The sequence below is a fragment of the Pelodiscus sinensis genome, chromosome 6 (assembly GCF_049634645.1).
Source record: "Pelodiscus sinensis isolate JC-2024 chromosome 6, ASM4963464v1, whole genome shotgun sequence".
Classification (NCBI taxonomy): domain Eukaryota; kingdom Metazoa; phylum Chordata; order Testudines; family Trionychidae; genus Pelodiscus; species Pelodiscus sinensis.
Window position 1 is genome coordinate 128,547,002 of NC_134716.1, and position 68,896 is coordinate 128,615,897.

The window sequence follows — 68,896 nt, forward strand, 5'->3', positions numbered from 1 at the left end:
TTCTGCGCCGCTCAGCCAGGCTGCCACGTGGGAGCAAGCGGCACGAGCGGCCGTTTGGGGTCCGTGCTCCCCATGTAGCACGCGGGTGTAGCACTCCCCATGTAGCATGAGGAGTAACGGTAGTTCGGAATAGGAAGCCTAGTCCAAACTACCGAGTCCGTGCTGCGTGTAGCCGCGCGGCATGGAGTCCGCACTAGTGGACATTTAAAAATGGCGGCGCCCGGCTTTATGCAAATGAAGCCCGGGAAATTCAAATCCCAGGCTTCATTTGCAACTCCGGTTGCCTACATTAACCACCCTAGTTCGAACTAGAGTGGTAGTGTAGACAGACCCTAACAGAGTTTAAGGAGAAGCTAGATAATTTCATGGAGGTTAGGTCCAGAAAAGGCTATTAGCCAGGGGATAAAATGGTGTCCTTGGCCTCTGTTTGTCAGAGGCTGGAGAAGGATGGCAGGAGACAAATCACTTGATCATTGTCTTCGGTCCACCCTCTCTGGGGCACCTGGTGCTGGCCACTGTGGGCAGACAGGATACTGGGCTAGATGGACCTTTGGTCTGACCCCGTACGGCCGTTCTTATGTTCTTAAAACAGACAGATCAAAGTAAGACAATGTAGCACTTTAAAGACTAACAAGATGGTTTATTAGATGATGAGCTTTCGTGGGCCAGACCCACTTCCTCAGATCAAATAGTGGAAGAAAATAGTCACAACCATATATACCAAAGGATACAATTAAAAAAAATGAACACATATGAAAAGGACAAATCACATTACAGAACAGGAGGGGGATGCAGGGGGGGGGAGGAAGGAAGGTAAGTGTCTGTGAATTGATGATATTCGAGGTAGGGAGAGTGGGACGTCTGTGAGCTAATGGTATTAGAGGTGATAATTGGGGAAGCTATCTTGGTAATGAGTAAGATAGCTTGAGTGTTTGTTCATTCCTTCTCTGAGAGTGTCGAATTTTAACATGAATGACAGTTCAGAGGATTCCCTTTCAAGTGCAGATGTAAAAGGTCTTTGTAGCAGAATGCAGGTGATTAAGTCATTGAGAGAGTGTCCTTTCTGGTTAAAATGGCAAGAAACTGTTTTTTCTTTGTGATCTTGTCTGATATCTGTTTTGTGGGCATTAATCCTTTAACATCCCACTCTCCCCACCTCTAATATCATCAATTCACAGACACTTACCTTCCTTCCTTCCCCCTCCCCCCCGCATCCCCTTCCTGTTCTGAAATGTGATTTGTCCTTTTCATGTGTGTTCATTTTTCTTAAATTGTATCCTTTGGTATATATGGTTGTGACTATTTTCTTCCACTATTTGATCTGAGGAAGTGGGTCTGGCCCACGAAAGCTCATCACCTAATAAACCATCTTGTTAGTCTTTAAAGTGCTACATTGTCCTGCATTTTGCTTCAGCTACCCCAGACTAACACGGCTGCATTTCTATCACTAGATCAAAGTAAGTTACTAAGTTAAAATAAAACACGCCAGCTAATTCTAATGCATTAAGGGAATGTCTACACTAGTCCCCTAGTTCGAACTAGACATACCCTAAGAAACTTGTCACATGCAAACTCTTACCCTACGGCCTCAGCGCGATTTACAGCCTCTGATGTAACAGGTGGCCTGGGGGCACAGCCGAGAGGCTCAACTCAGGATGAACTGCTTATAACGAGGGCTACCGACAGCCCCAGCCTGGGGTCCTCTGGAAGGCACCAGAGCAGCCCCAAAGCCGCTTGTTGCCGAGACGGACCAATCTGCGGGTTGATTAGTCTCTGGAGCCCGTCCTCTGCAGGGTGGGTCGTGCGTCCTTCCTGCCCAAGCCAACGCAAAGCTGCCTCGGAAGGGATGGGCTGGAATGAAGACAAAGGGAGGAGTCCCTAGGGCCCTTTGGCCCCGTGGCCCATGCAGAGGGAAACCCACTGTTCTCCTGAGCGAAGGTCCCTCCCGGAAAAGGAGTTGGTCCCATGGGCAAGTCCCCTGTCCAGGCAGGACTCCGCCCTTTTCAGGCAAGCGGCCCCGGGGCCCTGCTTGACTGAATTCCTCGGGTGTTTATAGGCTGTGGGGGCAGCCAGGGTCGTATGTTGACTGCCCCGCCGGGGTGAGCCGAACCCCAGGAAACACCCCCATCCAGCAAGGAGCTCCCTTCGGCGGCTGCCCCTTGCAATCTGCCCTTTTGCCATGTCTGGGTCATTGCCCAGGCTGGGACCCGACTGAGTTTTCACCTGATCCACACCCACTCGCAGGCCATACCCTGGACAGCCCCACAGCCCTGTCTGGCCTGGGGGGGGGGGGGAGCCGGGAGCCTTGTGCTGGCCCTGGGCCATGGGTTTAAGAGGCAAGGGGAGGCAAAGCCTTCCCTGGGTTTTAGTGCTCAGTTACTTCCCTTGTCACATCCCTAGGGCGGTTCCCAAGGGTTCCCACCGCAGGCTGGTGCAGCTTGCAGACTGGTGACTCTTCCCCCACCCCCAAGGGCACCTTAACTTCCAAGTGAAAAGCCCGTCAATTGCTAGGCCCATTAGCATAACACTGAACCCGTGAAAGAGCCATTAAGTGGTAATGAAGCCATTTAACAGGCACCTGCCTACCCTGAATTTACTGACGAAACCAGCTGTGCATTATTCCATCGTCTGCAGGACCGTCCTTTAAAACGGGCTTTAAATATTTCATTGCTCGGCTGCTGAATCACAGCTCTCAAAATCCCCGCATGGATATTTAGAGGCAGGAGGCGAGTGTTCGGCTTTAGCCTGCAATGCTCGGGCAGAGGTTTTTAAATACATCCTTCAAAGGAGCAGCCTGGCTTAAAACGCACATTCTAGTGGTAATGACGACAGTACAAACACTTGCTTCCAAAGTCTTCCTGGCCTTTCTATCATCCCTGCTCTCCTTTCATCTTCTTTGGAGAGCCCCTTGGCTATGTCTAGACTGCAAGCCTCTTTCGAAAGAGAGCGTCTAGACTGCACGGAGAAATTTCGAAAAAGCGGCTTGCTTTTTCGAAAGAAAGCATCCAGTGAGTCTGGATGCTCTCTTTCGAAGAAGCCCTATTTACATTGAAGAACGCCTTCTTTCGAAAGAGGAACTTTCGAAAGAAGGCGTTCTTCCTCGTAAATTGAGGTTTACCGCCATCGAAAGAAAAGCCGCGTTCTTTCGAATTAATTTCGAAAGAACGCGGCTTGAGTCTGGACGCAGGGGAAGTTTTTTCGGGAAAAGGCTACTTTTCCCGAAAAAAACCCTGAGTCTGGACACAGCCCTAAAGGGCCAAGCTTCCTTTTCTTCCAGATAGCCAGATACACGCGTTCCCCTTTTACTTCTCACTATCGGATGAACTAGTTTTAAGAGAACCCTCCACCAAAACCAGCTGATCAGGTATAAAATCCTTTGCGATGCCTAACATCTTTGGAAACATAGCTTAAGATAAACATACAGTGACATTTCACAAGCATGTCTTGTTATGGAAATCACTCACAATAAACGATTGTTCCCTTTTTCTAAAAGCACTGAACGTTGCTATGAACACACTAACCTGTTCTGACGGATTAAAATACTGTCTGGCAGTGTCTACACTGGCAAGTTATTCCAGAAAATCAGCCGCTTTTCCGGAAAAACTTGCCAGCTGTCTACACTGGCCACTTGAATTTCCGGAAAAGCACTGACGATCTAATGTAAAATCATCAGTGCTTTTCCGGAAAAACTATGCTGCTCCCGTTCGGGCAAAAGTTTTTTTCCGGAAAACTGTTCCGGAAAAGGGCCAGTGTAGACAGTGTTTTCTGCAAAAAAGCCCCGATCGTGAAAATGACGATCGGGGCTTTTTTGCAGAAAAGCGCGTCTAGATTGGCCACGGACGCTTTTCCGGAAAAAGTGCTTTTGTGGAAAAGCATCCTGCCAATCTAGACGCTCTTTTCCAAAAATGCTTTTAACGGAAAACTTTTCCGTTGAAAGCATTTCTGGAAAATCATGCCAGTGTAGACGTAGCCTCTTTGTTTCAGTGTGTTGCAGTATGGTCTAATTTGGAATGGTGATTTTATGAAGGCTTGAAATATAAAATCAGTTGAGAAATACCGATGAAGAAAACATAGAACAGAGAAGGGCTGCATCATGTACTCCATGCTATTCAGGGTGGTATGCGGCAGGACAACTGACTTGCCCTTGCTACAAAGCATAAGCAAAAAGACTCTGACAAACTGCAGGGCATATCAAAACACCCGTGACGGACGTTTTCTATTCTCAAATTTAATGCTTAATTAAGTACCTTCTGCCTGTCCAGGCGCACAGTCTGGAGTGGGTGGCACAGAGAGAAGAGGGAGACAGTGGGGAAGGGGGAAGGAAGTGGGGAGGGGCGGAGCAAGGGGGAAATATGGGCGGGGCCACAGGCTGGGGCGCTCGCCTCCCCAAGTTTCACCCACGCCTGCGTCCAGGGCTGGTGAGGGAACGACGCGTAGCACTGCCGGCAGTGAGGCGAGAGCGTGAGTACCCACCGCAGGGCAGCTGGCAGGACGCTGGGCTCAACCCCACAAGGGCTGGGAGTCCTGCCCTGAGATTTCACAGCCAGCCCCTCAGGTGCCGTCCCAGCCTGGCCACCGAGCCACAGATGGTCCCCTGGGCTGCCCACGCTGTGTCACCACCCTGTGGGCCCGCCCTAGCCACGCATAGTCCCTACACCCAGTATCCCAGCACCCGCCAGGCTGCTGCCAGCCCCACCGTACCAGTCACTTCCCCCCGCCAGCTGCACCTTCGGTCCCACCGCAAAACCCACACTTGTGGCCAGTCCCACAGCACCCTCCGCACAGGGCAAGGTCATAGCGAGAGGGATGGGAGCTACTCATGAAGGCAAAGCAGGTAACACAGGCGCTCGTGGGAGATACAAAGGCAATGGAAGTTTCTATAACAAGCTAGCTCTACGGCCCAATTGTAGCAAAATGTCTATTTTAGTTAGTATTGGTTATAAGACTAGAAGTTTGATGTATCATTTCATGTCTAATGACTTGCTGGTAAGTTCTGTAGCTTCTATTTCTCTGTCTCTCATGATTAGATAACGAGCTTCAGGGGGTAGACGAGTTAGTCTGTTAGGCTGTGTCTAGACTACATGCCTCTGTCGGCAGAGGCATGTAGATTAGACAGATCAGCAAAGGCAAATGAAGCGGCGATTTAAATGATCGCGGCTTCATTTACATTTACATGGCTGCCGCGCTGAGCCGACAAACAGCTGATCAGCTGTTTGTCGGCTCGCCGCTAGTCTGGACGTTCCCCCTGTCGACATCAAAGCCCTTTGTCGGCAGCCCTGGTAAACCTCATCCCACGAGGAATAACGGGGCTGCTGACAAAGGGCTTTGATGTCGACAGGGGGAACGTCCAGACTAGCGGCGAGCCGACAAACAGCTGAACAGCTGTTTGTCGGCTCAGCGCGGCAGCCATGTAAATGTAAATGAAGCCGCGATCATTTAAATCGCCGCTTCATTTGCCTTTGCTGAACAAACAAATCTACATGCCTCTGCCGACAGAGGCATGTAGTGTAGACGTACCCTTACAGAAAAAAACAACCAATGGTCTGGTAGCTCTTTATTGTCGAACAAGACATGTCGATGGGATCATGAGTGTTTGTGGGCACAGCCACTTCTTCAGATGACCCGAGTTTTGAGTTTAGGATGTTCAGACCCAAAATAAATAAGGGAGAAGGGAGAGGGGGGAAGGAAAAAAAAGGAGGACGGGAAACAAGGAGCAGAGGGTATGAAAAATGCTTATAGATTGCCAGTTCTGCCTACTTGTTTTTCCCTTTGATATCTTCATACTCTCAGCTTCTTGTTTCCCACCCCCCTCCTTTTTTTCCTTCCCCCCTCTCCGTTCTCCCCTATTTATTTTGGGTCTGCACATCCTAAACTCAAACCTCGGCTCATCTGAAGAAGTGGGCTGTGCCCACAAAATCTCATGATCCCATCGACATGTTTTGTTAGTCTATAAAGAGCATTGGTTGATGATTAGATAATGTTTAAGGCCTTGCTCCCTGTTGGCATTACAAATTAAGTGGTACCCCTTGTCTGCCTCACAAACGAAGTGGGGGCTTTTTAGTAATTATTGATCTAGTCTGAAAGTGCACCATTGTGCGGTGTGAGAGGAGGGGGTGTGAGCGTGAGAGCCACCACAGATGCCCAGGTGGTCAAGAAGAAGGGGAAACTTTGAAGATAACAAGGATAACATTGTGTCTTGAGGCTGAATTGAATTAGCAGCATTGAGGAACCCTGGAGACAGGCAGAGACCCCACCAAGAGTGAGAGAGAAGGACGGGAATCCTGGCAGTCCCCATCAAGGGTAACTCTTGGCGAACACAGATTAACACCTCCTAAGGGCGGATGACGGCAGCACGACACTGCAATATCCATAGATCCCAATGGGAACTGACATGGATAAGAAGGGAAGCTCTGGCAGTAGGACTCTGGGTTCAGTTCTGCAAGCCTCAGAGGAACCCCGACCCCTCAGACAGCCTTCCCTGGCCAGTAAGACTGACTTGAGCCAACATGGACTGGTAACTATGCACTATCTGCAGGACCTCTGTGTGGGTATGCTCTCTGCTTTTCTACTGTATTCTCAATAAACATAGGGTACGTCTACACTAGCCCTCTAGATCGATCTAGGGAGGCTAATGAGGGCGACCGGAACTGCAAATCAAGCCCGGGATTTAAATATCCCGTACTTGATTTGCATGTTCCCGGCAGGTCCCCATTTTAGAAATTGACTAGCCCGAAGTAACTGCCCGTGTCTACACGTGGCAGTGAAACGGGATTCCGATTTAAAGCCCTGACTCAAATTAGCTGGTATTCCTCCTGCAATGAGCTAGCTTCAGGCTAGTCAATTTCTAAAATGGCGACCAGCCGGGAACATGCAAATCTAGTGCGGGATATTTAAATCCCGGGCTTGATTTGCAATTCCGGTTGCCCTCATTAGCCTCCCTATATCGATCACCCAGTAGGGGCGGGTTAGATCTCAGGAGCTCCCGGAGCTCAGAGGTAGCAGGCCCCATGGCACCTGCACCTCCCTTCCCCGGGCCCTGGAGCATGGGGGGCTGTGCCTCCTGCCCCCGTGGCCTGGAGGCATGTGCAGGCGTCTCCAGAGAGCGATGAGGGCAGCGTGGCAAAAAGCCACCAGGCGCTGCCTGGGCCCAGCCAGTCCAGGCCCTTTGAATGATGCAGGCGACTGCTCCCATTCTCCCACCCTTTAGCATCTGCAGGGCCCCGGGACAGGTTCCCGGCCACAACCGCTGCTCCCGGCTGCCTGTTCCCTTGCCCCAGTTGCAGCCTGCACGGTTCGGAGCAGGGCCACTGCAGGGAGCAGCCCCGGCTGCCACCCGCAACCCAGCTGGTGGGTGGGCATGGAGGCCAGGCTTGCAGAGAGCTCCATCCTCCGCCAAGGGACTGCCCTTCGCCTTGTGGTCTGCTCCCTACCCCCAGCTCCCCCCTGTTGTGTTTAAAGAACTGCCCGGGATCTTTTCCAGGGGGATACGGCAAAATGCCACATTTACTGGCAATCCATATAGCAACTGCTACTTTATCATCTGCATGTGACATATCCCACACACACACACACACACACACACACACACACTCACACACACGCGCGCACACACACACACACTCACACACACACTAGTTGCTCCCCTGAACTGCACTGGCCAGGTGAGTTAGGTGGTGGGGGGGTGGGGGTGGAGCCAGGCTTCTGCGGATCCTGATCGGTGCTCCCATGTTGACCAGACGAAACCGGGGACCCCTGCAAGAGATGGATAGTAGCTCCCCTCTCCTGCAGATCTACACCAGTTAGTCATGCCATGCATATGCAAAATCTGTGTCACCATATGCATGTGCAGTTAGTCATCTGGGGCGCCTTCTTCTGGGGGGGTCTCAACGCTGCCACATTCATCTCCAGAGGGGGCTTCCAAAAGCAGGTGCTTGCTGCTGACCCCCAAGGCCGGGGCTATGTCTGCTCTTTCTATAAGCCAGCTTGCCAGGTCCTACGGTCCTTGGATCCAGCCTCCATCCCCTCACTGCTCCGGGGTGCTTGTCTTCCGCCTTCCCCATTCACAGCTCATTCCTTCCATGGGGCAATCCGGTGAGTAAAAGGGGAGCGACCTACCCTGGTACAAAGACATCCTCTTCCCTTCATTATTCTTAGGGGCTGTTCTACCAAGACTTACAAAGCTTCCCTGCTCTATATGAGAGGGACGTTTCTACAGAAAAGGACTCACCACGGAGCTGTATGAGAATGCAGGTTATCTAGGGAAGACTCAATACGAGGTTCTATGCCGATGACGCAGAGCCTATGAAAACCATCACTGTAGCGTTGCATGGCCCTGGGCACCGGGACCCCTTCCCCAGGCTGCAGGGGGCATCGCTGAGGTGCGGGCTCCCTTGAGACCTCAGCCCTCTGGGGCAGGCACAGAGCCCGTGTTAGCTCCCTCAATATTGTGCTGAATAGTGCGTGGCCCGCACCAGGCTGGGCACAAGCAGGGGCAAAGGGGGCAGGATGGGCCCCTTGGAAAGCAGCTGGCCTCACACGCCCCCATATGCACATGCTCACACTCACAGGCACGTGTGTGCACACGCACACACATTAATGCATGCACGCCAGAATTGCATCCACACGCACAGTGTACACACATGCATGGTGTACACACTCACACAATGCACACACGCGCGCATGCACAACATACGTGCACACACGGCATACACACATGCATTCGCACAGTGCACACACACACACACACATGGCATACACGAAAGATGTACCCAGATGTGTGGTGTACGCACTCACCCAGTGCGCGCACACACACACACACACACACACAGCATGGCATACACATGCACAGCATACACTGATGCATGGAGCACAAACCCACACAGTGCTCGCACAGTGGACATCCAAACACACAGCATGGCTTACACATACAACGTACACAGACGTACAGTGGACATACTCGCATACTGCCCACACACCCATGCACATCATACACACAAGACACGCACACACACAAACACATGGTGTGCATGCTCACACAGGGCATACACACACATGCACGCATGGCGTACACACACACACACACACACACAGAGCGGGAACTAGTGCCACTGGAGCATACTGGCAGCTGAGTCCCCAGCCAAGCTCAGCCTGGCAGCACCCCAGGCTCTCCCCTCCCCCATGGGGCTGCCATTGTGGGTGAGCTGGGCAGAGGCTCGTCACCAAGCAGGTGGGCTGGGCCCTTCTCAGCTGGAGCGGGGCCATGTGCCCGCCGGGGCATCTGAGCCTGGGCAAGGGACAGCCCTGCGCCCTGGGACTGGCTGGGCCCCACTGACTGTGTGTGAAAAGTCGTGGAGATCGGGAGAAATCCCGGATGACTGGAAAAAGGCAAATGTAGTGCCCATCTTCAGAAAAGGGAAGAAGGACGATCCAGGGAACTACAGGCCGGTCAGTCTTACCTTGGTTCCTGGAAAAATCATGGAAGGGATCCTTAAGGAATCCATACTGAGGCACTTGGATGAGAGGAAAGTGATCAGGAATAGTCAGCATGGATTCACAAAGGGCAAGTCGTGCCTGACCAATCTGATTAGCTTCTATGCTGAGGTAACTGGCTCTGTGGACATGGGGAAGTCAGTGGATGTGATATACCTTGACTTTAGCCAGGCTTTTGATACAGTCTCCCACAATATTCTTTCCAGCAAGTTAAGGGAATGTGGATTGGATAAATGGACGGTAAGATGGATAGAAAGCTGGCTAGAAGGCCGGGCCCAGCGGGTAGTGATCAATGGTTCGATGTCAGGATGGCGGTCGGTTTCTAGCGGAGTGCCCCAAGGTTCGGTTCTAGGACCGGTTTTGTTCAATATCTTTATTAATGACCTGGATGAGGGGATGGATTGCACCCTCAGCAAGTTTGCGGATGACACTAAGCTGGGGGGAGAGGTAGATACACTTAAGGGCAGAGATAGGGTCCAGAGTGACTTAGACAAATTGGAGGATTGGGCCACAAGAAATCTGATGAGGTTCAACAAGGACAAGTGTAGAGTCCTGCCCTTGGGACGGAAGAATCCCAAGTATAGTTACAGGCTGGGGACCAACCGGTTAAGTAGCAGTTCTGCAGAAAAGGACCTGGGGGTTACAGTGGATGAGAAGCTGGAGATGAGTCGACAGGGGCCCTTGTAGCCGAGAAGGCGAATGGCATATTAGGTTGCATTAAGAGGAGCATTGCCAGCAGATCCAGAGATGTCATTATTCCCCTTTATTCGGCTCTGGTGAGGCCACATCTGGAGTATTGTGTCCAGTTCTGGGCCCCCCACTACAAAAAGGATGTGGATGCATTGCAGAGGGTCCAGCGGAGGGCAACCAAAATGATTAGGGGGCTGGAGCATATGACCTATGAGTAGAGGCTGAGGGACTTGGGTCTGTTTAGTCTGCAGAAGCGAAGAGTGAGGGGGGATTTGAGAGCAGCCTTCAACTTCCTGAAGGGAGGTTCCAAAGAGGATGGAGAGAGGCTGTTCTCAGTGGGGGCAGGTGGCAGAACAAGGAGCAATGGGCTCAAGTTGTGGTGGGAGAGGTCCAGGTTGGATATTAGGAAAAACTATTTCCCTAGGCGGGTGGGGAAGCGCTGGGCTGGGTTCCCTAGGGAAGTAGTGGAGTCTCCATCCCTAGAGGTGTTTAAGTCTCGGCTTGACAAAGCCCTGGCCGGGTTGATTGAGTTGGGATTGCTCCTGCCTAGAGCAGGGGGCTGGACTTGACCTTCTGAGGTCTCTCCCAGTTCTATGATTCTATGATTGGGGCTTCCGCCTGGCTGCCAAGCCGGGGAGCCAGGCCCAATGGCGGGGGAGTCGCTAGAGACCGGCTCCACCCCTGGGGCCGCCCTGGTGACCAGCCCCCGGGGCAGGCTGGGGCGCTGGGACCCGCCAGGAAAACTCATGATCCCATGGCCATGCTCCCCTAGTCTGTAAAGTGCCACCAGACCTGGGCTGTTCCTCTCTGTAACTGGCTACCCCTGAAGCTCCTGTCGGATTGCAGGGGCAGAGCCGGGCTGGGGGCAGGAGACTCTGAGCCCCTGCCCCAGGAAGGCTCAGCCCCTACTGCCCACCCTGGTGGCCTTTAAAGCGCTCCTCGCCTGCTGTGCGACGTAAGGGGCATCCAGGGGTGCGAGGGCGGGGGGCTGCCCTCGGCACCAGGGCTGCGCTCCGGGACGCGGGGAGCGCCGGCCGGGCTGCCGGTTCCTGCAGCCCCCTTGGCTGTCACGGGGAGCCGCCGGCGAGGCGAGGCGGGGCAGGGCTGCGTTGGTATCTCCCAGCCCACGTCAGAATGGTTAAGCACCAGCTGCCTCCCCCGGCGAGGCGCGGAGCCGAGCGCAGCCCAGGCAGCGGCTGGGACCGGGCCAGCGAGCCCGGCGGCATCTGGCGAGCCCGGCTCGCTCCCCGCGTGCGCGCGCGCTGGCCTCCGCCACCGGCTGCCCGCGTCCTCCTCCTGCCGCAGCCGCCCGCAGCCTCGGCTCCCCGGCCCGGCCGCAGCAGCGCCCCTCCGAGCGCCTGGCCCCGGCCGCCCTCGGGCGCAGCGAGGGAGCCCTGCCCGGCGCGCAGGGCGGGCGCAGCGGGCGCGATGGGCAGGGCGCGAGCGGATCCTTAGGGCAGCGCCCCGCTCCGGTAAGTGGCGCGCAGGGACCCCCGGAGCCCGCCCGGCCCCGAGCGCTCTCGAGCCGGCCCGGGGCCGGGCTTCGGACCCGTCGAGGCGGTGAGGGGCTGGGACGCCGGGGCCAGGCGGGTGGCGCGCTGGGCGCAGGGGGCTCGCCGGGGCGGGGGCCGCGTTTGCTGCAGGGGGGGCTCGGTCCGTGGCTGCCCCGCGGGAGATGGAGACGCGCGACAGAGCAGCCTCGTCGCCTCTCGGAGCCGGGGGCCGCCCCGAGCCCCCTCCGGGAAAGCCCCAGGTCAGGCCCCGCCGCCCCTTCCCCTGGGGCTGCTGGGGACGGGCCGGGGGCAGCGTCCCTGGCTCCGTCCCTGTGCCCGCGGAGGCGGCCGCCTGGGTCCCAGCGCAGAGCCTAGGCCCCCAGCAGCCCCTGCCAGCGGGGAGACCGGCCTAGCCCCGGCTGCCTCCGCACCCGCCTTCGCTCAGCCGCTCCGGCCTGCCCGCGCCCAGCTAAGGGGGCAGCAGCTTGGCACAGCTGCGCTCATGGGACAGGCCCGGCTGCTGGACCCCCCCCCCCCCCACACACACACACTGCGCACCCGGCCAGGCCCCCCCCCACACACACACTGCGCACCCAGCCCGGGACCCCCCCACACACACACACACTGCGCACCCGGCCCGAGACCCCCCCCCCACACACACACACTGCGCACCCGGCCCGGGACCCCCCCACACACACACACACTGCGCACCCAGCCCGAGACCCCCCCCCCACACACACACTGCGCACCCGGCCCAGGACCCCCCCCCACACACACACTGCGCACCCGGCCCGAGACCCCCCCACACACACACACACTGCGCACCCGGCCCGGGACCCCCACACACACACACACACTGCGCACCCGGCCCGAGACCCCCCCCCACACACACACACTGCGCACCCAGCCCGGGACCCCCCCACACACACACACACTGCGCACCCGGCCCAGGACCCCCCCACACACACACACTGCGCACCCGGCCCGAGACCCCCCCCCACACACACACACTGCGCACCCGGCCCGAGACCCCCCCACACACACACACACTGCGCACCCGGCCCGGGACCCCCCCCCCCCACACACACACTGCGCACCCGGCCCGGGGACCCCCCCCACACACACACACTGCGCACCCGGCCCGGGACCCCCCCCACACACACACACTACGCACCCGGCCCGGGACCCCCCCCCACACACACACACTGTGCACCTGGCCCGGGACCCCCCCACACACACACACTGCGCACCCGGCCCGGGACCCCCCCCCACACACACTGCTCACCCGGCCCAGGACCCCCCCACACACACACACTGCGCACCCGGCCCGGGACCCCCCCCCCCCCACACACACACTGCGCACCCGGCCCGGGATCCCCCCCCACACACACACACTGTGCACCTGGCCCGGGACCCCCCCCACACACACACACTGCGCACCCGGCCCGGGACCCCCCCCCACACACACACTGCGCACCCGGCCCGGGACCCCCCCCACACACACACACTGCGCACCCGGCCCGGGACCCCCCCCACACACACACACACTGCGCACCCGGCCCGGGACCCCCCCCACACACACACACACTGCGCACCCGGCCCGGGACCCCCCCCCCCCCACACACACACACTGCGCACCCGGCCCGGGACCCCCCCCCACACACACACACACTGCGCACCCAGCCCGAGACCCCCCCCACACACACACACACTGCGCACCCGGCCCAGGACCCCCCCCACACACACACACTGCGCACCCGGCCCGGGACCCCCCCCCCCCACACACACTGCGCACCCGGCCCGGGACCCCCCCCCCCCACACACACACACTGCACACCCGGCCCGGGACCCCCCCACACACACACACACTGCGCACCCGGCCCGGGACCCCCCCCCCCACACACACTGCGCACCCGGCCCGGGACCCCCCCCCCACACACAGACACACTGCGCACCCGGCCCGGGACCCCCCCACACACACACACACTGCGCACCCGGCCCGGACCCTGAGAACAGAGCCGGGGGCCCCTCCCCAATAAAGTGGGAGCAGGGCAGGTAAGGAGCCCCCCTTTGGCTGCCCAGCCTCCTACCCCCCTCACTCGGCAGGCCCATGGCCCATGCTGCCCACCCGCTGGTCTCCAGGGGACTGGCCCCCCGGCCCTGGGGAATCCCCTTGAATCCAGCTGGGGGACAATGGGCCCTAGGACCCTGTACCCTCCCCAGCTCCTGCTGCACCCCTGGGCCCTGCACACAGACCGGGCCATCAGGCCTCCCTGGGCCCCACAAAGAGCCCATCCCCCGTCGCAAGGGGGCCCGGTCCCAGGCTTGCTCCTGCCCCACAGGAGAGCGTGACAAGGTCCCTCCTGCCTTGGCTGTGCCCAGCCATGGGCTCCCCAGCCGCTGCCCTCCAGGGCCCCGGTCCGGAGCCACCCCTGGAGTTCTCCCCGCCCAGAGCCTGCCTGTCTGCCTGTGAGTGTCTGCCCTCGGGCTGCCTCAGCCGCTCCAGGAGCCGGGCTCAGCCCTTCCCTGGCCCTGCCCACAGGGGCTGGAATCCAGCGAGTGCAGCGTGAGGCGAATTGCTCCCTTCCATCCCCGGGGCCCTGCTCCCGGTCCCCGTTTCCCCAGCCGCCCTCCCTTTGCCCCCGGTGATCCCCTGGGCCGCCCTCGCCCAGCCCTTCCTGACGGCAGCCTCTTGGCCACACGCCAGCGCCGGGCAGCAGCAAGGCAGAGGGGGCAGCGCCCGGCGGTGGGGAGTGGCAGAGCCGGCAGAGGGGCCTCACGCCAGTGTCTGCCAGAGCCACCGCAGAGCTCCGCCAGCCAGGCACGCTGCCCCGCTCGGCACTGCCGGCTTCCCTCCCTCCCAGGGCCTTTCCCGGGGCCGGGCAGGCCGGACAAGAACAGCTCCTCCCGCCCAGCGAAGGGGCCCAGGGCCCAGCAAAGCAGCAGGACAGTCTGGCGGGCAGAACCACCTGGGCACTGCAGGAGAGAGGGCAGGCACCCGGGTGGCAGGGGGGGGGGGGGCCTGGCTCCACATGGGCCCCTCGGTGCCACAGTTCTCCAAACAACGCCACACACAGTTCTCCTTCACTCAGCCGGTACAGCCAGAGACAGCCCTACCGTAGCAACCCCGCCCGGCCTCACAGCCCTGCCGTAGCAACCCCGCCCGGCCTCACAGCCCTACCGTAGCAACCCTGCCCGGCCTCACAGCCCTACCGTAGCAACCCTGCCCGGCCTCACAGCCCTGCCGTAGCAACCCCGCCCGGCCTCACAGCCCTGCCGTAGCAACCCCGCCCGGCCTCACAGCCCTGCCGTAGCAACCCCGCCCAGCCTCACAGCCCTGCCGTAGCAACCCCGCCCGGCCTCACAGCCCTGCCGTAGCAACCCCGCCCGGCCTCACAGCCCTGCCGTAGCAACCCCGCCCGGCCTCACAGCCCTGCCGTAGCAACCCCGCCCGGCCTCACAGCCCTGCCGTAGCAACCCCGCCCGGCCTCACAGCCCTGCCGTAGCAACCCCGCCCGGCCTCACAGCCCTGCCGTAGCAACCCCGCCCGGCCTCACAGCCCTGCCGTAGCAACCCCGCCCGGCCTCACAGCCCTGCCGTAGCAACCCCGCCCGGCCTCACAGCCCTGCGGTAGCAACCCCGCCCAGCCTCACAGCCCTGCCGTAGCAACCCCGCCCGGCCTCACAGCCCTGCCGTAGCAACCCCGCCCGGCCTCACAGCCCTACCGTAGCAACCCCGCCCGGCCTCACAGCCCTACCGTAGCAACCCCGCCCAGCCTCACAGCCCTGCCGTAGCAACCCCGCCCAGCCTCACAGCCCTGCCGTAGCAACCCCGCCCGGCCTCACAGCCCTGCCGTAGCAACCCCGCCCAGCCTCACAGCCCTGCCGTAGCAACCCCGCCCGGCCTCACAGCCCTGCCGTAGCAACCCCGCCCGGCCTCACAGCCCTGCGGTAGCAACCCCGCCCAGCCTCACAGCCCTGCCGTAGCAACCCCGCCCGGCCTCACAGCCCTGCCGTAGCAACCCCGCCCGGCCTCACAGCCCTACCGTAGCAACCCCGCCCGGCCTCACAGCCCTGCCGTAGCAACCCCGCCCGGCCTCACAGCCCTGCCGTAGCAACCCCGCCCGGCCTCACAGCCCTACCGTAGCAACCCCGCCCGGCCTCACAGCCCTGCCGTAGCAACCCCGCCCGGCCTCACAGCCCTGCCGTAGCAACCCCGCCCGGCCTCACAGCCCTGCCGTAGCAACCCTGCCCGGCCTCACAGCCCTGCCGTAGCAACCCCGCCCGGCCTCACAGCCCTGCCGTAGCAACCCCGCCCGGCCTCACAGCCCTGCCGTAGCAACCCCGCCCGGCCTCACAGCCCTGCCGTAGCAACCCCGCCCGGCCTCACAGCCCTGCCGTAGCAACCCCGCCCGGCCTCACAGCCCTGCCGTAGCAACCCCGCCCGGCCTCACAGCCCTGCCGTAGCAACCCCGCCCGGCCTCACAGCCCTGCCGTAGCAACCCCGCCCGGCCTCACAGCCCTGCCGTAGCAACCCCGCCCGGCCTCACAGCCCTGCCGTAGCAACCCCGCCCGGCCTCACAGCCCTGCCGTAGCAACCCCGCCCTGCCTCACAGCACTACCGTAGCAACCCCGCCCGGCCTCACAGCCCTGCCGTAGCAACCCCGCCCGGCCTCACAGCCCTGCCGTAGCAACCCCGCCCGGCCTCACAGCCCTACCGTAGCAACCCCGCCCAGCCTCACAACCCTGCTGTCCTGCCGCAGCAACCCCGCCCAGACTCACAGCCCTGCCGTAGCAACCCCGCCCAGCCTCACAGCCCTACCGCAGCAACCCCGCCCAGCCTCACAGCCCTGCCGCAGCAACCCCGCCCGGCCTCACAGCCCTGCCGCAGCAACCCCGCCCGGCCTCACAGCCCTGCCGCAGCAACCCCGCCCGGCCTCACAGCCCTGCCGCAGCAACCCCGCCCAGCCTCACAGCCCTACCGCAGCAACCCCGCCCAGCCTCACAGCCCTGCCGTAGCAACCCCGCCCAGCCTCACAGCCCTGCCGTAGCAACCCCGCCCAGCCTCACAGCCCTGCCGTAGCAACCCCGCCCGGCCTCACAGCCCTGCCGTAGCAACCCCACCCGGCCTCACAGCCCTACCGTAGCAACCCCGCCCAGCCTCACAGCCCTGCCGTAGCAACCCCGCCCGGCCTCACAGCCCTGCCGTAGCAACCCCGCCCGGCCTCACAGCCCTGCCGTAGCAACCCCGCCCGGCCTCACAGCCCTGCCGTAGCAACCCCGCCCGGCCTCACAGCCCTGCCGTAGCAACCCCGCCCGGCCTCACAGCCCTGCCGTAGCAACCCCGCCCGGCCTCACAGCCCTGCCGTAGCAACCCCGCCCTGCCTCACAGCACTACCGTAGCAACCCCGCCCTGCCTCACAGCACTACCGTAGCAACCCCGCCCGGCCTCACAGCCCTGCGGTAGCAACCCCGCCCGGCCTCACAGCCCTGCGGTAGCAACCCCGCCCAGCCTCACAGCCCTGCCGTAGCAACCCCGCCCGGCCTCACAGCCCTGCGGTAGCAACCCCGCCCGGCCTCACAGCCCTGCGGTAGCAACCCCGCCCAGCCTCACAGCCCTGCGGTAGCAACCCCGCCCAGCCTCACAGCCCTACCGTAGCAACCCTGCCCAGCCTCACAACCCTACTGTCCTGCCGCAGCAACCCCGCCCAGCCTCACAGCCCTGCCGTAGCAACCCCGCCCAGCCTCACAGCCCTACCGTAGCAACCCTGCCCAGCCTCACAACCCTACTGTCCTGCCGCAGCAACCCCGCCCAGCCTCACAGCCCTGCCGCAGCAACCCCGCCCGGCCTCACAGCCCTGCCGCAGCAACCCCGCCCGGCCTCACAGCCCTGCCGCAGCAACCCCGCCCAGCCTCACAACCCTGCCGCAGCAACCCTGCCCGGCCTCACAGCCCTGCCGCAGCAACCCCGCCCGGCCTCACAGCCCTGCCGCAGCAACCCCGCCCGGCCTCACAGCCCTGCCGTAGCAACCCCGCCCGGCCTCACAGCCCTGCCGTAGCAACCCCGCCCGGCCTCACAGCCCTGCCGTAGCAACCCCGCCCGGCCTCACAGCCCTGCCGTAGCAACCCCGCCCTGCCTCACAGCACTACCGTAGCAACCCCGCCCGGCCTCACAGCCCTGCCGTAGCAACCCCGCCCGGCCTCACAGCCCTGCCGTAGCAACCCCGCCCGGCCTCACAGCCCTGCGGTAGCAACCCCGCCCAGCCTCACAGCCCTACCGTAGCAACCCCGCCCAGCCTCACAACCCTGCTGTCCTGCCGCAGCAACCCCGCCCAGACTCACAGCCCTGCCGTAGCAACCCCGCCCAGCCTCACAGCCCTACCGCAGCAACCCCGCCCAGCCTCACAGCCCTGCCGCAGCAACCCCGCCCGGCCTCACAGCCCTGCCGCAGCAACCCCGTCCGGCCTCACAGCCCTGCCGCAGCAACCCCGCCCAGCCTCACAGCCCTACCGCAGCAACCCCGCCCAGCCTCACAGCCCTGCCGTAGCAACCCCGCCCAGCCTCACAGCCCTGCCGTAGCAACCCCGCCCAGCCTCACAGCCCTGCCGTAGCAACCCCGCTCAGCCTCACAGCCCTGCCGTAGCAACCCCGCCCGGCCTCACAGCCCTGCCGTAGCAACCCCGCCCGGCCTCACAGCCCTACCGTAGCAACCCGCCCGGCCTCACAGCCCTGCCGTAGCAACCCCGCCCGGCCTCACAGCCCTGCCGTAGCAACCCCGCCCGGCCTCACAGCCCTGCCGTAGCAACCCCGCCCGGCCTCACAGCCCTGCCGTAGCAACCCCGCCCGGCCTCACAGCCCTGCCGTAGCAACCCCGCCCGGCCTCACAGCCCTGCCGTAGCAACCCCGCCCGGCCTCACAGCCCTGCCGTAGCAACCCCGCCCTGCCTCACAGCACTACCGTAGCAACCCCGCCCTGCCTCACAGCACTACCGTAGCAACCCCGCCCGGCCTCACAGCCCTGCCGTAGCAACCCCGCCCGGCCTCACAGCCCTGCGGTAGCAACCCCGCCCGGCCTCACAGCCCTGCCGTAGCAACCCCGCCCGGCCTCACAGCCCTGCGGTAGCAACCCCGCCCGGCCTCACAGCCCTGCGGTAGCAACCCCGCCCGGCCTCACAGCCCTGCCGTAGCAACCCCGCCCGGCCTCACAGCCCTGCGGTAGCAACCCCGCCCGGCCTCACAGCCCTGCCGTAGCAACCCCGCCCAGCCTCACAGCCCTGCGGTAGCAACCCCGCCCAGCCTCACAGCCCTACCGTAGCAACCCTGCCCAGCCTCACAACCCTACTGTCCTGCCGCAGCAACCCCGCCCAGCCTCACAGCCCTGCCGTAGCAACCCCGCCCAGCCTCACAGCCCTACCGTAGCAACCCTGCCCAGCCTCACAACCCTACTGTCCTGCCGCAGCAACCCCGCCCAGCCTCACAGCCCTGCCGCAGCAACCCCGCCCGGCCTCACAGCCCTGCCGCAGCAACCCCGCCCGGCCTCACAGCCCTGCCGTAGCAACCCCGCCCGGCCTCACAGCCCTGCCGTAGCAACCCCGCCCGGCCTCACAGCCCTGCCGTAGCAACCCCGCCCGGCCTCACAGCCCTGCCGTAGCAACCCCGCCCGGCCTCACAGCCCTGCCGTAGCAACCCCGCCCGGCCTCACAGCCCTGCCGTAGCAACCCCGCCCTGCCTCACAGCACTACCGTAGCAACCCCGCCCGGCCTCACAGCCCTGCCGTAGCAACCCCGCCCGGCCTCACAGCCCTGCCGTAGCAACCCCGCCCGGCCTCACAGCCCTGCGGTAGCAACCCCGCCCAGCCTCACAGCCCTACCGTAGCAACCCCGCCCAGCCTCACAACCCTGCTGTCCTGCCGCAGCAACCCCGCCCAGACTCACAGCCCTGCCGTAGCAACCCCGCCCAGCCTCACAGCCCTACCGCAGCAACCCCGCCCAGCCTCACAGTCCTGCCGCAGCAACCCCGCCCGGCCTCACAGCCCTGCCGCAGCAACCCCGCCCGGCCTCACAGCCCTGCCGCAGCAACCCCGCCCGGCCTCACAGCCCTGCCGCAGCAACCCCGCCCGGCCTCACAGCCCTGCCGCAGCAACCCCGCCCGGCCTCACAGCCCTGCCGTAGCAACCCCGCTCAGCCTCACAGCCCTGCCGTAGCAACCCCGCCCGGCCTCACAGCCCTGCCGTAGCAACCCCGCCCGGCCTCACAGCCCTACCGTAGCAACCCCGCCCGGCCTCACAGCCCTGCCGTAGCAACCCCGCCCGGCCTCACAGCCCTGCCGTAGCAACCCCGCCCGGCCTCACAGCCCTGCCGTAGCAACCCCGCCCGGCCTCACAGCCCTGCCGTAGCAACCCCGCCCGGCCTCACAGCCCTGCCGTAGCAACCCCGCCCGACCTCACAGCCCTGCCGTAGCAACCCCGCCCGGCCTCACAGCCCTGCCGTAGCAACCCCGCCCGGCCTCACAGCCCTGCCGTAGCAACCCCGCCCGGCCTCACAGCCCTGCCGTAGCAACCCCGCCCGGCCTCACAGCCCTGCCGTAGCAACCCCGCCCTGCCTCACAGCACTACCGTAGCAACCCCGCCCTGCCTCACAGCACTACCGTAGCAACCCCGCCCGGCCTCACAGCCCTGCCGTAGCAACCCCGCCCGGCCTCACAGCCCTGCGGTAGCAACCCCGCCCAGCCTCACAGCCCTGCCGTAGCAACCCCGCCCAGCCTCACAGCCCTACCGTAGCAACCCTGCCCAGCCTCACAACCCTACTGTCCTGCCGCAGCAACCCCGCCCAGCCTCACAGCCCTGCCGCAGCAACCCCGCCCGGCCTCACAGCCCTGCCGCAGCAACCCCGCCCGGCCTCACAGCCCTGCGGTAGCAACCCCGCCCAGCCTCACAGCCCTACCGTAGCAACCCTGCCCAGCCTCACAACCCTACTGTCCTGCCGCAGCAACCCCGCCCAGCCTCACAGCCCTGCCGCAGCAACCCCGCCCGGCCTCACAGCCCTGCCGCAGCAACCCCGCCCGGCCTCACAGCCCTGCCGCAGCAACCCCGCCCAGCCTCACAGCCCTACCGCAGCAACCCCGCCCAGCCTCACAGCCCTGCCGTAGCAACCCCGCCCAGCCTCACAGCCCTGCCGTAGCAACCCCGCCCAGCCTCACAGCCCTGCCGTAGCAACCCCGCTCAGCCTCACAGCCCTGCCGTAGCAACCCCGCTCAGCCTCACGGCCCTGCCGTAGCAACCCCGCTCAGCCTCACGGCCCTGCCGTAGCAACCCTGCCGTAGGAAGCCCCCCCATCCTCACAGCCCTGTCATAGCCATTCTGCCCATCCTTACAGCGTAGCAACCCCGCCCATGCTCACAGTCCTACCATAGCAATCCCGCCTATTCTCACAGCCCTACCGTAGCAACCCTGCCCATCCTCACAGCCGTACCTTAGCAACCCCGCCCATCCTCACAGCCCTGCTATAGCAACCCCGCCCTTCCTCACAGCCCTGCGGTAGCAACCCCACCCAGCCTCACAGCCATTCTGTAGCAACCCCGCCCATCCTCACAGCCCTACTGTAGCAACCCTGCCCAGCCTCACAGTCGTACTATAGGAACCCCGCCCAGCCTCACAACCCTATCTTAACAACTGTGTCCATCCTCAGCCCTACTGTAGAAATCTCACCCATGCTCACAACCTTATTATAGCAACTGTGCCCATCCTCACAGCCCTACCTTAGCAACCCCGCCCTGCCTCACAGTCTTACCATAGCAACCCTGTCCATCCTCACAGCCGTACCATAGCAACCTCATAGTTTTATAGGAGTGAAAAAGACCTCATAAGGTCATCGAATTCAGCCCTCTGCCCGAAGCAGGACCAATCTCAACTAAATCAGCCCAGCCAGGGCTGTGTCAATCCAAGACTTAAACACCTCTAGGGATGGAGACTCCACCCCTCCCTCGGGAACCCAGCCCAGCGCTTCCCCACCCGCCTAGGGAAATTGCTTTTCCTAACATCCAACCTAGACCCCCCCCCCCCCCACTGCAACTTGAGCCCATTGCTCCTCATCCTGCCACCTGCCCCCACTGAGAACAGCCTCTCTCCAGCCTCTTTGGACCCCCCTTCAGGCTGGGGGAGGATTTTATTGATGCAGGAGGCCTGGGGCTCAGGACCCATCGGTTTGGGGTAGAGGGCGGGGTCTGTGGTGTGTAGCTGTTGGGGTGGGAGATTCCCGAGCATATGGGGCGAGGGTGGGGCGCCGGAGTGGGGATCACTGGGGAGGGCAGGCCAGGGCGCTGCGGCCAGCTGGGACTGAGGGGCTGGAGAGAGCAGTAGCAGCACATGGGGCTGCAGAGCAGGTCTGAGGGGATGCCGGCAGGTGTGCCTGGGGGCCCATGGCTGGACAGTTGCAGACAGGAACAGTGCATGGCCCCAGCCCCCCAAACCAGCCTGCTAGCAAGGCACAGCGTCTCACACAGCACCCTGACACACCCAGTGCTGGCAGATATGGGCGGGCGACCCTTGCGCCTCAGTTTCCCTTTTTGCACTCCAGGGGCAGTGGCTGGCCCGCCTGGCGGGTCGGGGTGGGGAGGATGTGTTCGTTCCAGCCTAGGGTGTGCTTGGAGATGAGATGTGCCCAGCAGTTTCGCTGCTCACCCTGCCCCCAGGGCTGAGCCCCATGGCAGCGGGGCAGTGGCACCTGCCTTTCCCGCAGTGGGAGGGGGGAGGATGCTGCAGCCTCTTGCAGGGAGCCCGGTGCTCCTGTGGGAAGGCGGAAGGTGGCCAGCGCGTGGAGCCTGCAGCCGTCTCCGGCCAGATTGGGAGTCTCCACAGAGGCCTAAAAATATCCCCTCGGCTGCGCCAGGAGACAAGGTCAGGCTGGCACGAGCCTGTGCCAAGGTGAGCGGCGGCACCGGATCCCCCACGCCAAGGTGTCAGCACACGCTGAGGGGCCAGAGGGCCAGGCGGGGGCAGGGTTGCCACGTGCTGTGCCGTGGGCTGCAGGGCGGCAGAGAGACGGGAGGCTGTCCTGGGGCGGGTGCTGCGGAGGGGAAGGCTCTTGTGCCCACAGCGCTGAAGATGGAGAGGGGCGCAAGAGCCTTCTCGGTCCTGTGAGACCTGGCGCTGCCCCGTGGGACCTGGCATTATCCTGTGGGGCCTGGCGCTGCCCCGTGGGACCTGGCATTATCCTGTGGGGCCTGGCGCTGCCCCGTGGGGCCTGGTGCTGCCCCGTGGGACCTGGCATTATCCTGTGGGGCCTGGCGCTGCCCCGTGGGACCTGGCATTATCCTGTGGGGCCTGGCGCTGCCCCGTGGGACCTGGCATTATCCTGTGGGGCCTGGCGCTGCCCCGTGGGACCTGGCATTATCCTGTGGGGCCTGGCGCTGCCCCGTGGGACCTGGCATTATCCTGTGGGGCCTGGCGCTGCCCCGTGGGGCCTGGCGCTGCCCCGTGGGGCCTGGTGCTGCCCCGTGGGACCTGGCATTATCCTGTGGGATCTGGCGCTGCCCCGTGGGACCTGGCATTATCCTGTGGGGCCTGGCGCTGCCCCGTGGGGCCTGGTATTATCCTGTGGGGCCTGGCTCTGCCCCGTGGGGCCTGGTATTATCCTGTGGGGCCTGGCTCTGCCCCGTGGGACCTGGTATTATCCTGTGGGGCCTGGCGCTGCCCCGTGGGGCCTGGTATTATCCTGTGGGGCCTGGCGCTGCCCCGTGGGGCCTGGCGCTGCCCCGTGGGACCTGGCATTATCCTGTGGGGCCTGGCGCTGCCCCGTGGGACCTGGCATTATCCTGTGGGGCCTGGTGCTGCCCCGTGGGACCTGGAATTATCCTGTGGGGCCTGGTGCTGCCCCGTGGGGCCTGGCATTATCCTGTGGGGCCTGGCGCTGCCCCGTGGGACCTGGCATTATCCTGTGGGGCCTGGCGCTGCCCCGTGGGGCCTGGCGCTGCCCCGTGGGACCTGGCATTATCCTGTGGGGCCTGGCGCTGCCCCGTGGGACCTGGCATTATCCTGTGGGGCCTGGTGCTGCCCCGTGGGACCTGGAATTATCCTGTGGGGCCTGGCGCTGCCCCGTGGGACCTGGAATTATCCTGTGGGGCCTGGCGCTGCCCCGTGGGACCTGGCATTATCCTGTGGGGCCTGGCGCTGCCCCGTGGGGCCTGGCATTATCCTGTGGGGCCTGGCACTGCGGTTGGTGGCACCGTCCCTCTGAGCACGTGGAGCACTGTGACTCGGGGCGTGGGTGGGCAGTGTGGGGCGCTGTTATCTGATGTGTGGTTACTCCAGACACATTGGTCTGGGTACAGAGACTGTCCTTGGAGAGCTGCTCTTCAGGCGCTGCTGCCAGTGGCACTGTTCCTGCTGTGGAGGGCCCTGCTACTGGCACTCAGGGTCCGGGTGTGGGTCCTGTTGTTGAGCATACCAATGCCAGTACTCAGTGTGCTGTTACTCGCGATACTCTTACTGTTACTTGGGTATTTGGCTCTGTTACTCTGAGGGCTGTGTCTCGGGGTACTGGGGTACTGGTACTCGGGTATTTGGCTCTGTTACTCTGAGGGCTGTGACTTGGGGTACTGGTACTCTGGTATTTGGCTCTGTTACTCTGAGGGCAGTGTCTCAGGGTACTAGTGTTGGGGGGGGTACTTGGGTATGTCTACACTACCCCGCTAGTTCGAACTAGTGGGGTAATGTATGCATACCGCACTTGCTAATGAAGCCCGGGATTTGAATTTCCCGGGCTTCATTAGCATAAGCGGGGAGCCGCCATTTTTAAATCCCCGCTGCTTCGAACCCCGTGTAGCGCGGCTACACGGGGCTCGAACTAGGTAGTTCGGACTAGGGTCCTATTCCGAACTACCGTTACTCCTCGTGAAACGAGGTGTACCGGTAGTTGGGAATAGGCACCCTAGTCCGAACTACCTAGTTCGAGCCCCGTGTAGCCGCGCTACACGGGGTTCGAAGCAGCGGGGATTTAAAAATGGCGGCTCCCCGCTTATGCTAATGAAGCCCAGGAAATTCAAATCCCGGGCTTCATTAGCAAGTGCGGTATGCATACATTACCCTCCTAGTTCGAACTAGGAGGGTAGTGTAGACATACCCCTTGTTACTTGGGGTAGTGGTTCTGTTCCTCTGAGGGCTGTGTGTCAGGGTAGGAGTATTGGGGGGTACTTGTTCCTCTGAGGGGTGTCTCAGGCTACTGGTACTCCGAGGGCTGTTACTGGGGGTGCCGTTGCTCACGGCTCTCTGACCTCCCCCTGCCGTCGCTTTGGCCCGGTAGAACTGGGTAACTGTCTCTGGTTGCTCCTTTCCCTCCCTGTGCGGCCACGGAGCCAGGGGCCTGGTGCCTTCTCAGCACCCCTCCCAGCAGTAGGTTTGGCCTTTTGTGCCAGGCACCCAGACGGGGCAGGAGATGGAGCAGCGTCCATGGGGGCATCAGCCCCCCCCCCCCCCCGCCGCGGCTCTCTGGCCCTGCTGTGGAGCGCAGCACGGCAGATGGGGGAGACGAGGCTGCTGAACGCCCATTAGCCGAAATCCCCAGAGGCAGCCTGCCCACACAGACGCAGACAGGAAGACGCTGCCATGGCCGCACACACGCCCGCCCTGTCTTTCCTCTCCACCCGCGCCTCCCTGGGATGGGTTCCAGACAGGGCTGGAAGGCGTGTGAATCCCCCCCTGGGTGTGTGTAAACAGGCCTCTGGCTCTGTGTGTGTGTGTGCATGTGAACCCCCACCTCTGGGTGTGTGAACGTGCCTGTGTGTGTGTGTGTGTGTGTAAACACGCCTCTGCATACGTGTGTGTGAACGCACCTGTGAGTGTAATTGAGTACATGCTTCTTTGTGTGTGAACATTCTTCTGTGTACATGTATGTGAATGCACACCACTGCGTGAGTGTGTGAAAATGACTGTGTGAGTGAATGCACACCGTTGCGTGAGTGCAGGGTGCAGGAAGACACACCTCGGTGTGTGTTTGTGCACATATGAACTGCCTCTCTGCGAGGGGCTGTGCTTGAATGCAGGCCTGTGTGTTGGCCCAGGAACACACCCGCTTTGGAATGACCCCACGGGCATGGCTCTGTGTGACCAGAGAGCTGAGTGTGCAGTGTGTTTCCTGCCTGGGGTGTGCGATCCGGTGTCTGCACCCGGGCGTGCGGTAGTCAGTGTTTGGGGGCAGCTGTATGCCTGGCTGAGTGTGTGTGTGCACAGTTCTGTCTAGGGAGCTGTGCACAACAGAGTGTTTGTGTTTGCAGGTGTGTATCCGTGGGAAGGGTGTGTGTGTGTCTGACTGTGTCTACCCCAGAACCGGGTGCCGCCTTCGAGCCGGTGAACAAACACGAACAGAGACGCTGGCGTTGCTTCCTCCCCGCCTGTTTTCTGCTCGCTGACGGTGACAGGCGCCGTGCGACTGTCAGTATTTCGGATGATATTTCCTAGCGCAGCGACGAATGCGCCGGGGTGTGCTGTACCCAGCCAGGCGGATGCCGCCGTGTGTTCTCCCTGCTCCTTGGGACTCTTCCAGCCCCCGAACCGTGAGAGCCGCTGTCGAGGCCCAAGGGACGCCTTCGGCTGAGTCCCTGCTGCTGGCCGGCCCCGGGGCGGCCCTGCAGATGCCAAGACCCCACGGGAGGGGGAATCCACCCCGTCCCTGGGCAGTGGGCACCAATGGTTAGTCCCTGGCACTGTTCAACATCGGGGCCTTGCTGGAATCTGGCTTCAGTGCCCGGGCACTGTCCTGCCGTTCCCTGCCAGGCGCCTGGGCGTTTCTACCCAGGGAGCCGCTCTGAGCCACCGCTCCTCTCCCTTCTGATGAGCCAGCACCCGGCGGCAGTAAACCCGCCGGGCCCCCGTCGCCCCGGCCTCCCCGTAGCTCCCCCCCACCGAGGCGGGGTTTGTATTGGCTGCCCGGCTGGGGGAGGATTGAAAAGCATCAGGCTTAGGACCGCGCCCGCTAGCAGGCCCCCTTCCACGAGGAGCCCCCAGTGACACTGCCGTGCGCGAGCTCCCGCAGCCAGCCCTGACCCAGGGACCGCGGGGCTATGCACAGCGCCGGCCTTGTAATCAGCATATCCGTGTCCTTGAGCGCACGGCCTCTGCGGCGGGGGAGACGAGGCTGCAGCGCTCTCCGCATGGCGCTGGCTGCGGATTAGCCGCGTGGGCATGAGAGCGGCGCTGCTCTGTCTGTGTGTGTGTGTGTGTGTGTGTGTGTGTGTGTGTATACACACCTCTCTGTGCGGGGCTGGGGGGGGTGTGTGTGACTCCTTGCTGTGTGTGTGTGTGTGCATACACACCTCTCTGTGCGGGGCTGGGGGGGATGTGTGTCTCCTTGCTGTGTGTCTGTGTGTGCATACACACCTCTCTGTGCGGGGCTGGGGTGTGTGTGGCTCCTTGCTGTGTGTCTGTGTGTGCATACACACCTCTCTGTGCGGGGCTGGGGGGGATGTGTGTCTCCTTGCTCTGTGTCTGTGTGTGCATACACACCTCTCTGTGCAGGGCTGGGGGGGATGTGTGTCTCCTTGCTGTGTGTGTGTGTGTGCATACACACCTCTCTGTGCAGGGCTGGGGTGTGTGTGTCTCCTTGCTGTGTGTCTGTGTGTGCATACACACCTCTCTGTGCGGGGCTGGGGTGTGTGTGTCTCCTTGCAGTGTGTGTGTGTGTGCATACACACCTCTCTGTGCGGGGCTGGGGTGTGTGTGTCTCTTTGCTGTGTGTGTGTGTGTGCATACACACCTCTCTGTGCGGGGCTGGGGTGTGTGTGGCTCCTTGCTGTGTGTGTGTGTGTGCATACACACCTCTCTGTGCGGGGCTGGGGTGTGTGTGTCTCTTTGCTGTGTGTTTGTGTGTGCATACACACCTCTCTGTGTGGGGCTGGGATGTGTGTGTCTCCTTGCTGTGTGTCTGTGTGTGCATAGACACCTCTCTGTGCGGGGCTGGGGTGTGTGTGTGTGTGCATACACACCTCTCTGTGCGGGGCTGGGGTGTGTGTGTCTCTTTGCTGTGTGTGTGTGTGTGCATACACACCTCTCTGTGCGGGGTTGGGGTGTGTGTGGCTCCTTGCTGTGTGTGTGTGTGTGCATACACACCTCTCTGTGCGGGGCTGGGGTGTGTGTGTCTCTTTGCTGTGTGTTTGTGTGTGCATACACACCTCTCTGTGTGGGGCTGGGGTGTGTGTGTCTCCTTGCTGTGTGTCTGTGTGTGCATACACACGTCTCTGTGCAGGGCTGGGGTGTGTGTGTCTCCTTGCTGTGTGTCTGTGTGTGCATACACACCTCTCTGTGCGGGGCTGGGGTGTGTGTGTCTCCTTGCTGTGTGTCTGTGTGTGCATACACACCTCTCTGTGTGGGGGCTGGGATGTGTGTGTCTCCTTGCTGTGTGTCTGTGTGTGCATAGACACCTCTCTGTGCGGGGCTGGGGTGTGTGTGTGTGTGCATACACACCTCTCTGTGCAGGGCTGGGGTGTGTGTGTCTCCTTGCTGTGTGTCTGTGTGTGCATACACACCTCTCTGTGCGGGGCTGGGGTGTGTGTGTCTCTTTGCTGTGTGTGTGTGCGTGCATACACACCTCTCTGTGCGGGGCTGGGGTGTGTATGTCTCCTTGCTGTGTGTCTGTGTGTGCATACACACCTCTCTGTGCGGGGCTGGGGTGTGTGTGTCTCCTTGCTCTGTGTCTGTGTGTGCATACACACCTCTCTGTGCCGGGCTGGGGTGTGTGTGTCTCCTTGCTGTGTGTCTGTGTGCGCATACACACCTCTCTGTGCGGGGCTGGGGTGTGTGTGTCTCCTTGCTGTGTGTCTGTGTGCGCATACACACCTCTCTGTGCGGGGCTGGGGTGTGTATGTCTCCTTGCTGTGTGTCTGTGTGTGCATACACACCTCTCTGTGCGGGGCTGGGGGGGATGTGTGTCTCCTTGCTGTGTGTCTGTGTGTGCATACACACCTCTCTGTGCGGGGCTGGGGGGGATGTGTGTCTCCTTGCTGTGTGTCTGTGTGTGCATACACACCTCTCTGTGCGGGGCTGGGAGGGGATGTGTGTCTCCTTGCTGTGTGTCTGTGTGTGCATACACACCTCTCTGTGTGGGGCTGGCGTGTGTGTGTCTCTTTGCTGTGTGTCTGTGTGTGCATACACACCTCTCTGTGCGGGGCTGGGGTGTGTGTGGCTCCTTGCTGTGTGTCTGTGTGTGCATACACACCTCTCTGTGCGGGGCTGGGGGAGATGTGTGTCTCCTTGCTGTGTGTCTGTGTGTGCATACACACCTCTCTGTGCGGGGCTGGGGTGTGTGTGTCTCCTTGCTGTGTGTCTGTGTGTGCATACACACCTCTCTGTGTGGGGCTGGGGTGTGTGTGTCTCTTTGCTGTGTGTTTGTGTGTGCATACACACCTCTCTGTGTGGGGCTGGGGTGTGTGTGTCTCTTTGCTGTGTGTCTGTGTGTGCATACACACCTCTCTGTGCGGGGGTGGGGGAGATGTGTGTCTCCTTGCTGTGTGTCTGTGTGTGCATACACACCTCTCTGTGCGGGGCTGGGGTGTGTGTGGCTCCTTGCTGTGTGTCTGTGTGTGCATACACACCTCTCTGTGCGGGGCTGGGGTGTGTGGCTCCTTGCTGTGTGTGTGTGTGTGCATACACACCTCTCTGTGCGGGGCTGGGGTGTGTGTGGCTCCTTGCTGTGTGTCTGTGTGTGCATACACACCTCTCTGTGCGGGGCTGGGGTGTGTGTGTTTCCTTTCTGTGTGTCTGTGTGTGCATACACACCTCTCTGTGCGGGGCTGGGAGGGGATGTGTGTCTCCTTGCTGTGTGTCTGTGTGTGCATACACACCTCTCTGTGTGGGGCTGGCGTGTGTGTGTCTCTTTGCTGTGTGTCTGTGTGCGCATACACACCTCTCTGTGCGGGGCTGGGGTGTGTGTGTCTCTTTGCTGTGTGTTTGTGTGCGCATACACACCTCTCTGTGCGGGGCTGGGGTGTGTGTGTCTCTTTGCTGTGTGTTTGTGTGTGCATACACACCTCTCTGTGCGGGGCTGGGGTGTGTGTGTCTCTTTGCTGTGTGTTTGTGTGCGCATACACACCTCTCTGTGTGGGGTCGGGGGGGGGGTGGCTCCTTGCTCTGTGTGTGTGCACATACACAGCTCTTTGTGTGGGAGGTGGGTGTCTCCTTACTCTGTGTTTGTGTGCACATACACACCTCTTCATGCGGGGTGGGGGGGTCTCCTTGCTCCGTGCGAAGGCAGGAAGTGCTTCTCAGTGCCTGTGTGTATGTGCGAGGGCGTGTGTGGGTGCTTCTCAGTATGCATATGTATGAATGCAGAGTGCGTGTGTGTGTGTGTGTGTGTGTGTGTGTGTGTGTGTGTGTGTGTGTGTGTGGAATATAACAGGTGTCTGGGGGCACCGCTGAGAGGGTCAAACGAGGGTGATTTGCTTAGAGACAGGGCCACTTACACAACTGTGCGCCCTTCATTGTAAGGCCAAACCAGTCACAAAGAGCACAGCTGTGTGCCACACTGGTCCCGCAAAGCACATAAGCACCTCCTTAAACATTCCCGCGTTCCCTGTGCCCCCCAGCCCCCCTTACGCAGGGGAGAGGTTATAACCCGTCCCCCACCTCCCCTCAGACACCCCAGTGCTCCCTGTGCCCCCCAGCCCCCCTTACACAGGGGAGAGGTTATAACCCATCCCCCACCTCCCCTCAGACACCCCAGTGCTCCCTGTGCCCCCCAGCCCCCCTCACACAGGGGAGAGGTTATAACCCGTCCCCCACCTCCCCTCAGACACCCCAGTGCTCCCTGTGCCCCCCAGCCCCCCTTACACAGGAGAGAGGTTATAACCCGTCCCCCACCTCCCCTCAGACGCCCCAGTGCTCCCTGTGCCCCCCAGCCCCCCTCACACAGGGGAGAGGTTATAACCCATCCCCCACCTCCCCTCAGACGCCCCAGTGCTCCCTGTGCCCCCCAGCCCCCCTCACACAGGGGAGAGGTTATAACCCATCCCCCACCTCCCCTCAGACACCCCAGTGCTCCCTGTGCCCCCCAGCCTCCCTCACACAGGGGAGAGGTTATAACCCATCCCCCACCTCCCCTCAGACACCCCAGTGCTCCCTGTGCCCCCCAGCCCCCCTCACACAGGGGAGAGGTTATAACCCGTCCCCCACCTCCCCTCAGACACCCCAGTGCTCCCTGTGCCCCCCAGCCCCCCTTACACAGGGGAGAGGTTATAACCCGTCCCCCACCTCCCCTCAGACACCCCAGTGCTCCCTGTGCCCCCCAGCCCCCCTCACACAGGGGAGAGGTTATAACCCGTCCCCCACCTCCCCTCAGACACCCCAGTGCTCCCTGTGCCCCCCAGCCCCCCTTACACAGGGGAGAGGTTATAACCCGTCCCCCACCTCCCCTCAGACACCCCAGTGCTCCCTGTGCCCCCCAGCCCCCCTCACACAGGGGAGAGGTTATAACCCATCCCCCACCTCCCCTCAGACACCCCAGTGCTCCCTGTGCCCCCCAGCCCCCGTTACACAGCGGAGAGATTATAACCCATCCCCCACCTCCCCTCAGACACCCCAGTGCTCCCTGTGCCCCCCAGCCCCCCTCACACAGGAGAGAGGTTATAACCCATCCCCCACCTCCCCTCAGACACCCCAGTGCTCCCTGTGCCCCCCTAGCCCCCCCTTACACAGGGGAGAGGTTATAACCCATCCCCCACCTCCCCTCACACACCCCAGTGCTCCCTGTGCCCCCCTAGCCCCCCCTTACACAGGGGAGAGGTTATAACCCATCCCCCACCTCCCCTCACAAACCCCAGTGCTCCCTGTGCCCCCCCCAGTCCCCCTTACACAGGGGAGAGGTTATAACCCATCCCCCACCTCCCCTCACACACCCCAGTGCTCCCTGTGCCCCCCAGCCCCCCTTACACAGGAGAGAGGTTATAACCCATCCCCCACCTCCCCTCAGACACCCCAGTGCTCCCTGTGCCCCCCCAGTCCCCCTTACACAGGGGAGAGGTTATAACCCATCCCCCACCTCCCCTCACACACCCCAGTGCTCCCTGTGCCCCCCCCCAGCCCCCCTCACACAGGGGAGAGGTTATAACCCATCCCCCACCTCCCCTCACACACCCCAGTGCTCCCTGTGCCCCCCAGCCCCCCTCACACAGGGGAGAGGTTATAACCCATCCCCCACCTCCCCTCAGACTCCCCAGTGCTCCCTGTGCCCCCCAGCCCCCCTTACACAGGGGAGAGGTTATAACCCATCCCCCACCTCCCCTCAGACACCCCAGTGCTCCCTGTGCCCCCCCCAGTCCCCCTTACACAGGGGAGAGGTTATAACCCATCCCCCACCTCCCCTCAGACACCCCAGTGCTCCCTGTGCCCCCCAGCCCCCCTTACACAGGAGAGAGGTTATAACCCATCCCCCACCTCCCCTCAGACTCCCCAGTGCTCCCTGTGCCCCCAGCCCGTAACCCTAACCTCGCGGCTGGGCGGCTGTGTCGCTCTCCCAGGGCCCTGTGCCCGCGCTGCCGTTCTCCTCCGCACCCCGCTGGCAGCCCGGAGGCCAGCTAGCAGCTGCACGTGGCTCGTGGGCACGGCCCTAGTGCCACGGTAGGGCCCAGTCTGCACCGGGGGGCGCTCCTTGCCCTGGCCGGGCGCAGCGTGGCAGGGGGCGTGAGCGAGACCGGGACCAGCCCGTTCGGCAGTGGGTGCCCCCCCAGCCGTGCCGCATTCCTGCCACCATCGCTCTGCAGGCCCCTGGGCTGCCCGAGGGGCATTGGCTTTGCGACGGCAGCCCAAGGGGCCGTGCTGCCGGGCCGGGGCTGCTTTCCTGGGGCTCTGGGGCCGGGCCATGCTGCAGCGGGGGGTGCCCATGGTGCGCGATCCCCCAGCGGCGCATCCACCAATCACTTACCTGCCAGCCCGGCCCGCGGGAGCCTGGGTTTCCCTGGCAACCAGGGAGCAAATCGATAGCGCCTGCCAGCCACGAGCACGGCGAGACGGGCGGTGCCCGGGGGGACCGGCGGGCGCTGGCACTGCAGGGGGCACACGCGTGTGTGGGGTGCCCCGTGGGGGAGCGGGGCAGCCGCACGCACAGCGCTGGCTGGGCCGGGGGTGCCGAGCCAGGGGGGTGAGCCCGGGGCTGAGAACAGGGCGGACTGTGGGTTACCGGGTTCTGCAGCCTCCTCCCGAACAACAAGGTCCTGGGGGGAAGCAGGAAAGTGTGAGTGCACGGGTGTCTGTGTGCGTGTGCAAGCGTGCCTGTGCTTGCACGTGCATCGCACGTGCCAGGGGTCCCTGGGAAAGGGAGGTGTGCCTGTGCTTGGGTGAGTGTGTCACGTGACAGGCATATGGTGCTGTGTCTTGGAGAGGGAGGCATGCGTGTGTGTGTGTGTGTTGAATGTGACAGAGGGCTGTGGGGCTGTGAGGAGAGAGGTTTGTGTGTGAGCGTGTGTTGCATCTGATACAGGGCTGTGGGGCTGTGTGAGGAGAGGGCGGGGTGTGCATGTGTGTGTTGCGTGTGACAGAGGGCTGTGGGGCTGTGAGGAGAGGGAGGTTTGTGTGTGTGTGTATGTGTGTGTGTTGCATGTGACAGGGCTGTGGGGCTGTGAGGAGAGGGAGGTTTGTGCGTGTGTGTATGTTGCGTGTGACAGGGCTGTGGGGCTGTGAGGAGAGGGAGGTTTGTGCGTGTGTGTATGTGTGTGTGTTGCGTGTGACAGGGTTGTGGGGCTGTGTGAGGAAAGGAAGAGGGAGGTTTGTGTGTGTGTGTATGTTGCGAGTGACAGGGCTGTGAGGAGAGGGAGGTTTGTGTGTGTGTGTATGTTGCGTGTGACAGGGCTGTGAGGAGAGGGAGGTTTGTGCGTGTTTGTGTGTGTTGCATGTGACGGTTGTGGGGCTGTGTGAGGAAAGGAAGAGGGAGGTGTGTGTGTGTGTGTGTGTTGCGTGTGACGGCTGTGAGGAGAGGGAGGTCTGGGTGAGCGTGTGGCATGTGACAGGCGTGTGGGGCTGTGTGTGCAGAAGAGGCAGGCGTGTGCGTGTGGCGTGGGACGGCCAGCGTGGGGCCGGGGCCGGGGCTGAGCTGGGTAGCAGGGCCTGGCCCACGCAGGGCGCTCTGCCAGACGCCACACGCCGCCCAGTTTCCATGCCAGCGCTGGCGCGATTTGCTGCGGGGTTTGCATCGGCACAGCCGGCTCCACACACGAGCTGCCGCCCCCTCCCCGCGGCGGGGCCAGGAGGACCCCGGGGCTCCACAGCACAGTGCGGGGGGGGAGGAGATGCGAGCACGGGGCTGCAGGGACTCACTCGAGGCTCCGGAGCCAGTGTCTGAGCCGGGCCTGGAGCTGCCGCAGCCTGACGCAGACCCCACCTCCCGCGGGGAATTGCAGAGCTGGATCGGCGGCTCCGGCAGGGGCAGCATGTGCCCCCCCAGAGCCAGCCGCTACCCGACTGGGGAGCAGCATGAAGAGCTGGGGAAGGGCCACAGGGGAGCAGGGCCTTTTCCATGGCTCATCTCTGTTTCTCCCCTCTTCCCTGAGCACCCCTTTGAGCCCAGAGCCATCCCACGGGCAGGGCCTGGGCCCGTTCTACAAAAATCTGGGTACAACCCTGGTCCTAGTCTAACGTGGGTTGGTCGATTCCCTGCCAGTCTCCCTGGAGCTTGAACTGGACAAAGGACTCTTCTTCCCCTCCTGGCCTCCTCGGTGGTGCAGCGTTGCTGTGGGCTGTTAAACAGCTGCTGGGCCCTGCCCCAGATGTGGCTGCATTTCAGAGCTGGGTGCATGAGTGTTGCGCAGCGTTTCTTTGGGCTGTTAAACAGCTGCTGGGCCCTGCCCCAGGGGTGGCTGCATTTCAGAGCTGGGTGCATGAGTGTTGCACAGCGTTGCTGTGGGCTGTTAAACAGCTGCTGGGCCCTGCCCCAGATGTGGCTGCATTTCAGAGCTGGGTGCATGAGTGTTGCACAGCGTTTCTTTGGGCTGTTAAACAGCTGCTGGGCCCTGCCCCAGGGGTGGCTGCATTTCAGAGCTGGGTGCATGAGTGTTGCACAGCGTTGCTGTGGGCTGTTAAACAGCTGCTTGACCCTGCCCCAGAGGTGGCTGCATTTCTAAGCTGGTGAGTCCTGCAGAGACATCAGCTGTGGTGCATCCCGGTGGCAGCAGGCTTTCAGCAGTGCCGGGGGGTGAGCTGCCAGCCGGCAGTCACGAGGCAGGCTGCCCTGAACCCCCACCCTGTCTTTCCTACCAGCAGAGCCATGGGGGTGCTGATGTCCCGGCGCCAGACGGTGGAGCAGGTGCAGAAGGTGAGCCTGGCCGTCTCCGCCTTCAAGGACGGGCTGCGGGAGCGGCCCTCTGGCAAGCGCAAGGCGGAGGCGTGGGGCGGGCGGCGGGACACGCTGGAGCACGTGGTGCAGGAGGTGCAGGAGGAGGAGGAGAGGCCGGAGGCTGCCGGCCCCTCGCAGGCGCAGCAGGAGCAGAGCCGGGCCAACCGGGCGGCCTGGGAAAGGCTCCGGGACGGACGGGGCGTGGAGCCGGAGGAGTTTGACCGGGCCAACCGCTTCACGCCGCCGGCCTTCGTCCGGCCCACGCGCGAGCTGCACGACGACGGGCCGCTGGAGATCAGCCTGGAGCAACGGGAGCAGGTGCGAGCCGGGGGCCATGGCCAGGGAGAGGGGCAGGGGTGCCAGGCAGGAAGAGGGTGCCAAGCATGGCGATGGGGCCATGGAGGTACCAGAGAGGGAGATGGGACATGGGGGTGCCTTACTTCTGCACTGCTGCCTGCACAGCTGGCTGGCCAGCGAGGGGGGTGTGGAGGGCCCAGCTTGCAGGCAGCAGTGCAGAAGCGAGGGGGGCAGCGCCCTGCCAGGCATCCTGACGTCTGTGCTGCTGCTGGTGGGGCTGCCTTCCGAGCTGGGCCTCAGCCAGCAGCCGCCGCTCACCAGCTGCCCAGCCCGGAAGGCAGCGCCGCCAGCAGCAGCAGCGCAGAAGTGACCCCCCATAACCTTGTAACCTCAGCTTGGGGAAAGGGAGGAGCTAAACACATCTCTGCCCCGCCCCCTGCGTCCATCCCTCCGCATGCCCCGCCCCCTGCGTCCATCCCTCCGCATGCCCCGCCCCCTGCGTCCATCCCTCCTCATGCCCGCCCCCTGCGTCCATCCCTCCGCATGCCCCGCCCCCTGCGTCCATCCCTCCTCATGCCCGCCCCCTGCGTCCATCCCTCCGCATGCCCCGCCCCCTGCGTCCATCCCTCCGCATGCCCCGCCCCCTGCGTCCATCCCTCCTCATGCCCGCCCCCTGCGTCCATCCCTCCGCATGCCCCGCCCCCTGCGTCCATCCCTCCTCATGCCCGCCCCCTGCGTCCATCCCTCCACATGCCCCACCCCCTGCGTCCATCCCTCCGCATGCCCCGCCCCCTGCGTCCATCCCTCCTCATGCCCGCCCCCTGCGTCCATCCCTCCACATGCCCCACCCCCTGCGTCCATCCCTCCACATGCCCCGCCCCCTGCGTCCATCCCTCCACATGCCCCGCCCCCTGCGTCCATCCCTCCTCATGCCCCGCCCCCTGCGTCCATCCCTCCGCATGCCCGCCCCCTGCGTCCATCCCTCCACATGCCCCGCCCCCTGCGTCCATCCCTCCGCATGCCCCGCCCCCTGCGTCCATCCCTCCTCATGCCCGCCCCCTGCGTCCATCCCTCCACATGCCCCGCCCCCTGCGTCCATCCCTCCGCATGCCCCGCCCCCTGCGTCCATCCCTCCGCATGCCCCGCCCCCTGCGTCCATCCCTCCGCATGCCCCGCCCCCTGCGTCCATCCCTCCTCATGCCCGCCCCCTGCGTCCATCCCTCCACATGCCCCGCCCCCTGCGTCCATCCCTCCACATGCCCCGCCCCCTGCGTCCATCCCTCCGCATGCCCCGCCCCCTGCGTCCATCCCTCCGCATGCCCCGCCCCCTGCGTCCATCCCTCCGCATGCCCCGCCCCCTGCGTCCATCCCTCCTCATGCCCCGCCCCCTGCGTCCATCCCTCCTCATGCCCCGCCCCCTGCGTTCATCCCTCCTCATGCCCGCCCCCTGCGTCCATCCCTCCACATGCCCCGCCCCCTGCGTCCATCCCTCCTCATGCCCCGCCCCCTGCGTCCATCCCTCCGCATGCCCCGCCCCCTGCGTCCATCCCTCCTCATGCCCCGCCCCCTGCGTCCATCCCTCCGCATGCACACCCTTTGTAATATAACAGGTTCCGGGTGCACCGCTGACAGGGCCAAATCAGGGGGTCTGTCTACACTACCACTCTAGTTCGAACTAGGCTGGTTAATGTAGGCAACCGGAGTTGCAAATGAAGCCCAGGATTTGAATTTCCTGGGCTTCATTTGCATCTTGCCGGGCGCCGCCATTTTTAAATGTCCGCTAGTGCGGACTCCGTGCCGCGCAGCTACACGCGGCACGAACTAGGTAGTTCGGATTAGGCTTCCTATTCCGAACTACCGGTACACCTCGTTCCACGGGGAGAGGTTATAACCCATCCCCCACCTCCCCTCAGACACCCCAGTGCTCCCTGTGCCCCCCCAGTCCCCCTTACACAGGGGAGAGGTTATAACCCATCCCCCACCTCCCCTCAGACATCCCAGTGCTCCCTGTGCCCCCCAGCCCCCCTTACACAGGGGAGAGGTTATAACCCATCCCCCACCTCCCCTCAGACACCCCAGTGCTCCCTGTGCCCCCCCCCCAGCCTCCCTTACACAGGGGAGAGGTTATAACCCATCCCCCACCTCCCCTCAGACACCCCAGTGCTCCCTGTGCCCCCCAGCCCCCCTTACACAGGGGAGAGGTTATAACCCATCCCCCACCTCCCCTCAGACACCCCAGTGCTCCCTGTGCCCCCCCCCCCCAGCCTCCCTTACACAGGGGAGAGGTTATAACCCATCCCCCACCTCCCCTCAGACACCCCAGTGCTCCCTGTGCCCCCCCCCAGCGCCCCTTACACAGGGGAGAGGTTATAACCCATCCCCCACCCCCCCTCAGACACCCCACTGCTCCCTGTGCCCCCCAGCCCCCCTTACACAGGGGAGAGGTTATAACCCATCCCCCACCTCCCCTCAGACACCCCAGTGCTCCCTGTGCCCCCCCAGCCCCCCTTACACAGGGGAGAGGTTATAACCCATCCCCCAGCTCCCCTCAGACACCCCAGTGCTCCCTGTGCCCCCCAGCCCCCCTCACACAGGGGAGAGGTTCTAACCCATCCCCCACCTCCCCTCAGACACCCCACTGCTCCCTGTGCCCCCCAGCCCCCCTTACACAGGGGAGAGGTTATAACCCATCCCCCACCTCCCCTCACACACCCCAGTGCTCCCTGTGCCCCCCAGCCCCCCCTTACACAGGGGAGAGGTTCTAACCCATCCCCCACCTCCCCTCAGACACCCCAGTGCTCCCTGTGCCCCCCAGCCCCCCTCACACAGGGGAGAGGTTATAACCCATCCCCCAACCTCCCCTCAGACACCCCAGTGCTCCCTGTGCCCCCCAGCCCCCCTTACACAGGGGAGAGGTTATAACCCATCCCCCACCTCCCCTCAGACACCCCAGTGCTCCCTGTGCCCCCCCCCAGCGCCCCTTACACAGGGGAGAGGTTATAACCCATCCCCCCCTCCCCTCAGACACCCCAGTGCTCCCTGTGCCCCCCAGCCCCCCCCTTACACAGGGGAGAGGTTATAACCCATCCCCCACCTCCCCTCAGACACCCCAGTGCTCCCTGTGCCCCCCCCAGCGCCCCTTACACAGGGGAGAGGTTATAACCCATCCCCCCCTCCCCTCAGACACCCCAGTGCTCCCTGTGCCCCCCAGCCCCCCCCTTACACAGGGGAGAGGTTATAACCCATCCCCCACCTCCCCTCAGACACCCCAGTGCTCCCTGTGCCCCCCCCCCAGCGCCCCTTACACAGGGGAGAGGTTATAACCCATCGCCCTCCTCCCCTCAGACACCCCAGTGCTCCCTGTGCCCCCCAGCCCCCCCCTTACACAGGGGAGAGGTTATAACCCATACCCCCACCTCCCCTCAGACACCCCAGTGCTCCCTGTGCCCCCCAGCCCCCCTTACACAGGGGAGAGGTTATAACCCATCCCCCACCTCCCCTCAGACACCCCAGTGCTCCCTGTGCCCCCCAGCCCCCCTCACACAGGGGAGAGGTTATAACCCATCCCCCCACCTCCCCTCAGACACCCCAGTGCTCCCTGTGCCCCCCAGCCCCCCTTACACAGGGGAGAGGTTATAACCCATCCCCCACCTCCCCTCAGACACCCCAGTGCTCCCTGTGCCCCCCCCAGCGCCCCTTACACAGGGGAGAGGTTATAACCCATCCCCCAGCTCCCCTCAGACACCCCAGTGCTCCCTGTGCCCCCCAGCCCCCCTCACACAGGGGAGAGGTTATAACCCATCCCCCCACCTCCCCTCAGACACCCCAGTGCTCCCTGTGCCCCCCAGCCCCCCTTACACAGGGGAGAGGTTATAACCCATCCCCCACCTCCCCTCAGACACCCCAGTGCTCCCTGTGCCCCCCCAGCGCCCCTTACACAGGGGAGAGGTTATAACCCATCCCCCACCTCCCCTCAGACACCCCAGTGCTCCCTGTGCCCCCCCCAGCGCCCCTTACACAGGGGAGAGGTTATAACCCTTCCCCCCCTCCCCTCAGACACCCCAGTGCTCCCTGTGCCCCCCAGCCCCCCCCTTACACAGGGAGAGGTTATAACCCATCCCCCACCTCCCCTCAGACACCCCAGTGCTCCCTGTGCCCCCCCCCAGCGCCCCTTACACAGGGGAGAGGTTATAACCCATCGCCCTCCTCCCCTCAGACACCCCAGTGCTCCCTGTGCCCCCCAGCCCCCCCCCTTACACAGGGGAGAGGTTATAACCCATACCCCCACCTCCCCTCAGACACCCCAGTGCTCCCTGTGCCCCCCAGCCCCCCTTACACAGGGGAGAGGTTATAACCCATCCCCCACCTCCCCTCAGACACCCCAGTGCTCCCTGTGCCCCCCAGCCCCCCTCACACAGGGGAGAGGTTATAACCCATCCCCCCACCTCCCCTCAGACACCCCAGTGCTCCCTGTGCCCCCCCCAGCGCCCCTTACACAGGGGAGAGGTTATAACCCATCCCCCAGCTCCCCTCAGACACCCCAGTGCTCCCTGTGCCCCCCAGCCCCCCTCACACAGGGGAGAGGTTATAACCCATCCCCCCACCTCCCCTCAGACACCCCAGTGCTCCCTGTGCCCCCCAGCCCCCCTTACACAGGGGAGAGGTTATAACCCATCCCCCACCTCCCCTCAGACACCCCAGTGCTCCCTGTGCCCCCCCCAGCGCCCCTTACACAGGGGAGAGGTTATAACCCATCCCCCAGCTCCCCTCAGACACCCCAGTGCTCCCTGTGCCCCCCAGCCCCCCTTACACAGGGGAGAGGTTCTAACCCACCCCCCACCTCCCAACAGCCTCTCCCCGTCCCGAAGGCGCAGCCCCAGTGGCAGGGCGATTTCTCCCTGGATCTCCCCCACAGGAGTAGGTGGTTCGGGTCCTTTCGGGTCTGAAACCCAGCGGGTTATTTGCAAAGGAAGGCGCGTCGGAGAGAGGAACCGCAGTTCCCTTCCCGGTCCCAGCGTCCCCGGGGAGGCTCGTCGCAGAGCCGGCCCAGCCTGCCGTGTCCCGAGTCTGGGGAGCACGTCCTAGGTCCCTTCCCGGCCCAGCTCCGCGCTCAGCTGCTCTGAAGGGGGGATGTGGGGAATGTCAAAGGGGCCCTGGCCCCCGGCCCCTCGGGAGGGGATCCCCCGCTCTCGTGCGCAGGTCCCCCGTCCAGCCGCGGCCCCCGAGATTTCCCATCCCGGAGCGGGGTGAGTTTTGTCACAACGGGGCCACGTGCGCTTCTCCGGAGGGGGCCACTGCGGCACCCACCCGCTGCCCGAGGGACTCTCCCAGGTGGCACCCCCCACACCCAGTGGGGAGACGGCGAGACGTGCTCCCTAGGCAGCCGGGGTGCAGGGCAGGGGAGGCCCCGGGCTGCCCCTCGGGGGGCCGGCTGTGAGCCCCGAAGCCACTGCCAGCACCCAGAGTTTGCAGGGAGTGAGGTGCTGGGGGTGGAGCGATAACGTGGGGGGGGGCACCAGGGGATTCTGAGGGGAGAATTAAAGGCACGGGGGGGGAAGGGGGGGAGATACATGGGGCCCCAGCCCCTGGGGAAGGGCTGGAGCTGGCCCCGGGAGCAGCCCGGCCACTGGAACAGATCCGGCCTCCCACCGTGTGGCAGGACTCCCCCCCGGCTATGCAACAGGCCCCGGCTCCCCACCGGGACAGGGCAGGGTCTCCCCCCGCCACGCAGCAGGCACCAGCCCCCCAAGCAAGCCCCTGCCGCCAGAGGAAGCCCCGCCTCCCCCCACAGCAGACCTCCCACACGAGGTCTCAGCTGGCCCCACCCGCCGGAACAGAGGGGGCGGGCGGAGAATTTCCTGTGCGTGGCCGCGCAGACGCGCATCCTGGCGGGACACTGCTGCCAGGGGCCTTTCCAGCCGCCACGGGGGGCCTGCGGGGAAAACGCCGGGACGTGGATCGCGCCCCTCACGCCCGTTGGCACGGGAGTCGTCCGACGGGCTTGGGAATCCGCCCTTCCCCGGGGCTGGGCGAGGCCTGTCGGTCCCCCCGCCAGCCGTGCTGGGCTCGCCAGCGCAGGGCCCACCCGCACCGCTCGCAGTGCACACACCCGGCACGCACACGAGAGCGCAAAGCGACCCCGCGCTCGACAGACGCCCCGCCGGGGCACGTTTGGGGCAGACCCACAGCAGGGGCTCCGACTCAAATCCAGTAACGTCACAGCCTCCATCTGTCCGGCCCTCCGTCCGTCCAGCCTTCCCTCCATAGGCATGCCCTGGTCCATCTGTCCGTCCCTCCAGACGCACACCCCTCCGTCTGTCCTTCCTTCCCTCCCTCTGCATGCCTGCCCTGGTCCATCTGTCTGTCCCTCCAGACGCACGCCCCTCCGTCTGTCCTTCCTTCCCTCCCTCTGCGTGCATGCCCTGGTCCATCTGTCCGTCCCTCCAGACGCACGCCCCTCCGTCTGTCCTTCCTTCCCTCCCTCTGTACGCATGCCCTGGTCCATCTGTCCGTCCCTCCAGACGCACGCCCCTCCGTCTGTCCTTCCCTCCCTCCCTCTGCACGCATGCCCTGGTCCATCTGTCCGTCCTTCCCTCCCTCCCTCCATCCCTCTGCATACATACTCCTCCTTTTGTCCATCTTTGTCCTTCTTCCATCCATCTATCTTCTGTCCCTCCCTCCCTCCATCCCTGGCACTCTCCCTCCGTCCGTCTGTCCATCCCTCCATGCCCACGCTATTCCAACTCTCCCTCCCTCCACACTCCTCTCTGTCCCACACCCCCTGTTCCCTCCATCCACTGCCCTCTCCTGTGGCCCCCTCCCCACAAGCGCTGGGCCCCCTTCTCCCGGCACACCCCTTCCCCGTCACAGAGCTGGCCCGGCGGGGTGGGGACGTGCGAGGAGGCCCGGGTGTGATGGGTCCCTGCCCTCTGACCCTGCCGCTGTCTCCTCCCCCGCCCAGGTGGTCAGCGACGAGATGTGCGAGATCTGCGAGGTGTGGACGGCAGAGAGCCTCTTCCCCTGCAGGGTCTGCGCCCGGGTCTACCACGACGGCTGCCTGCGCCGCATGGGCTACGTGCACAGCACCAGCGCCGTGGAGGTGACGGAGACGGCGCACACCGAGACGGGCTGGAGCTGCTACTACTGCGTGAGCGCCACACCCGGGGGGGCAGGGCGGCCTGGCCGCTGCGCTAGGGGCCAGCTCTGGGCCCCTCCCCCCGGTTATCCCATCGCTCCCAACCAGACAGGCTGCTTCACCGCCGCCTAGACAGTCACCCGCCAGCCCAGACAGGCGGCGTCACCCACCCAGCCAGACAGGCGGCATCACCCGCCCAGCCCAGACAGGCAGCGTCACCCACCCAGCCAGACAGGCAGCGTCACCCACCCAGCCAGACAGGCAGCGTCACCCACCCAGCCAGACAGGCGGCGTCACCCAGCCCAGACAGGCGGCATCACCCGCCCAGCCCAGACAGGCAGCGTCACCCACCCAGCCAGACAGGCAGCGTCACCCACCCAGCCAGAGAGGCGGCGTCACCCCCCCCAGCCCAGACAGGCGGCATCACGCGCCCCCTAGCCCAGACAGGCGGCGTCACCCCCCCCAGCCCAGACAGGCGGCATCATGCGCCCCCTAGCCCAGACAGGCGGCATCACCCCCCCCAGCCCAGACAGGCGGCGTCACCCCCCCCAGCCCAGACAGACAGGCGGCGTCACCCACCCAGCCCAGACAGGCAGCGTCACCCACCCAGCCAGACAGGCGGCGTCACCCCCCCCCAGCCCAGACAGACAGGCGGCGTCACCCACCCAGCCAGACAGGCAGCGTCACCCGCCCAGCCCAGACAGGCAGCGTCACCCACCCAGCCAGACAGGCGGCGTCACCCCCCCCAGCCCAGACAGGCGGCATCACGCGCCCCCTAGCCCAGACAGGCGGTGTCACCCCCCCCCCGAGCCCAGACAGGCGGCGTCACCCCCCCGCCAGCCCAGACAGACAGGCGGCGTCAGCCCCCCAGCCCAGACAGGCGGCGTCAGCCCCCCCAGCCCAGACAGGCGGCGTCAGCCCCCCAGCCAGACAGGCGGCGTCACCCGCCCAGCCCAGACAGGAGACATCATCCCCCCAGCCAGACAGGCAGTGTCATCCTCATCAGCCCAGACAGGCGGCGTCATCTCCTCCCCCACCCTCTCAGCACCCTCACAATAACACACTAGTGCGCCCCGCCCCCGCACTCCCTCCAGTAACCTGACAACCCGCCTCCCCATGTTCAGAGCAAAGTGCAAACCTGATTTGTCGCCTCGGCTTTCCCTGGCTAAGCCCTTCATTGCCCACCACTGCACTGTCTGCACAGCCCTCCACACGCACACGCGTGTGCACACACCCAGCACCCCGCCCCATCCACACACACCCAGCGCACTGCCTGCACAGCCCTCCACACGCACACGCGTGTGCACACACCCAGCACCCTGCCCCATCCACACACACCCAGTGCTCTGCCTGCACAGCCCTCCACACGCACACGCATGTGTACACACCCAGCACCCCGCCCCAGCCACACACACCCAGCGCACTGCCTACACAGCCCTCCACACGCACACGCGTGTGCACACACCCAGCACCCCACCCCATCCACACACACCCAGCACACTGCCTGCACAGCCCTCCACACGCACACGCGTGTGCACACACCCAGCACCCCGCCCCAGCCACCCACACCCAGCGAGCTCAGCCTGCAGGCTAAGGGAGCTCGTTCCACCACCCGTGGAGAAGGGAGCGACAGATGCGGGGGGGGGGCTCCGTGTGTCCCTGATTACCCACTTGGGGGGCCCCACGTGCTGCCGCGAAGTCCCTGTGGGGCAGTGGGAAGAGCGCTGGGGGCGGTTCTCCAGGAGCTAACTCACCGGGGGTTTCTCTCGACGCCTCGCCCTGCGGCAGGACAACCTCAACCTCCTGCTGACGGAGGAGGAGATGTACAGCCTGATGGAGACCTTCCAGCAGTGCAAGATCATCCCCGGTGAGCGCTGCCCTGCCTGGGCCCTGCCTGAGCAACGTGCCGGCCCCGGCTCTGGGCGTTGCCGCCCCATAGGGGCACAGCAGATAAAAGCTCTACTACTGCTGACAGCGGGTGGAGTTTCTCCTCTCACTTAGGGTACGTCTACACTGCCAGCCTAGTTCGAACTAGGGTGGCAGTGTAGACATACCCTTAGAGGCCAGGGTTTGCGGGCCCAGAGTCAGGGCCATGCTGCACACGTGTGGGCGACCTACAGCCTCACGCTGGCACCCCGAACTCTGGCAGCACCCCCAGAGCCCTGTTTGTGCCCTCTTTATTCCGGTCCCAAACCCACCCGGGGGTGCTGTGTTTCCCTGGCCACACCGATGAGCCCCCGGGGCACCATGCAAAGTGGAGCAGTGCTGCTGATGCCACCCGTGGCTGCCAAGGGGCCGTGGGCAGCCCGGATGCGGGTCCCGGCACTCGCGTGCTTGGGAGGCTCCGCGGGGTCACATGGCCGGGCAGGATAGCGCTCGCCGTGGGTGCTTGGCAGGCACCCGGGGCTGGGCAGAGCGGGGCTGATGGGCACCTGGCTTGGCCTTGCAGAGACCTGCCTGACGCTGGACAATTTCCTGCACTACAAGCACCTGGTCCACAAGCGCCACTTCGAGAGGCCGATGAGCGAGGAGCAGGAGGAGCGAGCTGCCCTGCAGTTCTCCGCGCTGGACCCCGAGAGGAAGGGCTACGCCGAGTGGCCGGACTTCCTCTCCCACGAGTCCATCGTGCTGCTGCAGAAGCTCCGGACGCAGGTACTGAGACACCCCCCACGGGTGCGCGAGAGCCAGGGGCAGGGAGCTCCGGAGGCCTGTGGGATCCTCGGTCAGTCCAGAGACCGCCCAGTGCCTCTCCCACTCCCGAGGAGCTGCCCATCCCCCCGCCTGTGTGTCCCTCCCCATATCCATCTACCTGCCTTAGGCATTTGGAGCGCCGGTCTCCGCACTCAGCACCCCCTGCAGAGCGGGCGTCCGCGGCCGCCTGCCAGGAGTTCCCAGGGTCTCCCAGAACTGGCAACGTGCCTGGACAACAACATGACATTCAGTGTTAAGTGCAAAGCGACACCCCTCAGAAACCGCAGTCCCGACGATCCCTGCCAACTGAGGGGGGGCTCAGTCAGCTGTTACCCGTCCAGAGCCAGATCTTGGAGTCACGGTGGCTCGTTCTCTGCAAACATTCCCCCCCCCCCCCCCGGACAGCAGCTGTCAGACAAGTGAACAGATTGTGGGGCATTAGGACAGGGATAAAGAATAAGGGTACGTCTGGACTGCGTCCCTCTGTCAGCAGAGGGATGAAGATGAAGCAGGTCGACATTTCAAGTGAGGCAGGGATTTAAATATCCCATGCCTAATTTGCATAAAAATGGCCGCCATGTTTTGCCGACTCCGCATTTTGTCGGCAAAAAGGGGCCATCTAGAGGGGGATCTGTCGAGAAAGAAAGACTTTTTCGACAGATCCTGTAAACCTCCTTGCTAGAGGCATAAGGGATCTGTCAAAAAAGGCTTTCTTTTTCAGCAGACCCACCTCTAGACTGCTGCCTTTAGCTGACAAAGTGCTGAGTCAGCAAAACGTGGCGGCCATTTTTATGCAAATTAAGCGCAGGATATTTAAATCCCTGCCTCGTTTGCAGTGTCGAGCTGCCTCATCTGCATCCCTCTGCCGACAGAGGGATGCAGTCTAGACATACCCTAAGACAGAAAATCTCTTAGGGTATGTCTACACTACCACTCTAGTTCGAACTAGGGTGGTTAATGTAGGCAACCGGAGTTGCAAATGAAGCCCGGGATTTGAATTTCCTGGGCTTCATTTGCATGTTGCCGGGCGCCGCCATTTTTAAATGTCCGCTAGTTCGGACTCCGTGCCCGCGGCTACACGCGGCACGAACTAGGTAGTTCGGATTAGGCTTCCTATTCCGAACTACCGATACACCTCGTTCCACGAGGAGTACAGGTAATTCGGAATAGGAAGCCTAATCCGAACTATCTAGTTCGTGCCGCGTGTAGCCGCGGGCACGGAGTCCGAACTAGCGGACATTTGAAAATGGCGGCGCCCGGCAACATGCAAATGAAGCCCAGGAAATTCATATCCCGGGCTTCATTTGCAACTCCGGTTGCCTACATTAACCACCCTAGTTCGAACTAGAGTGGTAGTGTAGACATACCCTCACTGCCTAGTGTACCAAGCCACGGTGCGTCCACCGTGCTGCGGGCAGATATGGTTGCCTCATCATAGAAAAGACACCAGCCAGGGATGATCTAGAGCGGTGTTCCTCAGCCAGTGGTACGAGTACCCTGGGGGTACTCAAGAGAAGTCGGGGGCGGGGGGGAGTCCGTCCACACAACTGAAATGTGGCGAAAACTGAATTTTTTGTTTTAAGTTTTACAGCGTTTTATTATTTTTGTACTTTTTACACCCAAAAATTTCATCTCCCGCCCGGCTACAATTAAATTGTTTCACGAAATGTGTTGCAATGGGAGAAAAACAGTGTTGTGTGTCTGAAAATTGTACGTTCCGGGGGTACTTATAATTTTTTTTTTTGCAAAAGGGGTACTTTATAAAAAAAGGTTGAGAAACACTGCTCTGGACGGCGCTTGGTCCTGCCGTGAGGCAGGGGAGTGGACTCGAGGTCCCTGCCAGTCCGAGTGCGCTTACAGATCTCTCGGCAAGGGTTCCGAACGTGGTGAGGGGTATGGAACAGCTGCCACCTGAAGCGAGCTTAAAACGACGGGGATTGTCCATCTCGGGCTAGGACAGAGGCCCAGAAACTCATGCCTGTGGGGAGACAGAGACCAGGGAGGGGTGACCCTACCCAGCCTCAGAACACAAGACCCGGGGCGCCCAGGGGAATTGCAAGGGGGCGGGTTGCAAACGAGCCCAGGGGCGTATTTCTCCCCCCAGCGCCCTGTGGGGCTGGTTGCCAGGAGACGTTGCGAAGGCCAAGAGTATAACTGGAGTCAAGAGGGTTAGCTAAGCCCCCGGAGGACAGGTGCAGCGGGGCTGTCGGCCACGAGGGTCCGGGGCGCAGCCTCACGCTCTGGGCGTCCTACCCCCCGGCTGCTGGACGCCGTCAGACGGGTCCCCCAAGAATCGCCAGTTCTGGTCCCTCCCTCAGAGGCCGGCACTGGGCCAGACGGGCCTTTGGTCTGGCCCCGGGTGGCCATTCTCCTGATGTGCCATGGGATGGGGGGGCTGTCTGCTCTGTACCCGGGTCCCCCTGCGCTGGGCTGTTATCCCCTCTGACTCACCCACCTGCGTATTAGCCCAGACACCCAGCCCCAGCCTGGGCAGGGAACAAGGCTCTTCCTGGGGGGAGAGACGGGGGGGGGGGGGAGACGGACACCTGGCTGGGGGCTGGGCAGTTTTTGGCTGGGATGAATGAAGAGAGGAGACTTAGCAGAGCGCTGGGGGCTCCCGGGGGCGATGCACCCGCCCCAAGGGGTCTGAGGCTGCCTGGCCCTGACTCCTTATGTCCACACCACGTCTGTGCTGGGCTGTATCCCGGAGCAGCAATAACCCCCCGTTCTACTGGCCGGCGGAGTCCGTTCTCGCTGCTACGGGGGTGCAGGGCCGGGGGGATCCCCGACGCGCCGTCACACCTGTTCTTACGCCTTTGTCCCGCTCGAGAGGCTGGTCCACACATGGGTAAAAGCCTACTACAGCGGCCGGCTCAGGGACTTGCTTCGGCGCCAGGCCTGGAGGCTCACCCTGCCTCATGCTGAGCGTCCCAGATTCAACCCCGAGGTCAGCCCAAGGGGTAGATCACTAGGCCAGCTGTGACCACGGCCCTCTCCGCTGCCTGCACCCCGCAGCAGGGCGGGCTGTGTTCCCGACCCGGCCTGGCACGCCTTCCTGAACCCAGCCCCTTGGCTTGTCCCCCAATCCCCCCCATCGCGTCCCGCCAAGCCTGGGAGCACCAGCCCCCCGCCCTCCTCCGCTCTCTCCCTCCCGCAGAATTCCCTGCTGCGGCTACTGACAGCCAAGGAGCGGGAGCGGGCCCGCGCCACCTTCCTGCCCCTCAGCCAGGACAGCCAGGGACTGATCAGCAAGGCCGAGTGCCGGAGGGCCCAGCACACGTGGTTTCGGAAGCACCAGAAGGAGGCCCCGTCCTGCAACGTCAGGTAACAGAGCCGGTTGCCCTGCCCGGAGCCGGGGTAGCACCAGGAGGCCCCTCCCAGCCCCAGCTCCTGGGGGTTATGGGGCGATTCCCCGCACCAGCCAGATCCCCCTCCGCCAACAGCCCCCCCTTCCCGCGGCGTCCCCCCACCGCCCTCCCGGCTGCCTGCGGCGCCCGGATGCCGCGTGCCTGGCGGGTGGGCATGGCCAGAGCCTGGCCGGTCGTGGCCGTGCGAACGTGCCGTGAGGGCGCCCAGGGGCACCGGCGCCATGGCGGGAAATGCCCTTTCTCCTCGCAGCATCAGCCACGTGGGGCCCATGTCCGAGAGCAGCCCAGCCAGCAGCGGCAGCAGCAAGAGCCAGGAGAAGACGCTGCTGGCCACGGAGCCCGAGGAACCCAGGTGAGCAGGGCAGGGGGAGGGGAGATGGAGGCTGCTCAGGGCTCTCCGGGCCGCACGGCTTGTTCAGAGGCCCCTCCGTGGCGGGGGGTCCCCGGAGCAAAGCGGGGACGGGCCGAGCAATCGATCCCTGCCCGATAGAGCGGCCCTGGGCAGCGCTGAAGGCAGCTCTCCGGCCCCCCTCGGCCTGCTTCTCACGACTGACTGCTCGCCGTTTCCACAACCCCCCACCCCCTCGACACCCCGGGCCCAGCCAGTGAGCCCCTCTGCACTGGGTCTCCTTCCGAACTGCAGCGCTGGGAGAAGCCAGTGCCCCGGGGCAGGCTGCGGGAGGGGCCGTCCGCCCTCCGAGCCTGAGCAGCTGCCTCCTTGCGGCCAGTGGTCACTAGAGCACTTTTCATCAGCAGTGTCCGTGTCCCCTTTTTACACACGGGGAAACTGAGGCACCAGGCAGCACAGTGACTTGGCCAGGCGCGCTGTAGGCGAGTGGCAAAGCAGGACTAGAACTCAGGCCTCCCCCAGCACGCTAGGCACTCCCCCCCCGCCCCCACCCCCGAGCCTCAGGCACCTTTTTGCAAGAGCGGTGGCATTTTCCAGGAAAGGGTGTCGTCGGCCGCATTCCTGGAATTCACAGAAATCGGCTGCAGCCTCAGGATGCCCCTTTCACCAGCGCTAGAGCAGAGCCTGGAGAGTCACACTGAGGGTCTCCCGCCGTGGCCGGCCGCAACCAGACGTTGCTACGTCCCCCAGAGGTGGCTGCATCGGGGGAGGGAGAGTAACATGGTCACTTTACAACCAGGCTGCAAACCCCCGGGGGGCTCTTCAAAGTCCGAAAAGCTCTGCAGAGAGCTGAGGCAGGTGGTGTAATTACCCCCCCTGCCCCCGTCCATGTGGCTGGAGACAATGTTCTGTCTCCAGTTAAAATCCCGGGGGACTGAAGACGGGAAATGGTCTTGTGAAGCCGGAGCTCCGGGTACTTCCCGCCGTTCAGTCCGGCAGGACGGGCACTGAGCCGCCCCCCGCTGAGGGACGGAGCACCGAGCCGGCTCCCGTGTGCCAGAGACGTGGGCTCCGCCGCCCGGGGCAGGCCGGTTGGATGGCGTCCCCTTCCCAGGCTGGCGGAACCCGCAGGCGTGGGTGTGTGCGGGGGCCCGGCTCCCTGAGGGGACCGATTTCTGCGGGCGAGGCAGTGCATTTGAAAACGGAATGGCCAGCCCCTCTGCTCGCCCCCTTTGCTCTCCTGGCCAGGAAAAGGGAGCTGGGGCTAGTGGGCAGAGCAGCGGCTGCGTGTCAGGCCTCCTGGGGTCTAATCCTGGGTCTGCGTGGCCCGAACCCCTTCCCCACCTGCACGAAGGGTGTTGCCTGGCCCCCGCGGTGCGGGCGACTCCCTGTCCGCGAGGAGCAGAGTGCGGGTAAGAGCCGGAGCTGACCCTACCGTGGCAACCGCACAGCCACAGCCACCCAAAGCAGCTCCCCATGGCCCCGGGGTGGGGCTGTGAAAGGTGCGGCGCTTGGGGCAGCAGGTGGGGCAGGCAGGAGCCCCCGGAGCCGGGCAAAGCGCGGCAGGAACCAGCTGCTGGGCTGGAAAAATGTGCAGCTCCCTGCCTAGCGCCGTCTGTCAGCCTCCCTCGGGGCCGGCTGCGCGGCAAACCAGGGATCGCGGGGGGACAGGAGAGGGCTGCCCCACGAGCTCCTTTGGGCAGCGGCCCAGGGCGCTGAACAGCTGTTCAGGGCTGGAACCCCCCCATCTACACTCCCCCCCCCCCCCCGCCCCTCGGCCAGCAGCCTGCAAGGTGTGTCAGACACACGCTGAACAGCACTTCAGCAGCTAGACAGGCGGGTGGGGAGGGCGGGTCCCTGTCACCTCCCAGACACTGGCCGAGGGAGGGGGTGTCACTAGGCCCTACAGGCGCTGGGCAGGGGGGTCCCTGTCACCTCCCAGACACTGGCCGAGGGAGGGGGTGTCACTAGGCCCTACAGGCGCTGGGCGGAGGGGTCCCTGTCACCTCCCAGACACTGGCCGAGGGAGGGGGTGTCACTAGGCCCTACAGGCGCTGGGCAGGGGGGGTCCCTGTCACCTCCCAGACACTGGCCGAGGGAGGGGGTGTCACTAGGCCCTACAGGCGCTGGGCAGGGGGGTCCCTGTCACCTCCCAGACACTGGCCGAGGGAGGGGGTGTCACTAGGCCCTACAGGCGCTGGGCAGGGGGGGTCCCTGTCACCTCCCAGACACTGGCCGAGGGAGGGGGTGTCACTAGGCCCTACAGGCGCTGGGCGGGCGGGTCCCTGTCACCTCCCAGACCCTGGTGGAGGGAGGGGGTGTCACTAGGCCTGGGAGGAAAGGAAAGGTTGGGGTTACCCTCGGCACAGAAGCCCAGAGAAGCGGTTGGTGTCTCTCCATCTCCTCCAGGAGGGGGGCGTCTATTCTAGCTGCCAGGCCAGGGTCATTTACTGGTGTGTCTCATCGGGGTCTCCCTGCCCTGCTGCTCCCCCTACACCCCATCCAGGCCTGTGTCCAGCCATCACCGCCCGTTCCAGACGGGGTTCTGCAGCCTCTTCCCGCAGGATCCTGTCTGCATCCGGCTTCTCTGCTGCTCCTGCCTTGCCAGGTGGCTGCTGCTGCCCCTGGGGCTTGGTCACATCCTGGTTCTGGGGTTTTTCCTGGAGTCCCTGAGCCCCCGGCCCTGGCCAGGAGGAAGGGAAATGCAGAGCCCGGCTCCGGAGGTCAGCGCGCCAGGCTCCGGCGAGGGGACCCCGTCTCCCCAGGGGCCCCTAACGCTGGAGCGCCGGGGTCTGGCCCACCCGTGCCAGGCTGCTCTGTGCTCAGGCTGGGCTGGCCAGAAGCTGCAGCGTCCCACGCGCGGGGGCTGGGGGCTGCGGGCTGCGCCCCTGCCCATGTGGCCCCCAGGCTAACTCGTCTGCTCCCCCCGGCAGGGTTGTCGACTGGCCGACCTTCCTGACGGAGAGCGTCGTCTACATCCTCGCCGCCCGCCCCAACAGCCCTGCCATCCACCTGAAGCCGCTGGCGTAGCCGCTGCCGGGGCCGGGGGCGGGCTGGGCTCCCGCCCGGAGGATGCATGAGCGGGCGGGCGGCCGGGGGCACGGGGCCGCCCTCGCCAGTGTGTTCTGTATTCACCACGCTTGCAGCTGGAGGAGCTGGCCGGCTGCTTCCCCTGCCGAGGGCGCCGCCTGCCCGCCGGAGGGGGCCCCTCCTGCTGCCGCCTCGTCCCTCGTGGGCCTCTGGGCGCCGGCCCCACCTGCGTTCCCATTGGCAGAGCAAGGACCCCGCCCACACCCCCGCGCAGCAGACTTCTGGTTTCTGATTGGCTGGGAGAGCCCGTGCGAGCCCCCGTCAGCCGTCTGGCCGGTGGAAGGCCCCCTGTGCTGTTGCTGCAGGGCCGCGGGCCGGGAGTGCCCCCGAGCGCCATGGTCTGGCAATGGGACTGGCGCGCCTGGCGGAGGGACGGAGCCTGCAGGGCCGCCCTGCAGCTGGCAGCCCCAGAGCTCCGGCATGGTCCCAGCCTCCCCACTGCTCCCCCAGAGGCACACGCCGGGCGCTTCCACCCAGGCTCTTGGGGCTGGTCTCTGCGGTTCCCTTCCCGTGCTGCTGGGCAGACCCCCCAGAGCGGGGAGCTACGGCGGGCAGGGAGCACCCGCAGCAGCCAGGGCTGCGTTCCCCACTCTGCTCTGCTTCGACACCCATTTTCCAGCCCCCCCGCAGGAGAGCTGGGGTCTTGGACATGGCCTATGGGGGCTGGGCCGGCAGTGAGCCCGCCACGGAGCTGCTGCTCTTCACCCCCGGCTGCGGGAGACACATCAGGGCCAGTCTCTGCCCAAGGGAGCACCGGTCCTGCCCTGGCCTAGACGGCTGAGTGCGGGACCACCAGGCAGAGCAGCTCCGCGTGCCCAGGTGCTGGTGCAACTCGCCTCCCCTTAAGGTCACCGTCCCACTGGCTTCGTAGCTCAAGCTGTCACGGCTCCGGCACCGCGCCCCTGAGGTCCCTGGTTTGGTTCCTCTGAGCCGTGGGGCGCTGCGTTCCTCAGGCTGTCAGACTCCCAGCCCTCCGCTGCGGCTGCCTCAACAAGCCACAAAGAAACCCCTCGAGCAGCTCCTCCTCCCGGCTTGGGTGCCAGGCGCTGCCCTGCCAGCCAAGGGGCCCCCCAGCACCGGCCTGAGAGCTGGGCAGGGGGCAGGGTCCCCCACTGGTGTGGATGAGCACCAGGGAAGCAAGTTGGATTTGCTAACGCACACACCCCAGTGTCTGCAGCAAGGATGCGGTAGGAGCCGACTGATTCTACCCTGCCAGTGTGGGGCTGCATGCAGGCGTTGTGGGGCGCAGCGTGGCCGCAGGTCACAGGGGTCCCAGCTGGCCTTGCCATGTCTGAAGCAGGGGAGTGAGTTCTGTGCCCATCACATACCAGCTGCCTGCCTTTGCGGCGTGGTCTCACACGCCTGAGCACCCTCCCCACCCCCCAGACTTTATGGAATCCGTAGCCACATGCGACTTCACAGCCATAAGCCAGGAGAGACGTCAGGCCCTCCTGCTCCAAAAGCCCTGGCAGGAGCCAAAGAAGAATCTCCTTTTGCTGTGAGCAGTACAGGAGCTATGACACACGGCCGAGCACTGCCGCTCGGGGCACTGGGGACAGATGCACGAGCTCTGCACGCCTCTCCCAGGCACAGTGCTGGCACTCGGCACCTGTTAACTCAGATCAGCGCCTCTTGCTGCCTACAAAGACAAGCCATTACTGCACCAGGACGTAAGATCAGCAGGCTCCCAGGAGACTATCAGGAGGGGCCAGATTTTCACCCCGCCCAGCTGAGCCACCCCGAACAACCGCAGGGATCAGCCCCTTCCTCTGGCAGGAAGGTGCGGCCTTCCGGGAACGTGGTGCCTGCAAGCAGCATGGCTCGCTGGCCTCTGGAGTCGTGTCTTCATTGGGAAGCTGGCCAGGGCCTTCACCGGCTACTCGACCCACAGAAACTCCCCAGACCCCTATGCCTAGGAGAGGGCCTGGAGCAGCCAGCCCAGAACCCCAGAGGCCAGAGAGATGAGAGCCATGGGGATCCCCTGAGCGGCCACCAAGCGCAGCGAGTCAGAAGCCAGGGGCCTGGCCGCTCCAGCGTCGGGGCTGGGCGGAGCCGAGTGTTGCTCTTGGCCTGGATCTTCGGGAGGCAAAGCAGGAGGGGTGAGCGATGGAGCCTCCCGGAGCCAGAGCTCGCCTGTGCGGACAGAGGCTGCGGGAGCTGCACCGAGCACTAGGGAGGGCTCCCCGCCCGGCGGCCTGGCTCTTGGTGAGAAGCACTTAGCCCTCCCCAGGGCCAGCCGCAGTCGGTCACGGTGAAACCGAGCAGAGATAAAACGGTTCCAGCAGGTCTGACCTGCTCCGTGCCAGGCCCTGCCCCCGACAGCTCTGCCGGCGGCTCCGCAGGGAATTTCCACCCCCGGGGCAGCGCCTGCGGCTGTGCACTCGCCACGTGTCGGGGCAGCACCCGGGAGCTGCGTCCCGCTGTCCGACCCAGCGCGGCAAATACTTTCGCTTTCGCTTCCTTCCAGCTTCCCACCGGCCCGGCTCTCAGCAAGAGGGCACGGCCCCAGGCTGTGCTGGAGGAACCGGTCCCCCCGGATCGCCCCGTGTCGGCAACTCCAGGCTCGCTGCAGGGCCACGGGGATTGCCGGCCCCGGGGTTACAGCTCACCCCACCTTCTGCAGCTCTAGCGGGGGCGCTGGCCAGTTTGCCTTGTTTCATGCCTGTTGGGCCCCCGGCCATTGCCCGTTTCTCAGAGCCCTGCCCACAGCTTTGTCCTGGGTTAGAGGGAAGCCTGCCCTGCCCTGCGCTGCCCCGCCCACGCCTGCCACGTCTGCCCCGCCCACGCCTGTGCTGCCCCGCCCACGCCTGCGCTGCCCCGCCCACGCCTGCCACGTCCACGCCTGCCACGTCCACCCCGCCCACGCCTGCACCTGCCCTGCCCTGCCCTGCCCGCACCTGCTACGCCTACTCGTGCACTGCCTGCACCTGCCCTGCGCTGCCCCGCCCACGCCTGCCACGTCCACCCCGCCCACGCCTGCACCTGCCCTGCCCGCACCTGCTACGCCTACTCGTGCACTGCCTGCACCTGCCCTGTGCTGCCCCGCCCACGCCTGCCACGTCCACCCCGCCCATGCCTGCCCTGCCCGCACCTGCTATGCCTACTTGTGCCCTGCCTGCACCTGCCCTGCCCACACCTGCCACCCTACTCCTGCCCTGCCCGCACCTGCCCTGCCCTGCCCGCACCTGCCCTGCCCTGCCCACACCTGCCATGCCTACTCCTGCCCTGCCCGCACCTGCCCTGCCCTGCCCACATCTGCTACGCCTACTCCTGCCCTGCCCTGCCCATGCCTGTCACACCTACTTCTGCATCTGCCATATACACTCCTGCCCCGCCCGCACCTGCCCATACCTGCCCTGCCCACACCTGTCCTGCCTGCGCCTGCCACTCCTGTGCCTGCCACGGCCCTGCTCACACCTGCCCCAGCCCTGATTTCCTCTGGATTTTAACCTTCCTTGTCACAAGCTTGCCCCGTCTCCATCTCCGCAGCCTGCCCCATGTGCAGTGGGATGCAGAAGGCCGTCTGCGTGGGGTGGCCTGCCATGGGTGGGGGGGAGGATCGCTGCTGCTGCTGAGTGTGAAAAGATGGGGTGCACCAGGGCGCCCGAAACAGGAGCTCGGCCGTTGTCTGCGTAAGGTGTTTCTACAGCGCTTCTCGCCCAGCTACGCGGGCACAGGCGCAGCAGAGCAACACGCCCCAACGTTGCCACTGCATGACTGTTGGCACCTTGCAAACTGCTGGGGTCTAGCTCGGAGCAGGTTGCGCCCTCTTGCCCATCCTTGGGGGAGGGGCAGGTGGCGAGCTGCCCGGCCCACGGTGCCCCCCCCCCGACCAAGGCAGAGGCTCCTGGGGCCCGTGGCCTCTGTGCGCCACAGCCCTGCATGGCAGAGCCCCCTCGATCACAGCCTTTCGGGTCCTGCTTTCAGAAGCCTTGCCCCCGGGCAGCCCGTTGAACGATGGCGGAGGATGGACCCTGGCGCTGCCAGGCAGAAGCCACCAGGGGCCCGGGACGGCGAGAGGCGGCTGCAGGGAGGGGCGCTCCCCAGAGCCATCACTTGGCCGCATGGCCACGCCGTCCTGTGGCGCTCGCAGCGGGGCCGTGCCCGCCCCCAAGCGGCGTGGGCAGCCCGTGGGGCAGGGAGGCGGCTCCGGGCAGGAGAGGCTGGCGCGTCGCCACGGGCACCTGGGGGTGGGGATGGCCGCGGCAGGAGGGCGCACCGACAAGGCGGGGACAGCAGAAGGGCAGCGCCCTCCAGGCGGCCTCGCTGCTGGGTTAACGGGCAGAGGAGTCGGGCAAAGGCCAGCCCGGGCAGGGGGCTTCCGGGTTCTTTCAGCGTGAGCCCAACGGGGCGCTGTCACTAGGCCCCTAGGGGATTTAGACACCTCCATTGAAACGCAGGCAGCCCTGCGCCTGGGCCCTTCCTGGCCGCCTGTCCCTGCCAGAGGATGCTCCACACGGTGCTGGCAGCCTTCTGCATCCTGCGGAGACTACACGTCCCGACATGCCTTGCAGGGCGTGGCGGGGCCCGGGGCTCCCCAGTTGTGTGACAAGCCCATGGGGGCAGCCCCCAGCCAGGCAGGGCAGCGTGGCTGCTGCGCTCACGGGGTAGGGCCCCGGGGTACCCAGATGCCCAGGGGCCGGGTGGCGCTGGGGTGCTCTGGATGGATCAAGGGGCCGGTTCCCCCGTTCCCTGGGCTGAGCCGGACCCTGCTGCCCGGGCAGGCAGCCGCCGAGGGTGACGGGCTGGGTGGCGCCGCGGGGCCTTGGGAGGGGCAGCGAGGCGTGATCAGGGCTGTGCAGCCAGACGTGTCATTAAACAGCTGTGTCCAGTCTCCGGGGGTCTGGTCCGTGGTGTCGCTCAGCCACCGGCTGCAGCGCCGGGGGGTGCGGTGCCTCAGGCAGCTGCCGGCCCGGGCTCCTGTCCAGCGCCTCCGGGGCCTGCCCCACCTGGGGACTCCCTCCCCGTCCCGGAGGCCGTGCGGTCCCTGGCCACTGCGCTGTGGTGGGGGGGGCGCATTCCTGGTTCCCTCGCTCCGGAGGGGCCCTGCGCAGCCCATGGAGTGGCCCCAGCCCACGGTGCCCCCAGATGAAGTGCCCGCCCCCACAGAGTTCCCTCCACCCGCTCTGAAGCTGGGGACTTGCTGCGAACTTGAACTCAGGCCTCGGCAGCGACAAAGTCCAAAGTGGGGGCCTCCAGCCCTCGCCCCTCTGCTGGAGCTGAAGACAGGCAGCCAGGGCCCCTCCCACTGTGCCTGGGAGACGCAGGCCAGCCCCACCGCTGTGGAAACACAGTGCCCCAGCCCTCTAGGCCGCCCAGCAAGGCAGTGATCCCCAGCACAGCAAGGCAAAGGGACTTGCCCTGGGTCACCCAGGGAGGCTGTGGCAGAGCAGGGGCTTGCAAGGCCTAGGCTAGCGCCCTAACCGGTAGGCAACACTTCCTGGGTATGTCTACACTACCCCTCTAGTTCGAACTAGCGGGGTAATGTATGCATACCGCACTTGCTAATGAAGCCCGGGATTTGAATTTCCCGGGCTTCATTAGCATAAGCGGGGAGCCGCCATTTTTAAATCCCCGCTGCTTCGAACCCCGTGTAGCGCGGCTACACGGGGCTCGAACTAGGTAGTTCGGACTAGGGTCCTATTCCGAACTACCGGTACTCCTCGTGAAACGAGGTGTACCGGTAGTTCGGAATAGGCACCTAGTCCGAACTACCTAGTTCGAGCCCCGTGTAGCCGCGCTACACGGGGTTCGAAGCAGCGGGGATTTAAAAATGGCGGCTCCCCGCTTATGCTAATGAAGCCCGGGAAATTCAAATCCCGGGCTTCATTAGCAAGTGCGGTATGCATACATTACCCCGCTAGTTCGAACTAGCGGGGTAGTGTAGACATACCCCCTGAGACTCAGCCTAAGACACCTTGATCTGGCCGTTGGAAAGGGGCCAGGAGGGCAGCGGCTGCAGCTTTGGGGGGTGGGAGCTGAGGCAGGCATGGAGGAGCGAGGGTCTGTCCAGCTCGCTGGGCTGCCGGGTGCCAGGAGCGCTGCCCAGCAATGCCCCCCCCCCGAGCCATACCCCCCCCCCCCCCCCCCCCGGTGTCTGGCTCCCCGGGCCGGGCGCCGTGCCAGGCAGCAGGGAACTAGCATGGCAAGGCAGCCCCGGGGACAGGCGGCTGGTTACCGGCCTGCGGGTGTTGGGGGGGCCGTGGAGTGGGCAAGTGCCGCCCGCATCGCTGGGGGGGGGGGCGTGTGGGACTCGCTGGCCGCGGCATCTCGGAGTCTGCTGCAGAGGGGGAGAAGGCCGGGCTGCCTGGGGAGCTGGTGCTGAGTCCCAGCCGGGGGGGGGGAGGGGGGGGGGGCCGCTCAGCGCTCTCGGCCTGCTCCGATGCGGGGCCGGGGACAGAGCCTCTGGGTCGCCCCGGGACTGGCACCCCCCCCGCCCCACGGGGCAGCAGGGTTCCCACCCACCCAGACACCTCTCCGGGGCAGGGGCAGCGGGAATTCCCCGTGGGCTGAGCAAGCCCCTGTCGTGGCTCACGGGTCGTGCCCCACTTGGCCCCTCGGCTCCCCCCTTCTCGGGGAGCCCCCCCCTCCAGCGGCAGTGAGACAGGCCTTTCTCTCTCTTGGGGGCCCCTCTCACCTGGGGGTCTGCCCCTCCTCCTCCCGGACGGCCCCTCCCCGGCCTCCAGCCGCCTGTCTCCACCCGGAGCCCCGGGGGGGGTCCCCTCCCTCTGCACCCCCAGGGCCTCCCCTCCCAGAGCGACTCCAGCCAGCACAGAACAGGGGCGTTTATTGAGCTTTGAAGGCAGCAAAGGATCCCTCAGGCCTGCCAGCCCCCCACATGTGAGTCTCCCCTGCAGCCAGGTGAGTCCTGCCTGCTCTGCCCCCTGCCCCGAACAGCCTCCCAGCCGAGCCTCCCACCGCAGCCCCTCTCCGGCCAGTGTCTCCAGGTAACAGGGTCGCCTGGGCCCCGCTTCTCCCCTCCCCTCTCCTCCCCGATGTTCTCCCCCCGCTGGGCGGTCGCCGGGTCCCCCTCTGCAGCCCCTGGTCTGTCGTCTGGCCGGAGCCGTGTCCTCTGAGCAGGGCCCGGGCACCAGACACGGCGGCACCAGTTCTGGGCTGTTCCCTGCAACAACAAACTCCCTCCCCCTTGTCAATTAACCAGCAACATCCCCGGCACTGAGCCCCCTCTGCATGCAGCCCCCCGAATCCCAAAACTCCCCACTCCCCCCCCCCCCCGCCTGCCGACTGGTGCCCGGTGGGGTCTCCGTGCGGGCAAGGCGGGCGGCAGGGCTCAGCCCCTTGGGCCCCTCGGCTGAGAGCCCGTTGGCGCCTCGTGGATCCCAGCGCCAGAACTGGGCTGAGACCGGGCGAGCTCGGCACATGCCAGAGGCTGACCCTGTGCAGCCCCTGACGCCCTGGGCTGGCCGGAGCTCACCCCTGGCAGGTCAAGGTCCGGAGCCCGGGGCCACGTCCCTAGAGCCATTCGGGTCCCATTGCCCACAGGACCCAATGTCACCCCTGCTGCTGGGGCTGCCTGGTTCGGGGGGTGGATCGTGTGACGCCACCAGGCTGATGCCTCCTTGGATGCCACGTCATGGTGGCACCTTCCACCTCCGAAGGCAAGGCGAGGCAGGGTCTGTCCCAGGGCGCAGCGCTCCCCCCGGAGAGACGGCGCCTTTGCGGGGGCCGAGGGAAACGGGGACCCCCAGGGGTCACAGCCCGGCAGGGTCTGTCCCAGGGCGCAGCGCTCCCCCCGGAGAGACTGCGCCTTCACGGGGGCCGAGGGGGAACGGGAACCCCCAGGGGTCACAGCCCGGCAGGGTCTGTCCCAGGGCGCAGCGCTCCCCCCGGAGAGACTGCGCCTTCGCGGGGGCCGAGGGGAAACGGGGACCCCCAGGTATCACAGCCCAGCAGGCAGGGTCTGTTCCAGGGCGCAGCGCTCCCCTTGGAGAGACTGCGCCTTCGCGGGGGCCGAGGGGAAACGGGGACCCCCAGGTATCACAGCCCAGCAGGCAGGGTCTGTTCCAGGGCGCAGCGCTCCCCCTGGAGAGACTGCGCCTTCGCGGGGGCCGAGGGGAAACGGGGACCCCCAGGTATCACAGCCCAGCAGGCAGGGTCTGTCCCAGGGCGCAGCGCTCCCCCTGGAGAGACTGCGCCTTCGCGGGGGCCGAGGGGGAACGGGGACCCCCAGGTATCACAGCCCAGCAGGCAGGGTCTGTCCCAGGGCGCAGCGCTCCCCCTGGAGAGACTGCGCCTTCGCGGGGGCCGAGGGGGAACGGGGACCCCCAGGTATCACAGCCCAGCAGGCAGGGTCTGTTCCAGGGCGCAGCGCTCCCCCTGGAGAGACTGCGCCTTCGCGGGGGCCGAGGGGAAACGGGGACCCCCAGGTATCACAGCCCAGCAGGCAGGGTCTGTTCCAGGGCGCAGCGCTCCCCCTGGAGAGACTGCGCCTTCGCGGGGGCCGAGGGGGAACGGGGACCCCCAGGGGTCACAGCCCGGCAGGCAGGTCTGGCCCCGGCTAGCAGAGGGCAGTGGGGTGCCAGCGTCCCTGTGCAGACCCTCTGCATGCACCCCGCCCTCCTCTTGCCCCCCTCGCCCTCCCCCCAGCAGCCCTGGCCCATGGGCCCCACACCCGCCCCACCCAGATCCGAGTGGGGGAGGGGGGTCACAGTGCCACTCCGGTTGGGCCCGGGCCCTGCGAGTGCTCAGACCCAGGCAGGAGATGGTGTCTGTGCCTGGTCTCCGGAGCCGGGGGGCAGGCACCCCCTCCTGCTGCCCCCCCGTTAGCAGGCGCCCGCCCGCCCGCAGCCTGGCTCCATACCGGCTGGCACACTCGCCCCGGGCGGACGTTTCAGAAAAGCCCCCATCGTGGGAGGAGGGCGGGGGGCTCTGGGGGGTTAGAACGACCCCCAGCCCCTCCTCCTGGGCTGACTGTGGACAGACGGGGGGGGGGGGAGAGGTGCTCCACTCCCAGCGGGGCAAGGAAAGAGTTAAAAACCTGCCTGGGGAATCAGCCCCTGCCCTGGAGAAACTGCCTGAGCGGCCAAGCAGGCCAGGCCCGTAGCTGGGGCTTGCGGCCAGGCAGGGACAAGGGGCAGGCGGGGTGGGGGTGGGGGCAAGGGGGGAGTCAGGGGGGCGGGATCTGCCCTAGGTCGATGCGCGTCAGCGTCCTCAGCACTGAGCTGAAGGGAACTGAAATCAGCTGAGGCCCCCCAATAGGCCGGGGGGGGGGCTGGGGCAATGGGGCGGGGGGGGGGGGTTGGCCATGCTGGCTCCGTCCCGCCGCTGTCCGTCAGGCGCGCCATCCCTGACTCCTGCAGCCTCACCCCGGCCCTGAGCCCGCCCCCCGCCTGACTCCTGAACTCCTCCTGTGCCCCTCCAAACAGCAGCCCCCCGCCCGAACCCGAGCCCCCTACACGCCCCATCCCTAGGCGGGCACGAGGGGCCCGGCTCCCACTCGGGCTCCGCCCCCCGGGCCCCGCACGGCCGTGTTCCCGCCGGTCCCTTTGCAGCCCCCCGGGGCCCTCCCCGTCCCACGAGCCGCCGTCGTGCTGCCGGGCTTGGCGCGGACACGGCGGATGCCCCAGCGCGCGGCCCTTGTGCGGGGCTCAAGCAGGTCTCCGGCCTCGGCCGCTCACGGGGGGCGACTCATGGCCCCCCCAAACCGCCGGCCCCGCTCGCCTTGCGGGAAATTCTGCGCTTTGGCCGGGGGGGGGCGCAGCACGGAGGGGCCAGGCCAGACCCTGTTCCCCTCCCCGCGCCGATGGGCACCTGGAACAGCCCACGGGGAGCAACAAAGGATCGGGGGGTGTTGCCTTTGCCCCGGGGCGCATCGCACCCTCGCCACGCCGCTGCGCTGGCTCCACTGGCCGGCTCCACCCTCGCCACGCCTCTGCGCCGGCTCCCCGCCCACCCCGGGGCGCATCGCACCCTCGCCACGCCGCTGCGCTGGCTCCACCGGCCGGCTCCACCTTCCCACCCCGGGGCGCATCGCACCCTCGCCACGCCACTGCGCTGACTCCACCGGCCGGCTCCACCCTCCCACCCCGGGGCGCATCGCACCCTCGCCACGCCGCTGCGCTGGCTCCACCGGCCGGCTCCACCTTCCCACCCCGGGGCGCATCGCACCCTCGCCACGCCGCTGCGCTGGCTCCACCCTCCCACCCCGGGGCGCATCGCACCCTCGCCACGCCGCTGCGCTGGCTCCACCGGCCGGCTCCACCTTCCCACCCCGGGGCGCATCGCACCCTCGCCACGCCGCTGCGCTGGCTCCACCGGCCGGCTCCACCTTCCCACCCCGGGGCGCATCGCACCCTCGCCACGCCGCTGCGCTGGCTCCACTGGCCGGCTCCACCCTCGCCACGCCGCTGCGCTGGCTCCACTGGCCGGCTCCCCTCCCACCCCGGGGCGGGTCGCACCCTCGCCACGCCGCTGCGCTGGCTCCACCGGCCGGCTCCACCCTCCCACCCCGGGGCGCATCGCACCCTCGCCACGCCGCTGCGCTGGCTCCACTGGCCGGCTCCCCTCCCACCCCGGGGCGGGTCGCACCCTCGCCACGCCGCTGCGCTGGCTCCACCGGCCGGCTCCCCTCCCACCCCGGGGCGGGTCGCACCCTCGCCACGCCGCTGCGCTGGCTCCACTGGCCGGCTCCCCTCCCACCCCGGGGCGGGTCGCACCCTCGCCACGCCGCTGCGCTGGCTCCACCGGCCGACTCCACCTTCCCACCCCGGGGCTGGCGGCTCCTCCGGGTCTGTGCAGCGCCTGGCGCGATGGGGGCCCCGCCGCGCTGGGTGGGATGAACGATGATTCCTGACGAGGTCAGAGGGGGGCCAGGGGGGTGAGCGGAGGGGCCGCGTAGCGGGAGACCCAGGAACACAGAGTCGGCCCCACGGCCCCCCTCAGCGCCCCGCCGCTGCGAGATGGTCTGTGAGTGCCACCTGCTGGGTATCTTGTGAACTGTCCTGCCTGCCCCTACCCCCCCGTGTCCCCCCCCACACAGAGGCCGGGGCACCCCTGGGGGAGCGGGTGTGCGAGTCGCAGGGGCACAGCCCCAGAAAGCCGCAGTCCCCATGGGACCAAGCCCCGGCTGCTTCGGGGGTCGGCCTGTCCCCTCCTGGCTGCCCCCTGCCCAGCGGAGGGCAGCAGGCCCGGTGCCCGCGATTGGCGTGGGCCGGGGGTGCCTGGCGCTCTGCTGGCGAGGACGAGATGCCCCTGAGCTCTGAGCACCAGCCTCTCGCTCGGCCCGGCTGCCCTGTGCCGCGTGGAGAGCCCGCGCAGCACTGCCCCGCCCTGGCACCGGCGCCCCGACCCACCTGCCCTGGCCGCCGGGCACTGAGTGATACCCTGGGCGGCCAGAGCGTCCCACCTGCCCCGAGGGGCCACTGACAGCTTCACACCCACAGGCAGTGCCAGGGTGGCAGTGGGCAGTGTCAGAGGGGAGAGCAGAGTGACTGGGTGGCAGTGGGCAGTGCCAGAGGGGAGAGCCAAGTGCCGGGTTGGCAGCGGGCAGTGCCAGAGGGGAGAGTAGAGTGCCAGGGTGGCAGTGGGCAGTGCCAGGGTGGCAGTGGGCAGTGCCAGAGGGGAGAGCAGAGTGCCAGGGTGGCAGCGGGCAGTGCCAGAGGGGAGAGCAGAGTGACTGGGTGGCAGTGGGCAGTGCCAGGGTGGCAGCGGGCAGTGCCAGAGGGGAGAGCAGAGTGCCAGGGTGGCAGCGGGCAGTGCCAGAGGGGAGAGCAGAGTGACTGGGTGGCAGTGGGCAGTGCCAGGGTGGCAGCGGGCAGTGCCAGAGGGGAGAGCAGAGTGCCAGGGTGGCAGTGGGCAGTGCCAGGGTGGCAGCGGGCAGTGCCAGAGGGGAGAGCAGAGTGACTGGGTGGCAGTGGGCAGTGCCAGGGTGGCAGTGGGCAGTGCCAGAGGGGAGAGCAGAGTGACTGGGTGGCAGTGGGCAGTGCCAGGGTGGCAGTGGGCAGTGCCAGAGGGGAGAGCAGAGTGCCAGGGTGGCAGTGGGCAGTGCCAGGGTGGCAGTGGGCAGTGCCAGAGGGGAGAGCAGAGTGACTGGGTGGCAGTGGGCAGTGCCAGAGGGGAGAGCCGAGTGCCAGGGTGGCAGTGGGCAGTGCCAGAGGTGAGAGCAGAGTGCCAGGGTGGCAGCGGGCAGTGCCAGAGGGGAGAGCCGAGTGTCGGGGTGGCAGTGGGCAGTGGCAGGGTGGCAGCGGGCAGTGCCAGAGGGGAGAGCCGAGTGTCGGGGTGGCAGTGGGCAGTGCCAGAGGGGAGAGCCGAGTGCCAGGGTGGCAGTGGGCAGTGCCAGGGTGGCAGCGGGCAGTGCCAGAGGGGAGAGCCGAGTGTCGGGGTGGCAGTGGGCAGTGCCAGAGGGGAGAGCCGAGTGTCGGGGTGGCAGTGGGCAGTGCCAGGGTGGCAGTGGGCAGTGCCAGAGGGGAGAGCCGAGTGTCGGGGTGGCAGTGGGCAGTGCCAGGGTGGCAGTGGGCAGTGCCAGAGGGGAGAGCAGAGTGCCGGGGTGGCAGGGTGGCAGTGGGCAGTGCCAGAGGGGAGAGCCGAGTGTCGGGGTGGCAGTGGGCAGTGCCAGGGTGGCAGTGGGCAGTGCCAGAGGGGAGAGCAGAGTGTCGGGGTGGCAGTGGGCAGTGCCAGGGTGGCAGCGGGCAGTGCCAGAGGGGAGAGCCGAGTGCCGGGGTGGCAGTGGGCAGTGCCAGGGTGGCAGTGGGCAGTGCCAGAGGGGAGAGCAGAGTGCCGGGGTGGCAGTGGGCAGTGCCAGAGGGGAGAGCCGAGTGTCGGGGTGGCAGTGGGCAGTGCCAGGGTGGCAGTGGGCAGTGCCAGAGGGGAGAGCAGAGTGCCGGGGTGGCAGGGTGGCAGTGGGCAGTGCCAGAGGGGAGAGCCGAGTGTCGGGGTGGCAGTGGGCAGTGCCAGGGTGGCAGCGGGCAGTGCCAGAGGGGAGAGCCGAGTGCCGGGGTGGCAGTGGGCAGTGGCAGGGTGGCAGTGGGCAGTGCCAGAGGGGAGAGCCGAGTGCCGGGGTGGCAGGGTGGCAGTGGGCAGTGCCAGAGGGGAGAGCCGAGTGCTGGGGTGGCAGTGGGCAGTGGCAGGGTGGCAGCGGGCAGTGCCAGGGTGGCAGCGGGCAGTGCCAGAGGGGAGAGCCGAGTGTCGGGGTGGCAGTGGCAGGGTGGCAGCGGGCAGTGCCAGGGTGGCAGCGGGCAGTGCCAGAGGGGAGAGCCGAGTGTCGGGGTGGCAGTGGGCAGTGCCAGGGTGGCAGTGGGCAGTGCCAGGGTGGCAGCCGGCAGTGCCAGAGGGGAGAGCCGAGTGCCGAGGTGGCAGGGTGCCCTGCCGGGGTGACTGCTCCTGTCCCTGGTCCATGTTTCCTGCTGCAGGTCCCGATAGCGTAAGCGATCCGGCTCCCGACTCAGGCCGTATGTCCCGTCGCCCCGCACCAGCCTAGCACTGGGGGCCCGGTGGGCCCCTCCCGCTCCCCAGCGCCGCCCCTTGGCCTGTCTGGCCGTGCGGGAGGCGGGCAGAGGGCCGAGTAACAGGCCCTGCCGCATGGGGGGGTCTCTTCAGCAGCCGTGGAGCAGGGCTGGGGATGTGCCCAGGGCCGGAGCAGCGCCCCCTCCTGGCTGGGCCTGGCTGTGGACTCCGTAGCCTGGTGCCGGAGAGAGCGGTGGCTGCGCAGGGAGGTTATTCTGGGCACCGGCCTGTGTTCCCCTCGCCCTGCTCTGCCGCCCGGGGCTGGGGCACAGCGGCATGCGGGGCCCTGGCTGGCCACAGAGTGTCAGTGCTGCGCCGCGTCTGGGGAGCCGCACCTCACCCCTCCAGCTCCCTGAGCGCCTGCCCCGCGGTCCCCAGGCCTGGGCAATGGACAGGAAGGATGACCCACCCCAGGCCTGTCCCGGCCCCCGGCCACCGCCCCCAGCAGCCTCTCCCACGCTCTACCGGCCCCGTGGGAAGAAGCCACGTGCTGGGGGCAGGTACAGCTCCTGGGGCAGATCCCACAGCCCGAGCTCCCCGGCGGGAGGGTGGCTAGGGCTGAACAGGGGCAGGACGGAGTGAGGGGCCCCGGCTCAGCCCCAGCCCAGGGGTAACAGTGCCGACCAGGCCGCTTTGGGGGGGCCTTAGGGGCATTTCCCCCCAGCTCCCAGGAACTGAGGTCTGGGGGGCCGCCCGGCCCTTGGCTCATTGACTGACCCCCAGCAGCACCCCCAGTGCTTGTTGTAAGGGGAACCTTTGAAATTCAGCCTTGGGCGTAGGCCACTGACCGGACGGACCCCGGGGCAGCCCCAGCCTGAGCCCCTCCTGTGACAGCTGATGCTGGGGGCCCTGCCCGGAGCCCCCTCGGCCAGGGCGTCCCCGGGGATGCTGGCGCCTTGAGGCGTGTCCCGGAGCCGGTTCGGAGCCCTCGTGCACGGCTGGAGCGCTGCAGCGCCAGGCTCGGGCGTTAACCGCAGGGGCGCGCGGCACACGCCTGGTGGGCGTCTAAACTCGTCCCGGCGGCACCGGTCCCGTCCTCAGCCCCCGGGATTCGCGCCAGAAGTGTGCAGGGAGGGGGAGAATGGAGGAGCAGGGACGGGGAAGGGGCCAGCTAGGTGCTCCGGGGGCGTGACCATCCCCCACCCCCGAGCCCTGGTCTCTGGAGCCTGTCTGGAAGCTTTAGGCGAGACGTTTTGTTGTCAGAAAATGCAGATTTGCCCAAACGAGAGCCATGGGGGGAACAGAGCTGGAGTCCCCCCATGTCCTGGCCTGGCCCCCATGTCCCAATGTAGCCCTCATGTCCTCATAAGATCCCCATGTCCTGGTGTAACCTCCATGTCCCCACGTGACCCCCGTGTCCTGGTGTGACCCCCGTGTGCTCATATGATCCCCATGTCCTGGTGTAACCTCCGTGTCCCCACATGACCCCAGTGTCCTGGTGTAACCCCCAAGTGACCCCTCCCCCCGTGTCCCGGCGTGACAGGTGTTTGGCCAAAGCCCCCTGGAAAGGGCTCTCTCTCCTCCCGCTTCGGGAAGCTCAAACCGTTTCCTTTTGTCGATTGGAAGCACCATTCAGAGCCCTGGACGCTAGCTCTGTGCAGTGTGGCCCTGCCCCACCACCCCAGGGCGACCCGGCCTGCAGGGCCCAGCCCAGGGTACCGGCCTCCAGGCTGCAGGCAGCAGCGCCCCCCCTAGACCTCCCCTGGCCAAGCCGCTGGGCAGCCGCTCTCCTGAGCAGGTGCGAGAACCGGAGAGTCTCCCAGCCAGGGGCTGTGCTGTGTCAGCCTCCTGCTCTGGGCCTGGGCCGTGGCTCCGGCCATCCCTCTGCCCCATCGCCGGTGGCTGGGGAGGGTGGGGGGCCCGGCTGAGGGGCTCGCTGTGGCTAGCAGAGGGCATGGGGCTGAGCTGGGACGGGCGGGGGGAGCGAGCCCCTGGGTACCCTGCCCTGTGGAAGACCCTGCAGACCTGTCCCTGGGGCCACGCGGAGGGGCCCTGCGGCTGGAGCTGGCCCAGAGCAAAGGCCCAGGATTGCGCCCTGGCGCACGTTCCCGTGCCCCTCGCCGTGGGGCGCCCAGCCCCTCCCTCGGGACCCGATTCCAGGAGTTTGCCTGCTCCCCGGCCTCAGCTTTCTCCTGCGCTGCTGCCAGGCCGTTGGGTGCCTGCTGGGCAGGCAGCAGCAGGCTGTGCCCGGGCTCCGCAGGGCGGCCTGTCGCCCTTCCCTGCGGCATTGTGTGTGCCGCCGGCTTCCCCCGTCCCCGCGCCGCCCGTCTTCGCGGCCTTGACACGGCGCCGTGCTGCCCGACACCTTCTGCACCGCGCCGAAGGCGGGCGCCCAGGTTCCTGCTGCTCAGTCTGCTGCCTGCCGGGCGCTCGCTGCCGGGCCTGGAGACGGGGCAGCGGGTACGCGACGGGGAGACGGGGTCTCTAGGCTACGCTCACCTCACAGGGCACCGCCGCCTGGCCCCAGCCATGCCCCCTGCCACAGGGACAGGTCCACTGAGTCACCTCTGCCCTCCACCTGGTCCAGTTCATTAACCCTTCCTGTGCCAGCCTCAGGAGCGGGCACCCAGGATCCCCACTGTCCATAACATCGCTGCCCTACTTGGTCCCCACCACCGCCTGCCAGGCCCCTCCTGAGCCCCTATCACCTTACTGAATTTGAGGGGAGCAGCCAGATCACTGCTGCACCCATAGGTGGGGGGTCTGGACCCACAAATGGTATAAAGGGGGCCATGTGGGGTGTTGAATAGAAGTTCACTGTCTCCTAATCCTATGGAGGCTGGTCATGTGATTGTATAATGTCTGTGTGTGTAGTTAGGAATCTGTAATCTGTGTGGAGACTGAATATTTCCCTGCATGTGGTTGAGCATTGGGCAGAGCCCGGCCTATGGACATGCTAATCAGCGAGGCCCTGTGGGACAATGGCTCTCAATGGGCCAAGGACACACCTAAAGCATGAGGGTGACTCATACCTAAGGGCTGCCAGCAGGGAACACAGGGATAGGCCGCTGGCCAGGTGACCTGCTACAGCCAAGAAGAGATCAGGAAGGAGGGATAAAGAGTCCATGTGGTCGACTCCATCTTGGAACTCAGCTCAGCTCAGCACTTCATCCCAGAGGCAGCAGTGCAGGGATTGAAGAGCCCGGAAGACCTGTGAACCCATCCTGATCCTGGGATGCGCAACAAGGACTCTTAAGCCAGCAGCTGTAACATCTCTGCTAGAGCCTGCATTGAGAACTGGGAGATTCGGTGCATGTAACGTACTATCCTTTAACAACCTCACTCTCAGGCTTTTCTTTCTTGTGATAATAAACCTTTAGTTGTTAGATGCTAAGGGATTGGCCCAGCGTGATTTGTGGTAAGGTCCAGAGGGTAAATTGACCAGGGATCTGTGGCTGGTTTCTTGGAACCGGACAGAACTTGTTCGGGGTAGGTGGGATTGGGTGCTAGGACCCCCCACCTGTGTATGAGGCCCGGGGCCACCTGGGGCACGGATATTGCTGGGGTGTCGGAGGGGTTTTGTTCGTGA

General features: G+C 65.2%; 1 protein-coding gene across 2 annotated transcripts; it reads left to right on the forward strand.

Moving 5' to 3' along the window:
* Positions 1-11,382: 11,382 nt before the first annotated feature.
* Positions 11,383-54,703, forward strand: PHF24 (PHD finger protein 24). Of its 2 annotated transcripts, none has more exons than XM_075932819.1 (8): positions 11,383-11,651; positions 34,901-35,294; positions 42,235-42,420; positions 44,197-44,275; positions 44,858-45,060; positions 48,257-48,423; positions 48,718-48,819; positions 51,750-54,703. In XM_075932819.1, the coding sequence occupies exons 2-8, from the start codon at positions 34,908-34,910 to the stop codon at positions 51,844-51,846; spliced, it is 1,221 nt and encodes a 406-aa protein (XP_075788934.1). In that variant the 5' UTR covers positions 11,383-11,651; positions 34,901-34,907; the 3' UTR covers positions 51,847-54,703. The 2 variants fall into 2 exon arrangements, with proteins under 2 accessions (XP_075788934.1, XP_075788935.1); XM_075932820.1 differs by having other exon boundaries at positions 34,904-35,294.
* The last annotated feature ends 14,193 nt before the right edge of the window (positions 54,704-68,896 follow it).

Excerpts from the sequence above, each read along its gene's own strand:
- PHF24 (XM_075932819.1), top strand. The coding sequence starts at position 34,908 with ATGGGGGTGCTGATGTCCCGGCGCCAGACGGTGGAGCAGGTGCAGAAG. Across the intron at positions 35,295-42,234 it reads GCCTGGAGCAACGGGAGCAG|GTGGTCAGCGACGAGATGTG; the intron begins GTGCGAGCCGGG and ends TCCCCCGCCCAG. Across the intron at positions 48,820-51,749 it reads ACGGAGCCCGAGGAACCCAG|GGTTGTCGACTGGCCGACCT; the intron begins GTGAGCAGGGCA and ends TCCCCCCGGCAG.